This window comes from Pristiophorus japonicus, chromosome 4, assembly GCF_044704955.1.
Source record: "Pristiophorus japonicus isolate sPriJap1 chromosome 4, sPriJap1.hap1, whole genome shotgun sequence".
In the NCBI taxonomy this organism is placed as follows: Eukaryota; Metazoa; Chordata; class Chondrichthyes; family Pristiophoridae; genus Pristiophorus; species Pristiophorus japonicus.
In genome coordinates, this window is record NC_091980.1 from 213,652,166 (window position 1) to 213,724,254 (window position 72,089).

The 72,089-nt window shown below is 43.2% G+C and overlaps 1 protein-coding gene across 2 annotated transcripts; it reads right to left on the reverse strand.

Annotated features, from left to right (window-relative positions):
• Window positions 1–578: 578 nt before the first annotated feature.
• snx6 (sorting nexin 6) lies at window positions 579–58,562 on the reverse strand. 2 transcript variants are annotated; one of them, XM_070879071.1, is made up of 14 exons: window positions 58,477–58,562; window positions 58,302–58,349; window positions 43,026–43,130; window positions 38,790–38,900; window positions 26,081–26,202; window positions 25,870–25,993; window positions 24,185–24,280; window positions 21,356–21,461; window positions 19,664–19,739; window positions 12,245–12,284; window positions 8,730–8,816; window positions 5,833–5,992; window positions 5,305–5,390; window positions 579–1,175 (listed from the first exon to the last, which is right to left on the reverse strand). In XM_070879071.1, the coding sequence occupies exons 1-14, from the start codon at window positions 58,480–58,482 to the stop codon at window positions 1,122–1,124; spliced, it is 1,221 nt and encodes a 406-aa protein (XP_070735172.1). In that variant the 5' UTR covers window positions 58,483–58,562; the 3' UTR covers window positions 579–1,121. The 2 variants fall into 2 exon arrangements, with proteins under 2 accessions (XP_070735172.1, XP_070735171.1); XM_070879070.1 differs by having other exon boundaries at window positions 58,302–58,352; window positions 58,477–58,554.
• Window positions 58,563–72,089: the final 13,527 nt, after the last annotated feature.

Genomic DNA, 72,089 nt, shown 5'->3' on the forward strand with positions numbered 1-72,089 from the left:
CTGAAATCCCTAATAGGGCAGCAGAAATACTTCTGTGCTTTTGACAGATTCTTGGTGATATCATTCTACCCATCACCAGCACCAATTAAAGTACATTACTCCTTTAAAAGGGGAACAAGCTTAAAACATAACATATCTTATGTGCAATGAGACAGAATTATTAAAATATTGCAGTATAAATAAAACTATTTATATGTCAGCTACTTTAGCAACTAGAAATTTGTAGTTTGAAGTTCCTGGCTTGGCAGATGTATTTATCAGAGTGAGTAACTGTTGCAGGTCTTGGTTGGGTTGTCAAATGACAGGCCTTATTGGAAAGACAAAGATGGGGTGATGGAAAAACTGGAATTGTAAAGCTGAATTGAAAGGAAATCATATTTTGGTTATAGAGAAGTCCATGGGCTGCTCTTTCAGCTGGTGTAGAATGCATTCTAACAGGCATCCTGCAGAGTGAATTTTGTGTTTTTAAAGCTAGTGTTAAATTATCAGTAGAAAGCAACAGGAAGCAATTTGTCTGCCTATCCGTACAGGTATTAAATAGGTTAATAAGAAAGATATGAAAACATTCTCTAGTTTATCAGTTTATTTTACAATGGTTAGGAATCATTCTACAAGTTTAAGGCAGATATACTTATACATTTGATTTAGAAATTATACTCAGTTGAAGACTTAAGTGTTATCAATATAAAAATGAAGACTAATTGTCATAAAGATGTTGGAACAGCACTAAATGCCAAACAATGCATTGTGTGACAACACTGAATATATCTAATGTTTTTTTTCTGAAAAAACATTGTAATTAGGCATTTGATATTGTAAAAATGAATAAAGTTGGCAACCAAATATACAATAGTATTGAAGAAATTGGCAACTGCTGAAGAAAATATTTTGGTTTCTGGACAATCAAACACAAATGACATGTGCTATATGGCATCTTAGAATTGGGTTTTCTGTACCAAAGTTGTTCTTTTCTGGTCAGAAGTAGTGGTGCTGTTTACTTCTGACATGTATGTAACTTCCTGGCTGTAAATCTTCTCCAGGGAGCCATAATAGCTTGAAAGTGTTTTTTCCTTGTAGACTTGGTATATACAGCCCTTGTTAATGCAACAATCAGAATGCAGTTAACTGTCACCTTTAAGTGCTACAAGGCAGCTCTGCAGCAACTGCAAGTGTCCCTATGGATAAAAAACACATTAGGATGAAGGATCTTGAGAAAACACAACACATCTGTTTTGATGCTAACATGCAGGATCAGAAAACAAACTTTGTAACTCATGTCAAAGTTAGGCAATACTTTGTGATCTATTCACTTAAATACTGTTTTGTGTCACTTAAATATTTGTGACATTTAAGGAGGTTACATAACAATGATCCAAGACACATACAGATGAGTGTTTAAGATTCAAACAGTGAAGTTACAAGTCTGATTTAAATTTAAGTGATGAAAATGATACAAGTTTTCTTGACATGGATTTAACTCATACATTTAACCAGTTCTCCATGATGCCATCATCTCTACACATAAAAGTTAAACATATATAGGTTATGCATACAATGTACACCCAAGCGCAAACAGCGGAAGGAGCGCACGACAACCCAAGCACCCCACCCACCCTTTCCCTCACGACTGTCTGTCCCACCTGTGACAGACAGGGACTGTGGTTCTCGTATTGGACTATTCAGTCACCTAAGAACTCATTTTTAGAGTGAAAGCAAGTCATCCTCGACTCCGAGGGACTGCCTAAAAAGACATACAAACACCAAAAAAGTAACAAGAGCTCCCCACTCCTAATCAATCTCGTCACAGTGCAGAGCATTTCCTTGCAAACACAAGAATTTCTGTGCCACGTGGGAACCCCAGACATTTCTAGTATTACAATATTCACAGTTCTACTGTTGAAGACAACACAATTCTTTATTTTAGATAAATGAAGCAGTCTATGCAACAAAACAAAATATTTTTGTGGGTTATGGTCTGGTCATTTACTATCTGCCACTGTGTTCAGTTTAGAACATATGGTGGTACTGGTTACCTTTTTGTTTAAAAAAAATCAAGGAGCATTTGATGCAATGAGTAACTAGTACACTAATTGTAACATGACTAGGTTGTAGTCCTGTTACATGGACTAGGTCAACGTGTCCAAAGCACATACATTGAGTTTTTTTGGGGGGGGGGTGGGGGAAGGGAGAGAGGAAGAGTAAAGTAGTTATAAATACAGGATGCTTTTTGGATTCAACACAAAAGGAAAATAAGTTTTTTTTATTATAAATGGTATGGCAAGAAAATAGGTGGAAAATAGATTATAAAATAGCTGTTGCTTTTGCCAGAAAGCAAGAAATATAATACAAGAAATAGGAACAGGAGTAGGCCATACGGCCCCTCTAGCCTGCTCTGCCATTCAATAAGATCATGGCTGTTCTGATCATGGTCTCAGCTTTACTTCCCTGCCCGCTCCCCATAACCCCTTCACGTTTAAGAAACTGTCTATTTCCGTCTTAAATTTATTCAATGTCCCAGCTTCCACAGCTCTCTGAGGCAGCAAATTCCAGAGATTTACAACCCCGAGAGAAGAAATTTCTCATCTGTTTTAAATGGGCGGCCCTTTATTCTAAGATCATGCCCTCTGGTTCTAGTCTCCCCCATCAGTGGAAACATCCTCTCTGCATCCACCGTGTCAAGACCCTCATAATCTTATACGTTTCGATAAGATCACCTCTCATTCTTCTGAATTGCAATGAGTAGAGGCCCAACCTACTCAACCTTTCCTCATAAGTCAACCCCCTCATCCTCAGAATCAACCTAGTGAACAGTCTCTGAACTGCCTCCAAAGCAAGTATATTCTTTCGTAAATATGGAAACCAAAACTGCACGCAGTATTCCAGGTGTGGCCTCACCAATATCTTATCTAGCTATAATAAGACTTCCCTGCTTTTATACTCCATCCCCTTTACAATAAAGGCCAAGATACCATTGGCCTTCCTGATCACTTGCTGTACCTACATACTATCCTTTTGTGTTTCATGCACAAGTACCCTCAGGTCCCGCTGTACTGCGGCACTTTGCAATCTTTCTTCATTTAAATAATAACTTGCTCTTTGATTTTTTTTCTGCCAAAGTGCATAACCTCACACTTTCCAACATTATACTCCATCTGCCAAATTTTTTGCCCACTCACTTAGCCTATGTCCTTTTGCAGATTTTTTTGTGTCCTCATCTCACATTGCTTTTCCTCCCATCTTTGTAACGTCAGCAAACTTGGAAGAAGGGACTGAGTGTAACGTAGCCAAGTAGTTAATATAGATTGTAAATAGTTGGGGTCCCAGCACTGATCCCTGTGGAAAGGAATCTGCTGCAATTGTTTATAGCTACAGATGACTCAAGTTTTCTGTTTGACCAGAACATTCATGGAAAAGTCTTAGTTTTTCATATACTCATTCTTAACGATTCAATATCTTAAAGGATATTTAAAAAAAGAGTTTAATTGATTATGAGGTTCAATATGATGCAAATTTGTAGGATGTTATTCTCTTCATAGCTGAATTGAAATGGAACCGTTTAACATAGAACACACCATTAGTTAAGCTGCTAGAAATTAGATGTAGTCCATTTTAATAAAGCTGCCAGAGATGGGGCAAAGGGAGTGGGGGATGTACAAGAGATCAGAGTTGGAAGAATGCTAAATTCTCAAGTAGCAGCTTTCAAAGATCGGGAGGGGCGAGGCCATGGAGAGATTTGAAAACAAGGATGAGAATTTGTAAAACTAAAATTGAGGCGTTGGTGGATCAGGAGCCAATGTATGTCAGCAAACGCAGGGGTACTGGGTAAACGCGACTTGGTGCAAGTTTGATACGGGCAGCAGAATTTTGGACAAGCTCAAGTTTATGGAAGGTGGTAGATGGGAGACTGGCCAGGAAAGCTTTGGAACAACTTGACTCGAGGTAACAACGCATGGATCAGGGTTTTAGCAGCTGATAGGCTGTGACATGGGCAGAGATGGACAATATTAGAGGTGGAAGTAGGCGGTCTTTGTGATGGAGGGAATATGGGGTCAAAAGCTCACCTCAGGGTTACATAGGATGCCGAGGTTGCGAATAGTCTGGTTCAAGCCAAGACAGTGGCCAGGGAGGGAATGAAATCGGTGGCTAAGGAACAAAGTTTGTGGCAGGGGCTGAGGACAATGAATTTGGTATCCCTGATGTTTAACTAGAGGAAATTTCTGCTCATCTAGTAATGGATGTTGGACAAGCAGTATGACAAATCAGAGACACTGGAGGTGTTGAGAGAAGTGGTGGCGAGGTAGAGCTGGGTGTCGACAGCATATATGTGAACCTGATTTTAGGTCTTCGGATGCTGTCGCCAAGGGGCAGCACCTAGATGAGATATAAGAGGGAGTCAAGGATAGATCTTTGTGGGACTCCAGAGGTAACGATGCAGGGGCGAGAAGAGATGCCATTGAAGATGATTCTCTGGCTACGACTGGATAGTTACGAGTGGAACCAAGTGAGGGCAGTCAGCTCAGCTGGGCAACGGAAGAGAGCCGTTGGAGCAGGATGGTGTGGTCAACCGTGTCAAAGGCTGCAGACAGGTTGAAAAAGATGAGGGATAATGCCATCATGGTCATAGCGATATCATTTGAGTTTGAGATTAGGGCCATTTCAGCGGTGTGGCAGGGCAGAAACCCGATTGGAGCCAAGCTAAAAGAAACCTTACAAGTTTTAAGTTATGGATGCTTGTCCAGGCATTACTAAGAAATTTTGGAAAATTTTACATATTTTGTTAGTTTTGTACCAGAGGAGGTGCAAGTTATAGTCTGTTTGTGACATCTACTATACTGATTTTCTGCTGTCTACATTTTACTCGCTATAAACCAGGTTTGTAATTTATAGACTCTGTCAAACTGGTCCATACTCCTACAGTGTGCAGAGGATGCAGAGTAAAGAAAAATGAATGCATAGCAATGGCCTTATTCCAGCAAAAATCTTTCCTGTTAATCTAATAGGGCAGATGGTTAAGATTTTCTAAAAGGAAAAAAGTATCAGATAGGATACTAGCTGCACCACTGTTGAAAAATAATGTCGTCTGGAAACAAGGACATAATACTCCAAAATATGGTGGTGGAGGAAACCTAGCATGACAATAGTTTTCAGATACTTATGAAAGCCTGCAACTGTTCTAGTGGAAGAAAAAATTTAGTCTTTCTGCGTCAAATTTTAAGCGTTAAAAAGTTAAGCATCAATACACAACATACATTTTAAACTTAGGATTTAAAATGGATTTCATTTTGTACTTTCAAAAAACATTACCTTGGAATGCTTTAGTTCCAATTCTGCCAATTCTACAAGATTTTTTCGAAATGCTGCAACTCTCCGAGTTTTAAAGTCTATAAGCTCTGGGAACAAAATAATTGTCAAGGCTACAAAATCTCAAGATAGATATATTTCTAATTGTAAAGACAACAGATGCGGAATGCTCAAATATTTGTACATTTATTTCCAGATTTAATTGGAAAATTAGTCCATTTACTCCTAAATAGTCTGAAAATAGTCATCGTCAGTGAATAAAAACTGTACCTAAAGATTAAAGTAATTTTTAATCCAATAAAAAAAACATTACAACTATTTTTCCTATCTTTCAACAAAGAAATGGGCACCACCACAGCTATTTTTATGCTGCTCCACTACTCAATTGATAGGCCATAGAATGAGATTTATAGCACTACTTCTGAAAAGTAGCCCAACAACCACACGCAAAACTTTCAAAACGCACGTGAAAACATTTTACAGGGTACTTATAAATGGTAATTCTCAAATATAATGATATTAAACATTTACCTTGTTTTGCTGACTCTGAAAGTTTCTCAAACTTTTGACAACATAACTGCTGGTTGGTCTCAGCTTGAAGCACATCTTTGTTTTTAGCTCTTGATCTATCTAGTAGCTTGTTTGCATTTTCGTAATCCACTAATGACCTTGCTCGTCGATAAAGGAGGTCCTGTACACAGTCACGCAGCATGAATAATGAATGTATACTCTTTTTATTTAAAAAAAAAAAGAGTATACAAAGTCCATGAAAATTACACAAGATTATACAAATTGAACTTGTGCATATGACTATTTGAATGTTTCCACTGCAACAGCTGCTTAATGTTCTGCATTAAGTAAGATTCAAAAGCAAGCCAATGGAACGCATAAACATTACTGCAATATTTCCATGATCAAGTAGTTGGAATGTCACCAACATTTAGATTCAATGTTGTTAATATAAAAAGTGTTCCTCACCAGTTCCAGCTTTGGACATATATTCCTTGTTGGGGTAGGGCCCCATAGCTACTTGGAACCCTCTGGTATCTTCCCAAGTGACCATCATTCATGTATGATTCTTAAGTGAAGCCTGACTTTTTTTCCAGGTTAATAATGTTTTTAGATAATTCTGGGATGGCCAATGGAGGAAAATAGGGCAGGGACGTCTACCGGTGAATCCCTGCGAAGGAACTGCTCAGAGAATTTTCTTTCATCTCCACTGGGTGCACTCCACAATGCCAGTCATACCAAATGCAAATGAAAGAAAGGCAGGATTTGCTGACTTGCTCCATTTCATTTCACTAGCACCCATGGAAAACATCCCAGTAAAAGACACTGGGCAAGGAAAAATAATTCTTCTAAACAACTTTGAAGTAGAACACTGCTGCAGAAGGCATTCTGTACTACTCTTTTTCATTTAAATCAGCTCCTTGCAAGAGCTTCAGCAGGTGCGCTTTTGTTTGGGAGAGGGGTAAAATTTGAGAGACTTGTAAACTCGGGAAATAGTGGAGTTTCCCTTGGTCCGTTCTTCCAAACGAGGAGGAAGAGAAGGTTCAGGTGAACCACAACAGGCCAAGCAAATCAGGCCCCACAAGCATTTTCTGGAGCCTACCCACTGGTACCCCCATGTCTATCGACCCAGGTGAGGTTACTTAAAGCTGACAACTTGGCAAAGCGTTTCATCACAAGGCAATAACCAAGTTGTGCCTGCTTCCAGATAGCTGAGGTACAGCTCAGGAGAGACTTCAGGTAACTATGATCTGAGAACAGTGCAAATTGAATCCTGGTATACTGGCCCGTTTAGCAACATAGACAAATAATTTGCTTTCTGACATGTAGTTTTCCTCCAAAACTACCTTTTAGAAATCATTCTGCTACTTCATAAAGCTCTTCCCTGAACTTGGTTCAAATCATTACGACATATCCTGTCAGTGTGTAAAACATTTCACCGAAAACAAAAACCTTCCCATGGTTTGTAATTCTTGCTGGTATTTTTATGTGTCCTTACAATCTTGGCCTTGTACTTTTCCTGTGACAGAAGGTTCTGAGGAATCTGATGATTTACAGAAGTAACCCTAGGAGATTGAGGTTACCGTTACATGTCTTTGTCTGTGGGCCGCTTCCCTTTCAAGAAAGTAGAGAATGCGAAACCATTCTGTATGGAATGCAATTGAGATTTCAGAAGGCATTCCTTAATGGGGGAAGAGAACAGGTGCAGAAATGAGATACACGTGTATTCCACTGCTTCTCTGCATGTCCAGTTGCGAGTAAAGGTCACCTGCAGGAGAAGAAATGAGGTGCGGCCACTGCGTTCCACTAGGCCTGAATCATGCCTTTCGGGGGTCGCTATATAAATGCAAGTATTTCTTTCTTTCCTTCCCTCGGGGTTAAAAAGCTGGCTACTCCTTTCCCAAATTAGACAATCAAACCTCAATTTAAAGAGCCCTGATGAGCCATCTGCTTCAGACTCAATGTTATGCCAAATTGGTAGACACAAATTTTTGCCTTGGTCCTTGCAGCTGTTGCAACAGCACCAGATTTTCTACTCTCCCAAAAGCAGACACTCTCTATGGGTCTCAGTAGAGCCAGGTACCCACCATGAATATACAAAGATGATGCATCAAGAGTAATTGAGCAGGTGCTCAGCGTTGCACATCACATTGGGATCAGGAGCAGGAATCCTGGCTGATTTTCCCCTTTGTAATGCAATGTCGCCAAGGTTGAAATCAGCTAACTCAGCACCAACTGGATATCTGTTTGGGGGAGTTGGATTTTTTTTTTTTTAAAAACCCTACCTGTCCACAGAAACCAAGCAGGTGGGTCTTTAAAATGCCTTACCTGCTGGAAAACCACCCAGATCCTAAAGTTCCCAATTTTAATAGATATTAAGCTGCCAGCCCAAAGCTGGGAGACTCCGAACCTAATTCATATTTGCTCATTGGGGTCGGATGATGTCATCGGGCCCCGACAACGATTCTAACTTCAGCTTTACCACCAGGTGAAGGCCAGAATTAAGAGGATCAGGAAGCTGAAGGTGCCCTCCAAATAAGTTTATTTACTTTCTTTTATGGGGCCAGGATGGAGCAGGCAACTCAGTTTTCCAGAGACTGGCAACCTCTTCCCACCCATTCCAAGCAGGTAGTGGACCAATGGCATGTTAATAAGGCCCGGTGGTTAAAATCACTGTGGCCTCATACTGCCATGGATGGGAAGACAACTAACTGAAATTAGGGGTTTCCCACCAGAAACCCGCTGATAATTAAGCCCCCCCCCCCCCAACCTCCTCCCTCCCTCTCCCGGTCGGTCTCCCCTTTGAATTTGTAATCATTCTGGGCTGTATGCTTCAACTACTTACTGGGAAATCCTAAAAATATTATTGGAAATTACAGGATTGTATAAAAACAGCAATTGGCAAAAAAATGATTTACCTTACCAGCTTGCGATTCCCTTAAGTAATACCTCAAAAGATCGGAAAGTTTTAGGTCTTCATCTGCTGACACTCGTGCTTCTATTTTCTGGAAAATTAAATGCAAGAAATCAAGTACAAACTGACAGTAACCTCTGCCTGCTGAAGCTTGAACCAAACCATCGAATATCAAATTTGCTAGCCTATGTCTTTCAAAAATGTTATACAGAATTGAATTAAACTGAATGCTTAAACAGGCAATGTTCATACAAAACTGCCAATAGATTGTTGTAGTTAATCTTTTGTACCCATTCCTGATAAATGGGTAACTACACAATGTTTTCCATGACCTTGTGAATACAGATAATTTATAAATATTCAGAAACTTAATAAGCCTGCAATAAAATACTGAAGTTCTCAAATACTGTATATTTTCAGAGAAACAAAAATTATAAAACTTTTCAATTCACTGCATTCTTCAAAATGGAAAAAAGGGATATCTGGTTATGATTTTAGGACAGAATATTACTTGTTTAAAGAATCAAGCAGGGTATAATTACTTGGCCAATTCTCTCCTGTAATAGCTAGAGTTAAAAATGTATACAAACACAAATGGCAGCAATGTGTAGAGTGTAACTACACATAAATTCAATCGTTTTTTTTTTTTAAAAACAATATGCTAGTTTAAGTTAGATATACACAAGCCAGGATCAGGAGAAATCATAGGAATTACAGCACAGAAGGCGACCATCACACCTGCGCCAGTGTTGGTGCTTCATCTGGAGCTAGCTCCTTTAATCCTATTTCCCTGTAACGTTCCCCAAGATGCATCAGTCTACCATGTTCCCAAGGTTCTGTAGTCAGGACTCATGAATATAGAAACTTTAATATAAACTATTTTAAAATAAATTTAATGACTGCTCACAACGTGATATCACAAGAAGTTTATGTCCACACACTGCACTGCATAGTGGCAGGATATGGGTTAGCATCTGTAATTCTCAGTACAGCAAGCTCTCCGAGCCAACAGGAAAGTCATCAAAGGGAATATTGTCTGCCTCAGTGCTCCCAGTCCACACTGGAGCTGCATATTGGGAAATTGTGCATCTCCAGCACGTGATTTTCTGCCAATTAAAACTGACCTAATTGGAAAATTTATTCTGTACTTTCATCTCCCCCTATTCTTCTGGCACCTTCACCCTCCGAGCATCTCACCTTTAAAATGCTTGTTGACCCCCGCCCACGGAGTTTTTAAAAAAAAAGAAATATCCTTCCTACTTTCCATTCTCAGCCTCTGCACCGAGTGACTGCTTATCATGGATTTCAATCTCCTTCTCAATTCTGTGCTCTGAATTCACTATGCTTCTATTTTCCAAAACCTCTCCCTCCATATTAACACCTACCCATTTCCATGGTCACACCCTTGACCTTGCATCCCCTGCTCCCGCTTAATTCCCTTGGTCTTGATCACTGATAAGTCCATTTTCAATCACTTATTTGTAACCACATCATCCACCATCCACATTCCCCATCCCCTTCTAATCCTTGGAGAAAAATTCCCAAGTTATTTACAATTGTACTTTCAAACTCCCAACTGCTTAGCCTGTGGTACTTGATTCATCACAATACTTCTGCAGCAATCAATCTGCTCAATTACCTGACCACCTTGATGCCCTTATCCCCATAAAAACCTTTGCTCTGTCCATTTGGTTTGTTCCCTCTGATAAGGACCCCATCACTCCCTCATGTCCAAGGGATGCAGACTTCAATGTATCTGGCGTGCAACTGGTTTAGCCATCCATCACCAGATCTGGCTGAATCACATCAAGCTCGATTGGGCCTGATTCTCCACCACCAAAACCACCCACTATTTAGGATCATTCTGGAGAGCAAAGATAACACTCCTCTTTTCTCTACTACCAACCATCACCTTAAACCTCTCTCCTCGTCCCCTCCAACAAATACAAGTAGTTCATGGACATGTGTCACTCTGCTCCTTCCCCTCTTCCCACCAGGTCAAATCACCCCGATGCTCCTCCCTGCCCTAGCTCTGAACCTCCATAGTTTCTCCCCCATCTCCCCTCATGCCCTTGGAGCTCATCACGTTCCAGAGACCCACATCCACTTCCCTTGACTCCATCTCTACTAAACTGACCATCCAACTTCACTCCCTGTGCTAAGGGACACTGTAAATGGATCCTTCTGCTTTGAGATTGTCCCTCTCCCTTTCAAAACTGCCATCAAGACCCCACCTGAAAACACCTACCCTTGACCCCTCTGGTCCTTGAAAACTACTACCCCATGGTGCATTCTCTCTCATCTCTGCAGCTTTTGAAACAGTCGCCCACACCATCCTCCCCCAAGCCTCTCCTCCAGTGGATCAGCTCAGTGAGACTGCCCTCACTTAGTTACACTCTTACTTATTCAATCATAGCCAGAACATCTCCAGCAATGCCTTCCCTTCCTGCCCCCGCACAGTTAAAGATCTATCCTAGACCGCACTCCTCTTCCTCATCTGCATGCTGCCACTTGGCACGACACAATTCAAAAACATGGGGTTAGCTTCTACATATATGCTGATGACACCCAACTCTACCTCTCCACTACCCCCCTCGATTCAAACATCTGTGGTGTCAGACTCTTTAGCCGACATCCAATTTTGGACAAGCCATAATTATTTTCCAATTAAACATTGGAAGACTGGAGCTATCGCTTTTGGTCCCCACCACAAACACTGCAGTCTTGGCACCAATTCCATCTGTCTCCCCAGCCAGTGTGTCAGGATGACCCAGACTATTTTGCAAACTCAGCATCCTATTTGACTCAGAGCAAGGTGTCTAATCCTATATGCTCCCCGACATTCACCCCTGTAACATCACTGATCTCCGCCCATCTTCTTTTGAAACCCTGTCATTTTTACCTCCACTCCGTAAACTTCAGCTCATCCAAACTCTACTAAGTCTTGCTCACCCATCACCCTTGACCTCACTGACCTACATTGGCTCTCAATCCTCCACTGCTGCCTCAAATTCTCATCCTCATGCTTAGATCCCTTCATGACCATGCCCATCCCTATAACCTCCTCCAGCCCCAACCGTCCCCCCACCCCCAAACTCTTCATTCCTCGGACATCCCCCCTTCTCCTCATCCCGCCATTGGTAGCCATGCCTTCAGCTACCTAGATACCACATTCTGGCGTTCCCTCCCTAAACCCCTTTTCCTCTGTACCTCATCCTCCTCTAAGATTCTCCTCAAAAATCTGTTTCCTTCAACCAAACTTTTGGTCTTCCCTCCTAAGATTTCCTCCCTTGACTTGGTGTTCATTTTTCCACACGCCTCTAAAGCACCTTGAGAAGTTTTTGCTATGATAAAAGTGCTATATAAATGGAAGTTGTTATTGTATACCCACACTGTTGCTGAACAAGATGGCAATAGGCTGATGGTTTATAAACAAAAACCTATGAAGAAAAGTTCAGCGAAATTTCTAAATTTGGGAAGTTAGTCAAACTAGATGCATGCAAGTCAAAATTGACATACCCGTGTTTTTTCAAATAACTCTGATACCTTCAAGAAAAATCTGAAACAAAATGATGAACACATTACCAAACTAACATTTTTTCCAAAAGAATGAAAAAAGAAAATTTATTAAATCATTCCAACGAAAGTACTTTATAAGTCACCATTCAAAACCAAGGACAAACTTGTGGTTCACGATCAAAGCACTGTCTTACCACCTTTAGGACTTGGGTTTGAACAAGGAGTCTCCTCTTAATGCCTCTAGGAGTCCCAAGTGAAATGAGTTTGGCTGGTCTCAACCCACCTCTTACTGAGCACAAAATCATACCACAAACCTGTTCATAACTTAAATTGGTAGTTTCATGCAGACAAGTCATAAACATGGCTGTTGCCGGAAGCAGAAATGTCACACTGGTGTATGGGGATGCTTCTGAGTTTGAACCATGGTTCAATAATTGACAGAGTATCAAAAAAATGTTATCCGTGCTATAACTGATTCAAAAGTGCGATACAATCATTACTAAAGGTGGAAAGATTACATTTCTCTATCGCTGACTTCTGTCATCTGGATGGACAGACAATTCACTCCCAAAACATTACATTCAAAATTAGTAAATACAGCATAGTATATATTAGTATTAACAGATATACTTAGTAGCAAAACCAAATTACAGTCATAGTTTCGGAAATTTTAATCCTTGATTGACTATATTTTCAAGAGAAAATAAATTGGTTGTATTTGGAGTTCCTGTTTATTCTACGGGAAAAGATTAAAATGATAACGCAGCAGTTTTGTTTTCATTCGGCACCATCGTCGCAAAAATAAGTGTTCCATCTCAAACCAAAAATCACTGTTGAAAATGTATTGACTGGTGACATTTAACAATTTTGTCAGTATCTGCATCTCCCACAAAACAAAATTGCACCGTCTGTGTCAAAACCCATGAATTTTAATTCCCTCCAATCTTTACTGTCACTTATTTCTTGGTACTATGAATGCATTGAAAAGATTAAAGGTTTGCATTGGTGCTTTTTGATGCACAGTTAAACAGTAAATACACAATGTAAAACCAAAAAGATTAAACACCATTTTCTCTCTCAATCACAAAATAATTTACTTTAATATACACTCCAATGAATCGTGTAACTGTATTGATCTGCAGTGATGGCAATACAATGGCTCTCTTGGGAGAAGATTTCATATATTATGTAATAAATCATAAATTATAAAGAACATATGATTTATTACACAATGCAGAGGAAATCCTGCTCTTTAGCTTATAATTGGTACTACCAACTATGTTCAGCTGACTGAGGCCATAATTGTTGTAACAGAGAGAATATAATTTAATCTCTTGGTTCAGGAGACAACTGCTACCCAGTTGAGCTTAACTATCATTTGAACCTCTGACATGTGTTGAATGTGCACATTTGTACTTCAACTGATTAAAAAGTAGATCGTAAAACAATTACAAAACATCAAATAGTTAATTTAGAATATCTAGTCTGAAAGTGCAAAAGTCACAATTTCTTTTGTCTCCCTGTCCTGTGTCAAATGCTTAACTTTGTTGATTGTTCCTATGAATTACAGTACTGTTAAGCATTGTCTGCAAGGTCAGAAAACCACCTGCAAGCTAATCAGAAAACACGAGTTAAATGAAATAAATATAGGTTAAAAGCTGCAAGACTTTTTTTTCCACAGCAGCAGTTCAGAGTTCTGGAATGGTAGAGAACTCCATAACATGAAGTTTACATTCTGTACATTACATCTGAACTCCAATCAGCACATCAGTATCAAAAATGGTGCAAAATAACTAACCCATTTATTCACCTCGCCTGTAACAAGGACTTTGTTTTGTACAATGAAAAACAAATATTTCTTCAGGATAAATTACTGAGAATGATGATTAACCCATTACAGATTTTAATTGTTTAATATTGTGCAACAGAATGGAACAAATTATTTTGTATTTCACATTTTTATTGAAAGCAATAAATGTTTCTGTATTAAGAATGATGAAATGGAATTAGAAAAAAAAATACTGGACAATTGCAATCGTGACAGCAAAGCTTTTCACAACAATGTTAAAAATCAGAGGACAATCAAGAACTGCATTAGTCCTTCGAAGGATTTGCCAAAGTCTGTATGAAGATGAAAGATTTTCTGATGAGCTGAAGATACTTTGCATCAGTGTTCACTTCTCAACTTGATACCATGATCCCAGTATTACAGGATAGGTGTGTAGCTAAAATGACTTAATTAGAAGGAACTACAAAAACATTTTAGCCAAGATGAACGTGTTTAAGATTGATTGCTCTGCAGGACCCAATGTAATTTACCCAAAGTTGCTCAAGGAAATTGGGGGGGGGGGGGGGGGGGAAGAGGAAAGAGGGAGGGGAGGCCATAAGTCAGAGCAAATGAGTAGGTTGCAGTCTGAGATGTTAAGTGGAAGAGCCTGTGTGTGGCAGATGTTATTTAATGTCGACAAGTGCAGTGACTGACTTGGGAGTTAGGAAACTCCTGGCATGTTTTCCCAATATAGGAGTACCTATTAAAAGTAGTAGTCAATCGTTGTTAATGCTTGTTAAAGATGCACAAGCAATATGTGCTGACCATGAAGAAAGCAAATACATTTTTAGGCTGTAGTGCCAGGACCACTGAATACAAAACCAAGAGTAATATTTTTAGGCTATACAAGGCTCTGGTAGGTTACAACTTAAGGTAATGTGTCCAACTTTGGTTGCTGCACTAGGTGAAGGATAGACATTCTGGACAGAGTGCGTAGGAGGCCAAACAGGATACCTGTAATACTAAATCTTAGAGCCCCATCAGGGTTTGCATGGTTCATTGTCACTGGTCACTCGTAAGTTGCATACCTATGAGGCAGAGCGCACCTTTTACTGACCAGTATAAACGATAGCATGACCCACGGACCATAACATTACCAGCTACTATAATATTGCATGTGCTGCCTTTTCCCCTCTTGAGAAGGCGGAACGAAAAGCATTGTTGAGATGAGGCATGACCTCAAACTAACAATCATTTACTTTATATAAACTATGAATCGTATACAACTTTTACATGTTAACAGTTACTTACAATCTTTAGTAATGGAAAAGTAACAAAGGTGCCAACCTTATCTCCCTAGACGTAGACTCACTTTCTAGCTAAACTAATCCAAACGTGTTTGAGCGTGTGTGTGACACCGAAGAGAAAAGAGAGAAAACAAACTTGTGAGCTACTCCTTTAAATATGTGACTGTCAGAAGTTCAACCACACTAAGCCATAAATTGAAGTTATCATTTTGAATGAAACGCCTTCCTTTTGATGAGAGAACATGCAGCTCCCAAATAATTGCCCCAGCCGTGCTCTTTGCTGTGCAAATGAAATGAAATGATGCCTGGACTATTAGATGTCGCAAGGGAACTACTTACAACAGTTGTGTGAAATGCTTGAGATTATATACAATGAATGATCTCCTTCGTGTTTATTAATTAACATTCCAAATTACTTGCGTGGAGACAAAACAAGCTAGCCTAATGTTGAGAAAAATGCTGCATGCAGGCTTAAGAGTTAATCTGTTCTTAGTTGTATCTCACATTACAGAAATATTAGAAATGAAGAAATTCAGTGCAAGCAATACAGGTAAAGTATAAATCATTACAAGTCCTTCATTATAAGAATAGGACCCAAGAGTTGGGTTATTTACTTTGGAGAAAGTGTCAGAGGAAATTATAATTGAAGCTTTTAAAATGCAGGGATTGGATACAGTCTAGTTAGAAATGGATAGGGGACATAGGACTAGAGGTTATGGGCTAGAATCTCCATTTTTTGTGAATGCTTAACGCCCATTTTACCACTGAAATGATGTATAACGCCCATTTCGGCACAAAATGGAAACTGGCGGGTATTTTTCAGAAACTTAACACCGAGCGTTACTTTCCCCGTGTGCTTAACGGCGAGAAAATATATTACCACCCGCCCACTTTTTTTGGGCGGAATCAGCAGAATGGGCGAAGTCAACGCTAATATCGCCCAGCGTTACTTTCCGCATGGAAATAACGCAGAGAGTCAATAATACCGCCCTGCTACTGTTTTTTTGTCAGAGCATTTTTACCCAAACTAGCAGCCATGGAGATCGCCCATCGTCAATTTTACCAGCTCGCACACATGTCGCCCACAATATCGCTCGCTCAAAAAACCGTCCAGAAAAAGTGGAACTAACCGGGACGAATCACAGCATTATGGACACCATGTTGTAGATCACGTCACGTCCTTTAAAAGGCTGCTGTGCTTCAACCTCGGCGGAGTTCAGATGTACTCTGCAGGTTGTTGGGGTTGATGTGAACATCTGTAAAAACATCTTGACTGCACTATGACCGATTGGAATTGAAGAGGTGTGCTTGTCAGGACATTCCTTGTTTGTGTGCAATCGGTGGCAAACAGAGAGCTACTGCAATGGGGCCTGTTCTTTCTCACCATCGCTTGGTGACCAAATACATGTAGCAGAGTCGACATCTCCGAAGAAACGCTGCACTGCACTATGTGCCCAATGAACGAAGTGACAGACAGATGAGGACCACCAGACGTTACACCTCCCGCAAGTACAAGGAGAAGCATTTTTACTTTGACTTGCCCAACACCACCTGCCTTAGTAGACTGCGCTTCGACAAAGACGTTCTCACTGAGGTATGCCAGCTAATAAGGGCAGACCTGCAGCCTACCAGCACCATCAGAACTGCACTGTCCATCAAGGTCAAAGTCACCGTGGCACTGTCGTTCTACGCCTTGGGTTCTTTTCAGGCCATAGCTGACGACATTTGCAGACTCTCTCAGCATGTCATACATTGCTGCATTAGACAGGTCACTGAAGCCCTGTACGCACGCAGGAGGGACTTGATCAGCTTCCCTATGACCAGGGAGGCAGAGAGAGAGGGCACTAGGTTTCTCCAAAATTGCAAACTTCCAAGGTGCAGGGAGCAATGGACTACTCACATCGCGATGCAGGCACCTTTTCAGGATGCTGAGGTTTTCAGGAAACTCCCTGAATGTCCAGCTGGTTGTCAACCACCAGCAAATTATCCTGGCAGTGAATGCTCAATTTCCGGGCAGCATCCATGATGCGCACATCCTGCGTGAGAGCACGCTATCTGACTTGTTTAACAATGAGCCACAAGGTCAAAGCTGGATGCTTGGGGACAAAGGATTTGGCCTCGCCACCTGGTTGATGACCCCCCCCCCCCCCCCGCCGCGTGACACCCACACCAAGGCCGAGAGGCAATACAATGAGAGCCACAGAGCCACTCGCAGTATCGTGGAGAAAACCATTGGAGTGCTGAAGCAGCGCTTCAGATGTCTGGACCACTCAGGAGGCGAGCTCCAATACCACCCTGAGCAGGTAACTCAATGTGTGGTGGTCTGCTCCATGCTATACAACTTGGCTATCAGGAGGGGACAAGAATTGCCTGACGAGTCTGACAGTCCACCTCACGAGAGAGAGGAGGATGAGGAGGCAGACGCTGACATCGGCCCAGACAATCAGTCTGACGCTAAAGTTATGCCCCCGCCCCCCTGTAGACCGCGTGAAAGGGTCCATGGTGGCATGATAGCTGCAAGGGTCAGTGACGGCTGAAACGCTGCTTGGACGGATACAGGAGAGGACGGTCCAGAGGTGGGAACGTGCTCCAAGCCGTAAGCAAGATGTTGCACCTGGCTCATGTGTGGTTGGCAATGGGGGTGCATCACGGCGATCCGGGACCACCAGTGTTCCTGGCTACCAGCTCCACAGTCTCCTCCATCCCTTCCATTTTATATGTTATTTGTTGGACAAAAACTCGGTGCCAACTATGTTCTTGGTACTTAGTGGGCTTTTTGCTGCTGGTGAATCTCCCTCATGCCTCCCACAACAGTCAGGCAAGCACACACCACAGCCACACACGCCATCAGTGCCTCTGAGCTCCCTCTCTCACTCTCCTCTTCTGCGCATGTCATGACCACCCTTGACCTCCTGAATCGCAGGAATCGAGCATTGCCATGCCATTGCAAAGGTCAGCAAAATGTAACGCTACCACCTATTTGATATCGCTCGCGGTATCGCCCATTTTCAAAAATGTAAACTAGGTGTTTTGAGAATGGGTGAGAAGCAGACGATCTGAAACCCGTTTTTTTACTGCCCACGCTGGAAATAACGCCCATTTTTGGGCAATAAGCACAAAAGTGGGGGTTCAAGCCCAATGTCTATAAAAATCAATCAGTTACGGGCTCAACGGGCCGAATGGCTTTCTTCCGTGCTGTAACCATTCTATGATAATAGGCAAAGAGTTAGATTAAATGGTACAAACTGCAGAGACATACTGAGTATCAAGTCGCTATTGTCCTATACAAAGGAACCGGACATGGTCATGAGGGAAAAGTGCATTTCCAGTTATGGGAGTAAGGTGTGACTAAGTTGTGATTGTGATAAATGATGGACACAGAATCCTGAAGTTTTGTTTTTGCCTTAGGGAGTCACAAAGGAACACCCCAGAGTTTTTCCCTGAATTGGCTGCAGGTTCTTTTGCCTCTCCTAGGGTAGCATGGTTTAGGGGTTGGTGAACAGTGTGTAAAGTTTCAACACTGAATGAATGGGGTATGGTTAATCGCCTTTTCTCACTTTTTGTATATGCAATACTCTCCTTTCAGATAGCTTATACAGCATAGCATGATAATATGCCTAAAACAATGAACATATTATTGCAAAATTGTTGATCTTCAATATCACAGAACTTTGCTTGGGAGGATCATGTAAAAACATTCATTTCTGAATTATGGGGAGGGGTGATGAATAATAGACACAGTGACTTACAGGAATTTTTGTAAAACTAGTTGAGACCAAAATCATCTCACTGTTGATTGAACTGCAGCCTCACTACCCATTTCCAGTTGTAAATTTTCTTGTAGTTTTACTTCCCCCAACCCACCTGCCAAACTCATTCTTTGCATCTCCCAGAAAGGCACCTACGCTCTCTGGAATCCATCTCCAGTCACCAGCAGCATTCAGTCATCTCACCCAAGTGGCCTTTCTTCATGTGCGTCAGTTGGCTATTTCACTGTGGAGGGCTACACAGCCAAACCCGATCCTGCTCATCACACAGACTTTGCAGCATGAGTTATTGCAACAAGCCAGACTGGGAATCCTTGCTGACATTTTTCTCTCCATAGCTCAGTGACACCAAAGCCAATTATGGCAACCCAACTATTGCCTCAATTAAAGCAAGTTACATCAGCACAAAGTGGGAATCAAACAAGGCACATTCTGGATGTATGACTTAATGTTCCATCAGGACCAACAAGCCATTGGGAAAACCCCAATTCATAACTTAAGTGATACTATATTATGCAGTCCATTGAAAGAATTAATACCCAATATCTAGAAAAAACAAGCATGTAATAAATCTTACTTGCATAGATCTGTTGAGTCTTGAGTTCCTAAAGTGTACAATGTTGAACTAATTCTACTGTTGTCATCTGCCACATCTGAAAAGGAAAACCATGAAGTGCAATACATTAAGATATTTCACAAACGTGTAACCAAAATGTTCTGTTTCTGCAAACCTGTTCAAAATGCCTGTTTATGTGCATTGGTTTTTCCCTTCCATCCCACAACAGTCATTGCATGACATCCATTCAAGTCTTGGTTCCTTTCACAATCTTTCACACCCCTCATTTTTGTTATAAAGTAAAACTCTCCTTCCACCCCAATACTGATTTCTGCCTCAGTCTCTCAATGCTAGTTAATAACAATGTAACTATTTATACTGCATTTTTTTTGACCGACAGGCAAGAGAGCGCGCGCGCGGAGAGAGAGAGAGAGAGAGAGAGAGAGAGAGAGAGAGAGAGAGAGAGAGAGCGTGCGCGCGAGGGGGAGAGAGAGAGTGTGTACGCGCGCGCGAGGGGGAGAGAGAGAGAGAGAGAGAGAGAGAGAGAGAGAGCGTGCGCGCGATGGGGAGAGAGAGAGCGTGCACACGCGCGAGGGGGAGAGAGAGAGAGCCCGCGCACGCAAGGGGGGAGAGAGAGAGAGAGAGCGCGCGCGCGAGGGGGCACAAGAGAGAGAGAGAGAGAGAGGGGGGTAGGGGAAAGAGGGGGGGGGAGAGGAGGGGGGGAGAGGAGGGGGGAGAGAGAGGGGGGAGAGAGAAAGAGAAAGAGAGAAAGGAGGGAGGGGAAGGAGAGAGAGAGGGAGAGGGGAGAGAGAGAGAGAGGGAGAGGACGAGAGAACAAGAGAAAGACACGGGGCGGGGGGGGGGGGTGGAAAAGAGGGCGTCGGAGGGGAGGGAGGGAACTCAGGGAAGACGGATCACGTTCTTCCAATCCCGTACAAGGGACATCATTGGAGTGGATGATATCCAGAAGTCACGACAGTGTCACTATTCCATTCATACCCAATAAACCTGTTAAAAATATGCACACAATGCCCCATTTATGGTGGGGCCGGGGGAGGGGCTTGAGGATGCACTTGCACTGGGCTAAGGCACTTTGACTGGGGAAGGGATGTACTTGGACTAGGGTAAGGCACTTCGGCTGGCCCTTGCTGTCTTCTGGGGAGCTCTGTCCTCTGTCGCTTCAGGAAGTCAAAGTGGATCGAGTTACAATTTACAAAGTCAGTGAGACCTTGGGATAGGTGGTTCCAGTTACACATTCCTAGGAAACTTCAGGGTGTGGCTTATCCTCCAAGGGGACCAATCAGAAACAAAGGGCAGAGCATGTTGGCCATTTTGGCAGTACAAATAAACGCGTCCATTTAATAACTAGCATCATAATTAGTTCCATGGATGAATGAGCTATGTTGCCACTTATGCAGATTGGATGCATTCTATCATTCTGAAGTGAATAAATGATTACGTAAAATTGGAATGGAAATTTATGTAACTAGCCAAATGAAGCATTCTTTGAAAACAGTAATGTATTTTATGGTAGTCCATGCCTGCATTTTTCTATTGGTTTAACTATTAGCCCCACAGGAATAACTAAAATACAATGAAAGGTTGCAGTACAAAGAAAAGGGATGAATATTTTGTCTAACATACCAATATTCTATATACCTCATTGGAATTGCTTCACATTTCAATGCAACACAACAAAAAAATGCTACTTACTCTTGTGCGATTTTGTCAATTTGTCTGCTTTAACTGCTGCATCCTTTATTCTGTTATTATATTCTAGAAGGAAGGTTTTCTCATGTTCGAAGAAATCATCAACATCCTAAAAATATTTTGTAGCTGGTTTAAAACTGACAATTTAATACAGAATTAAAACACTTGACTTGCTCATACAGCAACCCAATAGCTAAGTGCTTATTTAAATACTTTAGAGTTCTCAAGCTCAAATCGCAATAGTAGCCAACCTTCACATCAGCTAACCAATGGGGGCCATATTCTGTCATTCCTTGATAGGACTAACAAGTTTTCGTTTATGCAGCTGAAACCAGATATTCAGCAGTCTAATGGTCTTTGACACATTTACAGGTTTCAAATTTCTCCAATACATTTGCAGATAGCTATACAACTTGCATTTAGAGCACCCTTAAAGAAACATCCCAAGGTGCCTCACAAGAAAATGGCTGTAAAGCCAGGAAGGAAAGGAATAGGAAGGGTGATCAAAAGTTTGGTTGAAGAGGTGTGCTTTGAGAAGGTGGAGAAAGGGAGAGAGAGGTAGAGAGGCTTACAGGTGTTCCAGAGCAAGAGGGAAGACAGCTGAATGTTCTAAAACCAATGATGGGGTGTAGGGAGGATGCACAAGAGGCTGGAGTCAGAGGAATGGAGCTTTTGGAAGGGGGGAAGTAGGGCTGAAGGAGATGGCAGAGATTGCATGGGGGCAAAGTGGAGGGATTTATAGACAATGATAAGGATTTTAAATCTAATGTGCTGGGGAATAGAGTCAATGTAGGTCAGCAAGGATAGAAATGATGGATGGGAAAGATTTACTGCAGAATAGAACATGAGCTGCAGTTATGAACAAGTTGGAAGTTTCTGTAGGGTGGAGGATGGGAGGCCAGCAAGGAGTGTGTCAAAATAGCTGTCAATTAGGAGATAAAGGCATATTTAAGGGTTTCAAAATGTGTGGTGGGGTGGGGGTTGCTGAGGTGGACAATATTGTAGAGGTGAAGGTAAGCAAACTTGTATTTTTCAGTTGCAGTTCAAGATTTAGCAAACCTTAGAGAAACCATTAAACAAATAGGTTAATATAACTACAACACTGTAAATACAGAAATGTAGTTTAATTAACTGGTTATACAAGTTAGATTTGCTGACTTGGCAATCTCTGACAAAGTCTAAGTATTCTCTATTTCCATATGATTCTGAATTTATAATTTTTCAACCTTTTAGTCAAACCTTGATGTAGCTAAATTTTCTCTCCTGCTTTTTTCCTAGTCTATTGTAGTATATCTTCTTTATATGCAGCAGCTACCTCAGATAAAAATCTTCAAAAGGCCTGAAGCAATATTTCCACTAAAAAAGAGACAACAGACCTAAAGCAATCTTGTGGCAAAAACCAACAGCCATTGCACTAAAAGAAACATGCTAGGATATTATATGGATGAACGATTTGAATACACACAAACACGCACAACATTTTAAGATAAAAATATTAATTCACACAAGAAATTGTAATACCTGTTTGCACTCAAATACAAATCAAACTACCAAAAGGAACAATAATCTCAATCTGTAAAGCAGTGATGCAGCCAATAAAATAGTTCATACAGGTTAATAGCCAGCAAACCTTTTTTGGACTATTTTGCCAACATCCATGACAACAAATGTAATGCTGCCAGGATACTGGTGACTAAGCAAAACTGAGGTTTTTAAATCAATCATTTAAAAAACTGATGCGTTATAATTTATCAACTGTGTAATTAACTCCTGGTTAAGTAGAAAAATTCTATTTTAAAAATCCACAATGGCAATAAGTAAAAATTATACAAATGAACAAAAATTTCTTGAATAAAAAAAAGGCAAGTTTTAACCCCTTTTCCAAACGGCCTAGCCTGCAGTTTGGCAGACATAATACAAGGACAGCATTACCCAACTTTCTATTTAGTTGTTTCTTGGTGTTTTTGCTTTATTGATGAAACTTCACAAATGTCAACATTCTGTAATGATATACATGTAGACAGACCAATTAGACAGGATGTACATATTTTTAACAAATGCAAAACGAGTTAATTGTTGGTTAGATTTATCTATTCTTGATGTTTTGGTGAAATTCTAACAGTACTACAGGTTGAACATGGTACAACAATTTAAGTGAAGTGCTTCAGTATGGAAAACTTGCAGCAATAAGTTCAGCACCCCAATTCTCGCATTGGTATAAAATATTTAACACAAAAGCCAATTGATTTTGTGACCTTTCTAATGGATTTATATGGATTGGGCTCTTATCTTTCCCCGAGGCTGCTGGTGGGCGTTAATCAGGACATCAAAGGGAGATGGTTATTCTCTTCCAACTTACTCCCTTCTTCATGTCTTTTTGCTTCCTCCAAGAAAATTCCCTGCCCCTCTGTCTGATAATATTTTAGTTCATAATTGCTTCTCTCCTTATCAGCTGTGCCATGATTTGGTTTGCTGTACACTTCTACAGCTTCTGGCTCGGCTTTCTGTGGGTCTTCCTCAACCACATGCTCAAAAAATAATTAAACTAGAATTTACTGGGAAATGGAACAGATTCCCGTTTTGTTTTTCTGCAGAAAACAGCCTGAAATGAATTCAAAATCCCACGCAACTGCTTTGTTTAATGGAATTCTATTGGGTCCTAAGATTCACATGTCTAGGGCAAGCAAATGTTAGGATTGGATTGGTATATGGTGTCACATGGCTGACAACAATGCATGCTCACTATATTATAGTATGACAATATTACAGACTAAACTTTTAATACAGACTCAGCAATTTTCTTTGTCTTTAAATACAAAAACATTAACGTACCTTAACACCTGCAACAAGTACTTCATCAGCTGTCTTTACCATATTCTTAAAGAAATCTTCCAGTTTCTCCTTTTTATTCTTTCCACGAATACTCAGCTTAAAAAACAAAATAAACATTGTTACCATAGTGCTTACAGAAGTACTGTTTCATACAAGTGCAATTCAATTAACATTCTAGTTTTAGAAAGTTAACAATTTCCAAAACAAAAATCTGCAATCTATTATTTCTCAATTGCAAATATATAAAAGGTAGTAGGGAGCAAGGACAGACATAAGTTCAGGTTTTCTCTCTTTAGTGCCTGATCGCTGGCACCTAATGGAGGTTGGCTACTAAGGCACTGGTAGCAAGCTGATCACCCATTCTCTGCTATAGGCTACAGGTGGATGACAACAGGATTTTCAAACTTGAAAATGTACCTAACTCCCCATCAAAATATATAGATTTTTATTGAATCACATTTTTACACAGCGTGGTGGTAAAGCACAGTAAATGACCAACACACAATGCTAAAACAGTGGGGTACGTTTTAATTTCCCCTCACTATTATTTCCCAATCCAATCCTCTCTGCTGTGGGAAGGAAGCAAGCAGATACTGGGCAACTCTACAGGTTCTTGTATTTTATGTCTTCGGGTATCTAAGTTCCTAAAAAGTTATCAAATAAAGGAGACAGGCACGGGATCTTCGCAGTTTCCATCAAGTTCAACGTTTAACCTGCTGCATGAAAGTGCACTAAGGCAACTTCCCCTTTCAATATTACCCATAGTCTGCTCCAGACATTGAGGCTAAAATTCCGGCCTCGCCGGGTCCAGATGGAATACGTACAGACTCAGCGAGGCAACGCAAAAGCCAGTTTTCAGCACGCAATGCGCAAGCGCCGAAAACCGGCTTTTCCAATCTGTCAAGATTTATCTGGATAGATCCGCCACATCCCCACAGGAAGGACATTTGTGCAGGTGAGATTGGGCTATTTGGCCAACAAATGTTCTTAAAACTGTCATTAAGGAAGAAATAGCGGGACATCTAGATATAGCCTACTTTTACCAGTGTAAGAGTTTTAAAACACAAAAATCTATTTAAACACACATTTTGAGTGGGGGCCCTGTCCATTAAGGTAAGTTTATTTTGGACCCCATTAAAAAAAAAATCCAAAAAGTATATATTTTTTTAGAAAACATTTGATTAACTTTAATTTAAATTGGTTTTGGAATTGAGGTTTTTTTGTTTGTTGTGTTGTGTTTGGGTCTTTTGTTTTTTTCCCTCATTGATAGCAATGAACTCGGAGTTACGGAGTTCCCATTGCTATCAATGTACCGTGATTGGTTGCCCAGTCACACGTGACTCCAGCTTCTACACACGAACCTAGAGGACGGGGGCGCGCACCGTAATCTAAGGCGTCTCCGGGACCACCAGGTACTTTTGCAAAAAATTCTTGGGTCGGAGGCGTTTGTCCGAAGGAAGCCACGTGAGGGAATTGCTGTTGCAAACTTGTCTTTTATCATTGTCATAGCACCACAATCAATTATAATTTTCAGTGGTAACCCAGCTCAACAGTGCACATGAGCAGTCAAAATACAGGCATTTTCCCATTAACTGCTCATTTGCCATAAATAATTTGAAAATGAAACTAATCTTGCCAATGTAAACACTACATATAAAAGACCATAAAAAGCAAACTCAACTGACATCTTGATTGTATTCCAAGAAGACATGAAAGTTTAAGTCATTTCGAAGAAATGGATGTGCAGCTACACGACACAAAAAGACTTCATGCATGGCAACGGTTTTCTTGAATATAGCCAGGTACTCACTGTAACAAGAAAATAGTTTAAAGTCACCATTAATAACTGCAAGACAATTATTGGCTATGTTGAACTGAATGGTATAGTATGCTCACGCTTCAAGTTCCTGCTTCATCTTTGTGAACTCTTCCTTGGTCATTGATCCCTCTCCTTCCCCTAGTTTCTGCAGTTTATCTCTTGAAGCATCAAAGTCAGGCTTTGGAGGTGCTGGTGGGATCTGTTGAGATAACATTTACTTTAGTTGATGTAAATATAGCTACTTCCTTCATTTTTAGTATTCTCTCATTTTTTGGCTACTGGACGAAACATGCCTACAACTAGCAGCCATGAACACATTTTACATAATTAGGAACAGGAGTAGGCCATTTAGCCACTTGAGCCTGCTCCGCCATTCAACAAGATCATGGCTGATCTGGCCGTGGACTCAGCTCCACTTACCCGCCCGCTCCCCATAACCCTTAATTTCCTTATTGGTTAAAAATCTATCTATCCGTGACTTGAATACATTCAATGAGCTAGCCTCAACTGCTTTCTTGGGCAGAGAATTCCACAGATTCACAACCCTCTGGGAGAAGAAATTCCTTCTCAACTCGGTTTTAAATTGGCTCCCCCGTATTTTGAGGCTGTGCCCCCTAGCTCTAGTCTCCCCGACCAGTGGAAACAACCTCTCTGCCTCTATCTTGTCTATCCCTTTCATTATTTTAAATGTTTCTATACGATCACCCCTCATCCTTCTGAACTCCAACAAGTAAAGACCCAGTCTACTCAATCTATCATAAAGGTAACCCCCTCATCTCCAGAATCAGCCTAGTGAATCGTCTCTGTACCCTCTCCAAGGCTAGTATATCCTTCCTCAAGTAAGGTGACCAAAACTGCACGCAGTACTCTAGGTGCGGCCTCACCAATACCCTATACAGTTGCAGCAGGACCTCCCTACTTTTGTACTCCATCCCTCTCGCAATGAAGGCCAACATTCCATTCGCCTTCCTGATTACCTGCTGCACCTGCAAACTAACTTTTTGGGATTCATGCACAAGGAAAAAGGGCCTTATAAATGTCTGGTGTGTCACCCAGGTCGGGTGGCACGGTTTAATGTGTTTTGTTTTGCAGATAAACTCCAAAAAAAGAGTTTCATGCACAAGGACCCCCAGGTCCCTCTGCACCACAGCATGTTGTAATTTCTCCCCATTCAAATAATATTCCCTTTTACTGTTTTATACCCCCCCCCCCCCAGGTGGATGACCTCACACTTTCCGACATTGTATTCCATCTGCCAAACCTTAGCCCATTCGCTTAACCTATCTAAATCTCTGCAGCCTCTCTGTGTCCTCTACACAACCCGCTTTCCCACTAATCTTTGTGGCATCTGCAAATTTTGTTACACTACACTCTGTCCCCTCTTCCAGGTCATCTATGTATATTGTAAACAGTTGTTCTCCCAGCACCGATCCCTGTGGCACACCACTAACCACCGATTTCCAACCCGAAAAGGACCCATTTATCCCAACTCTCTGCTTTCTGTTAGCCAACCAATTCTCTATCCATGCTAATACATTTCCTCTGACTCCGCGTACCTTTATCTTCTGCAGTAACCTTTTGTGTGGCACCTTATCAAATGCCTTTTGGAAATCTAAATACACCACATCCATCAGTACACCTCTATCCACCGTTATATCCTCGAAGAATTCCAGTAAATTAGTTAAACATGATTTCCCCTTCATGAATCCATGTTCCGTCTGCTTGATTGCACTATTCCTATCTAGATGTCCCGCTATTTCTTCCTTAATGATAGTTTCAAGCATTTTCCCCACTACAGATGTTAAACTAACCGGCCTATAGTTACCTGCCTTTTGTCTGCCCCCTTTTTTAAACAGAGACGTTACATTAGCTGCTTTACAATCCGCTGGTACCTCCCCAGAGTCTGGAGAATTTTGGTAGATTATAACGAATGCATCTGCTATAACTTCCACCATCTCTTTTAATACCCTGGGATGCATTTCATCAGGACCAGGGGACTTGTCTACCTCGAGTCCCATTAGCTTGTCCAGCACTACCCACCTAGTGATAGTGATTGTCTCAAGGTCCTCCCTTCCCACATTCCTGTGACCAGCAATTTTTGGCATGGTTTTTGTGTCTTCTACTGTGAAGACCGAAGCAAGATAATTATTTAAGGTCTCAGCCATTTCCACATTTCCCATTATTAAATCCCCTTTCTCATCTTCTAAGGGACCAACATTTACTTTAGTCACTCTTTTCCATTTTATGGCCCAAAGTTTCCACATGATTTGCTCCTGATTTTTTAGGAGCAACTGATGTAGAACGGAGTATCTTAGAAATTGGAATTCTCCACCTTTAGTTTGCTCCAGTTCTAGTCAGGTAGAACAGTTTCACTTTGGAACAGAATTTCCTTTTCAAAAGGGGGCGTGTCCGGCCACTTACGCCTGATTTCAAAGTTTCGTGAGTGAAAACTTACTCCATTCTAAGTTAGTTTGGAGTAAGTGAAGATTTTTGTACGCTCGAAAAAACCTTGTCTACACTTTAGAAAATCAGGCGTAGGTTGCAAATTAGGCGTAGGGAACGAGGTGGGGGGGGGGGGGGGAAGGGGGAAGGGAAGTCATTAAATTCTACAATCAATCCTTAGTTATACTTATACAAATATTATACAAATAAATCCAACCTGAATAAAAATTTATAAGCAAAGAAAAGATTAAATAAACCATCTTCCTACCTGTGTGAAAGTGCTTCAGGCAGGCCTTTCATGTTGGAGACAGGCAGCGGTGTGGCATCAGTGTCTCGACGGCAGCGGCAGCAAGCTTCGAGCTGAGCTGCAGTGCTTGAGGCAGGCCTTCATTCTCTTCGTGGCTGGCCGCGAAGCAGCAGCACCGGACGGACCCGAGGCCATTCGGCCATGAGATATCAGCGGCGTCAGTGGCTGGCCGGCAGCCGAAGAATCAACGCAGGACACACGCAGCTCATTAAGGTTCTTGAGGCCATTCGGCCACGCTTTAGGGGCGGCGTCAGTGGCTGGCCGGCAGCCAAAGAATCAGCAGTGGACGGACGTGAGGCCATTCGGCCATAGGATATCAGCGGCGTCAGTGGCTGGCCGGCAGCCGAAGATACAGCAGCAGCCTTCAAGCTGTGAGGGGGACTGAGGCCATTTGGACAGGGAGAGGCAGCCACAGACAGTTTTTTATTTAAATTTGCAGAATGGGTGCTGCATTGTCAACACTACGTATTATTGCAAAGTTGAATTGGCACTCTTATTTCTCCAAACAGTCCTTAATTTGCATGCACCAATGCAGCAACGGTTCTGCAAGTTTAGCAGTGAAAAGCTGAACTCACTGATTTCAGCAGGTGATTTATTCAGCAGTGCTGCTAAAAGCACTCCCTCACACACAGAAATATAAAAAAAAATTAAATTACAAGCCTTTGCAGGAGTCCAAGAAACAAATCTTCACTTTTTCTGCAGTATTTTTAAAAATGGACGAGTGCCCATGTTTGAGAGAGACTGCGCGTGCGCGCACGCTCCAACGCGCACGCGCAGGGTTGCCGGCACCACAAAGGCTAATTTAAATTGTACCCGCCCCCTGCTGCTTAGAAAATCGGCGCGAGTGTTAGGCTCCGCCCCCTGCTGCGAAGAGCGCGCCGCGCCAAGCAGACAGAATATCAGATTTTTTTTTTTTTAGGCGCAGTTTTCGGCGCGAAAAACAGGCGCCCAGCTCGGAGGTGCGCCGTTTTCGCCGCGGCACGAAACTTGGGGCCTATATATCTGTAAAAGCTTTTACTATCTGTTTTTATGTTTTGCGCAAGTTTACCCTCGTAATCTATCTTTCCTTTCTTTATTGCTTTCTTAGTCATTCTTTGCTTGTTTAAAATTTTCCCAACCTTCTAGTTTCCCACTAACTTTGGCCACCTTATACACACACATTGGTTTTTAATTTGATACTCTCCTTTATTTCCTTGGTTATCCACAGTTGGTTATCCATTCTCTTACCGCCCTTCTTTTTCACTGGAATATATTTTTGTTGAGCACTATGAAAGAGTTCCTTAAAAGTCCTCCACTGTTCCTCAATTGTGCCACCGTTTAGTCTGTGTTTCCAGTCTATTTTAGCCAACTCTGCCCTCATCCCACTGTAGTCCCCTTTGTTTAAGCATATTACGCTCGTTTGAGACACTACTTCCTCACCCTCAATCTGTATTACAAATTCAACCATACTGTGATCACTCATTCCAAGAGGATCTTTCACTCGGAGATCGTTTATTATTCCTGTCTCACTACACAGGACCAGATCCAAGATAACTTGCTCCCTTGTAGGTTCTGTAACATGCTGTTCTAAGAAACAATCCCGTATGCATTCTATGAATTCCTCCTCCAGGCTACCCTGTTCGGTTTGATTTGACCAATCGATATGTAGGTTAAAATCCCCCATGATTACTGCCGTTCCTTTTTCACATGCCTCCATTATTCCCTTGATTATTGTCCGCCCCACCGTGAAGTTATTATTTGGGGGCCTATAAACTACGCCCACCAGTGACTTTTTCCCCTTACTATCTCTAAACTCCACCCACAATGATTCAACATTTTGTTCATTAGAGCCAATATCGTCTCACAACTGCCCTGATATCATCCTTTATTAACAGAGCTACCCCACCTCCTTTCCCTTATTGTCTATCTTTCCGAATTGTCAGATACCCCTGTATGTTTAATTCCCAGTCTTGGCCACCCTGCAACCACGTTTCTGTAATGGCCACCAAATCATACCCATTTGTAATGATTTGTGCCGTCAACTCATTTACTTTATTTCGAATGCTGCGTGCGTTTAGGTAGAGTGTTTTAATACTAGTTTTTAAACCATGATTTTTAGTTTTGACCCCTCCTGCAGCCCCTATATATTCAGTTGCCCTTTTTGTTTTTTGCCTTGGGTTTCTCTGCCCTCCACTTTCTCATTTTTCTGTCTTTTGCTTTTGTCTCCTTTTTGTTTCTCTGTCTCCCTGCATTGGTTCCCATCCCCCTGCCATATTAGTTTAACTCCTCCCCAACAGCACTAGCAAACACTCCCCCTAGGACATTGGTTGCAGTCCTGCCTAGGTGCAGACCGTCCGGTTTGTACTGGTCCCATCTCCCCTAGAACCGGTTCCAATGCCCCAGGAATTTGAATCCCTCCCTGCTGCACCACTGCTCAAGCCACGTATTCATCTGAGCTATCCTGCGATTCTTACTCTGACTAGCACGTGGCACTGGTAGCAATCCCGAGATTACTACTTTTGATGTCCTATGTTTTAATTTAGCTCCTAGCTCCTTAAATTCGTCTCGTAGGACCTCATCCCTTTTTTTAAAACCTATATCGTTGGTACCAATGTGCACCAGTCAAAAACAAGATTAACTTCTACATGGAAATATCAAGCTGTAAAATGTGAGTCCATTGCTGCCACTCAGGTTTTTTTTAAATAAAGCCCTCCTTGCACACTTAGTTCCTTTAATGTAATTCTTTCTATTGCACTTCCTATGAAACATAAGCTCAACATACTCCATATCAACTAAATTACATTCTTTTAGCTCCCTCCTCTCCAAAATACAAATGAAATAACAGTATACCATCCTCTAGAATTCTAAGTTTACCTGTCCCAGTCAGAACAATTAACTGGTTTGCAACATACAGCTTCATTATAATTCTTAGTAACAGGCATCCAATGACTAGTGTAACAGAATGTATAGTATACAGCTCACAACTGCATAATTATACAATGTAATTGCAAAGCAATGTAATAAAACAAAAGGTTACCTATTTGCTAACATTACAAATGAGGAAATTATAAGGATGCAAGGAGAGCTACTTCTCTGGCAACACTGCAATTAAAATGGGACTGGTCTACAGTAATGACTTAATGCCAACCTAAAGAGTAAACAGATAAAACAGTATTAGGGCATGATATCTAGGAAGATCACTTGGAATCAGTGACAAAGAAAATAAAATACAACTATCTTCAAAACACAAAAATGCAAGGCCTAGAGTTAAGTCTAGTTTTATCAGTGCAATCCGTATGAAATTGGCCAACCAGCACAAAAAATTGTGGAAATCCAGCCGTAAGTTACATCAAGTATAAATCAAGTTTCCACAATCTTTAATATTGGTTTAAAAATTATTTCATCCAAAGCCAGCTGGCCACACTCCCAGCTCAAAATAATGAGAATGACGATTTTCCACTGATTGTGCCCATTTGCAACCATTCAAGGAGGGTCTTCAAATTGAACTTGTTTTCTTAGGAGACAGGCACAAGCAGACCGTTTTTAAAGTTTTTTTCATATTAAGAAATGGTTAACTTACTGAGAAATGGACTAGAGTACAATGAAGCTAGTTAATGGTCAAGTAGCATTTTTTTTAAATAAGTAATTTTCAGTGATTGAAAATTGGGTGGAGGACTAGACACTTATCAAAAATGCATATCTTGGATAATTAAATCCATTTTCAGCTGTATTAATAAAACTGCACCAGGTTACGGCTCTTAAATATATCAATATTTTTAATGCCAAGGGAAAAAAATGATTACGTTCTATTATGAAGACAGATTGCTCTGGTTCATGGAAGATATAGTTTGTGATTATGCAAATACACTTTAGCAAAAACTTGAACTGTAATATCTGTAACCTAACCAGCACAATTTCAAGCATAATTTGCGCCCAATTTCCTGATTGTGTCCAAAGCAGAAACTCCACCCCTATAAGTTTTATTTGTTGCAACAGTAAATTTATTTCCTGGATCTTGCAATGGAAATACTTTTAAATTCAGCTTCCTAGAGTGATACTGTGCAACACAAAAGTTGTACTTAAAAAAAAAAAAAAGTATTTACTCAAAGGGTGATCAATGTTTGGAAAGATCCATTAGGTGAAGTAGTAGAATCAAGATGATAAGGTAGATCAATGCAGTACTCGATAGAGTGAACTCAAATAGTGCAAGTTGATGGACCAAATTGCCTTTTCTCATCCTTGACATTTTCTTACATTCTTGAAGCAGATACAGCAATCTGAATACATTTTGAAACCCTAATATTCTTAGCAAGGTCAGTAATCATGAAAAGTTAAATATGCTTCAAACATTATGTAGTCAAATCAGACTTTTCAAATCCTTGAGTCCCTTAGTAACGTAGCTCTTAAAAATGGTCATGGACTTAGTCAGGAAAAAAGAAAATTTGTCTCACTAGGCAACAGAAATCGTGGACTAAAAAAAGTTGTATGATGAACTATTAGGTAACACTCGGCAGAAGGAAAACAGAAACCCAATCTGTGACCATGAGGATGACAAGCACAAGATTTACCATAATATTGTGGTTTTCTGTTGTGGATACCAGGAAACATTTCCAATGTGATTTGTGTTTGACCATGCAATTTCCCAATACTACTTCCCAGAAAGTAATGAATCAGCATTTAATCCAAGTATTATGCCAAGAAGACTTTCATATCTCTGCACACTTAGTTCCAATTTAGCTAAATTAGGCTGGAGTTTACAATGCCTTCATGGGAGGTATAGATTATTTTCATTTATTCACATATTTGCTTATCTTTATCTAATCCAAACTAACATTCTGTACTATTTACACAAATTGAATCCACTCAAGTGTCATCTCCTGCCCCCTCAGTCTTCTAAAGTGGATGCCTGGGCATTCTCAGGAACTGCAAGCCTACATTTAAAACGGGCACAAATACAAGCTGATTTTGGAGATTTAGAAGATATTTTATAATTTTGCTTCATTTTGTGTCACTAAGTCTGTTAAGCCAGATTGGTGGTACGAAACTTGGTAATTTCTACATCAAACTAAAACCAGAGGAAATAATTGGCAACAGAGACATAATTTCACAACATTCAAGAGTTGTACTTTCAAACAAAGTAGATAGAGAGTATGCCAAAAGTTGAATGTCACCACATCCTACTTGTGTCTTTTATTAGAGTTTTTATTTGACATTTAAAACTTGAACTATATAACTGGTAATTTAAACTTGCTCCCCAAGTTGATACAAAATATAAGGATTCCTCAAAAACATCAAATGAAATTATTTGTTGTACAATTTATTACTTTCAAGTTTCCCTCCTCCCATCAAACACTGTTTACCTTCAAAATTCAATTAAAAAACAGAAGTCTAATTAGAATGACGAAAAAAAACAGCCCATTATTCTGTCTTTGTGCGTTTCTCTCTTCCCCCACCTTCCATAGGTTTTAAAAACAAGAATCTCTATCATAGGTCTATGCAATTAGCAGTGATCTTCTTGGTTAAAAAAACACAGGTGGAGATAATTAGCTTGTTTCAAAATGCATCTTTTTTAAAAAAAAACTAAATGAACACAATGCTACAACAGATGTGTGTGTCATCAACAACCGTCATTTATCTTTTACACAGAGCCTCTGTTCTGTTTTTTAAAAACTCAATCTAAATTTCACCTCCGTAATGAGACAGGAATAATAAACGATCTCCTAGTAAAAGATCCTCTCGGAATGAGTGATCACAGTATGGTTGAATTTGTAATACAGATTGAGGGTGAGGAAATAGTGTCTCAAACGAGCGTACTATGATTAAACAAAGGTGACTACAGTGGGATGAGAGCAGAGTTGGCTAAAGTAGACTGGGAACAAAGACTAAACGGTGGCACAATTGAGGAACAGTGGAGGACTTTTAAGGAACTCTTTCATAGTGCTCAACAAAAATATATTCCAGTGAAAAAGAAGGGCGGTAAGAGAAGGGATAACCAGCCGTGGATATCCAAGGAAATAAAGGAGAATATCAAATTAAAAACCAATGCGTATAAGGTGGCCAAGGTTAGTGGGAAACTAGAAGATTGGGAAAATTTTAAATGACAGCAAAGAATGACTAAGAAAGCAATAAAGAAAGGAAAGCTAGATTACGAAAGCAAACTTGCGCAAAACATAAAAACAGATAGTAAAAGCTTTTACCGAAGTATAAAACGGAAAAGTGTGACTAAAGTAAATGTTGGTCCCTTAGAAGATGAGAAGGGGGATTTAATAATGGGAAATGTGGAAATGGCTGAGACCTTAAACAATTATTTTGCTTCGGTCTTCACAGTGGAAGACACAAAAACCATGCCAAAAATTGCTGGTCACAGGAATGTGGGAAGGGAGGACCTGGAGACAATCACCATCACTAGGGGGGGTAGTGCTGGACAGGCTAATGGGACTCAAGGTAGACAAGTCCCCTGGTCCTGATGAAATGCATCCCAGGGTATTAAAAGAGATGGCGGAAGTTATAGCAGATGCATTCGTTATAATCTACCAAAATTCTCTGGACTCTGGGGAGGTACCAGCGGTTTGGAAAGCAGCTAATGTAACACCTCTGTTTAAAAAAGGGGGCAGACAAAAGGCAGGTAACTATAGGCCGGTTAGTTTAACATCTGTAGTGGGGAAAAAGCTTGAAACTATTAAAGAAGAAATAGCGGGACATCTAGAGAGGACTAGTGCAATCAAGCAGACGCAACATGGATTCATGAAGGGGAAATCATGTTTAACTAATTTACTGGAATTTTTTGAGGATATAACGAGCATGGTGGATAGAGGCGTACCGATGGATGTGGTGTATTTAGATTTCCAAAAGGCATTCGATAAGGTGCCATACGTGGAGTTAAAGAAAATATATTAGCATGGATCGAGAATTGGCTGGCTAACAAAGCATAGATTCGGGATAAATGGGTCCTTTTCAGGTTGGAAATCGGTGGTTAGTGGTGAGCCACAGGGATCGGTGCTGGGACCACAACTGTTTAAAATATACATAGATGACCTGGAAGAGGGGACAGAGTGTAGTGTAACAAAATTTGCAGATGCCACAAAGATTAGTGGGAAAGCGGGTTGTGTAGAGGACACAGAGAGGCTGCAAAGAGATTTAGATAGGTTAAGCGAATGGGCTAAGGTTTGGCAGATGGAATACAATGTCGGAAAATGTGAGGTCATCCACCTTGGAAAAAACAGTGAAAGGGATTATTATTTGAATGGGGAGAAATTACAACATGCTGTGGTGCAGAGGGACCTGGGGGTACTTGTACATGAATGCCAAAAAAAGTTAGTTTGCAGGTGCAGCAGGTAATCAGGAAGGCGAATGGAATGTTGGCCTTCATTGCGAGAGGGATGGAGTACAAAAGCAGGGAGGTCCTGCTGCAACTGTACAGGGTATTGGTGAGGCCGCACTTCGAGTACTGCATGCAATTTTGGTCGCCTTACTTAAGGAAGGATATACTAGCTTTGGAGGGGGTACAGAGACGATTCACTAGACTGATTCCGGAGATGAGGGGGTTACCTTATGATTGAGTAGACTGGGTCTTTACTCGGAGTTCAGAAGGATGAGGGGTGATCTTATAGAAACATTTAAAATAATGAAAGGGACAGACAAGATAGAGGCAGAGAGGTTGTTTCCACTGGTCGGGGAGACTAGAACTAGGGGTCACAGCCTCAAAATACGGGGGAGCCAATTTAAAACAGAGTTGAGAAGGAATTTCTTCTCCCTGTGGAATTCTCTGCCCAAGGAAACAGTTGAGGCTAGCTCATTGAATGTATTCAAATCACAGATAGATAGATTTTTAACCAATAAGGGAATTAAGGGTTATGGGGAGAGGGCGGGTAAGTGGAGCTGAGTCCACGGCCAGATCAGCCATGATCTTGTTGAATGGCAGAGCAGGCTCGAGGGGCTAGATGGCCTACTCCTGTTCTTATGTTCTAAAGCTTTGACACATCTTTTTTTCAGCTTTGACATCTGTCCTCTTTGAAAATTATTTGAAATAAAAGTGGGCAGAAAGTGCCAGGAGCGAAATAAAAAAATATCCCATGAGTAGTGCTGCATCTTGAGAAATTAGGTACACTACATCTGCTCAAATTCAGCTCAGACACAGCTCTGGGCAAATATATCAAAGCCAGACTTTTGGGAGAGGTTGAACATTTAAATCAAAAGTTTAATGTATTAAAAGACAATACAATTTAATTAGTAAGTTTAATCGTGTTATTATAAACAATGCCATTTAATAAAAATTAGCCTTTATTTTGGACAGAAATGTCAGTTGAAGAGAAACAGACTTTTTTGACAAGACATTTTTCAAAAAACATTGAGATATTCAATTAGTTCATCAACTGATTGTATAATGGGGACAATGTTTAAATATTTAAACATAATAGGAGCAGGAGTAGGCCATTTGACCCCTCGAACCTGCTCCGCCATTTAATAAGATCATGGCTGAACTGATCATGGACTCAGTTCCATTTCCCTGCCCGCTCCCCATAACCTTTACATACAGAATCCCAAATGTTTACATAATTTTCAATTAAAAATGCTGACAGAACAAATATTACAGGAAGCAATGTTTTGTGGACAGAAGTACGTCATAGGAAAGATTTATAATATATTTATTAAAAAACTACCATCATTTTATAATTTGCAGCAGTACCGAGCTTAGCTTCCATCACACTGGCAGGCTTCCCCCTTTAAGACACTCCTTTATTCATTTCACTTCATTTCCTTCGCTCAAGCTATTTTTGGACTATCTTATCAAATGTGCTCAAGCACCCAGTGTAGTCATGGTTTGTATTGCTCTAGTAATTGTTTAGAAAAATAATGCAAAGTAAATTGCAATCCATCAGATTACAGTATCAGTACCTCCAGACAAAACCACCACAAACTCAAGTATTAAAGGGAAATCACTGCTGTTTGGGAGAGGAAGTCAACAATTTTACTTCCTGACACATTCAAGGAACATAGGGGCAGAATTTGCAGTCGATACTCCGAGTACGCTGTCCTACCGCCTTTGAAATGGACGGGAAGTTCGGAATATTCCGCATGCACTAAATCCCGAACTTGCGATCGGTCAAGTTCCAACTTGACAGATCATCCGCTCCGACATTGAAATCATCATTGCTGGCCCAGTTAGGCTAATTGCCCACCAACTGCCCAGCAATTACGCTCAAGTTTTATGGCTGGTGCAAACAGCAGGGGACACCCATCATGACAAAAACATCTTCATCTGATGCTTTCTTGTTTAAAATTACTATATGTTTGCCCTTTACACTGAGCCTATCTGAGGGATTAGAGAACCCCCAAAAGTTGGAGTTGAATTATTACCCAAATGTACATCCCTGCTTGAATAAAGTCGTTAAGCAGCCTGCAATGTAGTGTGATTGCTTCTGGTCTATTAATAATTTATCCCCAAAAATTCTAAGAATAATGACCTTGAGTAACCTCAGTGTCTTCAGGATGAACTGGGACCTCACTAGCCAAGGGTGTAAACCACCTTTGATGTGAATTGACAGATTACTCTTTCACAGTCAATTATTCAGGTTACTGTCATACAAGATGAGCTTACTACCTGGAATTCAAAGACCAATTCAAAGAATACATTAGGTAAATCTAGACTGGGGGGAGTGAGAAAGTGAGGGTTAATGAGAGGCCTTCAGTTTGCAGACTGGAGCATCAACCGACGTGATCCCAGGTAGGCTTACACACACTGTGCTCCCCTAGGATCAGTGGGCCACTACGCTGCGCTGAACTCCGCGGCGTCTGACAGCGACTGCTCCGAGGGTTCCCAGTAGGTAAGTGCGCATTCCGTTCTGATGCCAGCAGAGTAATGTTTAGTTATGCCGCTGAGTGTAAAATCTGAGCCAATATGTTTTTCAGTTCAATTCAATTTTCCTTCATTGTTTGTCATTTATAATTTCAAGAATTCTTTATAGATTATCTAAATAAACTCTAACTTGGCTCAGGACACTTAAAACTGACAGTTGGTAAGGAAGAAATATTGTATTGTAAATTTCTATAACACTCACAACATAGCCAGCATACTCTTCATTTTCAACAAAAGCATCGTGAAGCCAGACAAATTCTTCATGTTGACGAACTACAGAAAATTCATCCTGTTTGAAATTAGGTAGAGTACTCTGCAGGAAAACAAGCACGCGTTAAGTTACAACATCTACAACTGATCTTTAATCTGTTTTAAAGAGAAAAAAATCGTTGGTACAATACACATTATGGAAGATGCTTTGTGATTTAGCAAAAGGTTCTTAACTAGTGTAACTGCCAAGAATCCTGAGAAACAAACTTGCATTTATATATATTTTTTTAAAATCGGAGTACTTTACAATGGGGAGATGACAACAATAACCATGGGGAAAAGACCGAAGGCACAGTTCAAGAGATGTTTTTAGAAGGCTTCTGAAAGCAGGGAGAGAAGTAAGGAGGTTAAGAGATTTCCAAAGGGCAGAGGCATAATAGCTGAAAGATCAGTCTCCAATGGACGAGCAGAGGAGCTGGGGAACAATCTGGTATCAGAATTGTCAGCTGGATTATATAGGTGGAACAGATTATCCAAATAAGACTATGGAGAATTTGAAAACATGGACAATGATCTTGAAATCAATTGATTGGGTATGAGGGACGAGTGGAGCAGGATACGGTCAGAGTGAGATTTGTGCGGCTTTGTGCAGAACAGAACTCAGGACATGAGAGTTTTGGATTAGCAGGAGGTTGAGAGGAGTAGAAGTAGGGAAGACGGTGAAAAAAATGAGAAATCGCTCCTTGACGTGATGAGGATTTCAGCTGCACATGAACTGACATAGCAGAACAGTTCCAGAGATGGAAGATGGTCTTGGCAACAAACCAGATGAGGTAAAAATCTAAGCTTATAGTCAAAAAAAATGTTGAGGTTGTGCACCATGAGGTAGCAACCAGGGCAAACAGCCAGAGAAGCTGACAGTTGACATCAGAGGCACATGGCAAGAGCCAAACAGAATGGCTTCAATTTTGCCAGCAGAGTGGGAAGTTATACGATGAGAAGGAACTTATCCAAGAACAGATGTTTGACAGATAAGGGGATAGTACAAGTGTGGTGGCAGAAAGTCAATCATCAGATTACATACAAAAGCTGTCTCCAATGAATGATGTTGCCAAGGGATAATATGTTGATTATAAATAGGGAGGGAGCAAGTACAATTGGAGCAAGGAAGAAATATTGTATTGTAAATTTCTATAACACTCACAATCTACACCATAAGTGGCCATGCAGGTATGGGAAGATAAACCATTCGAAGAGATGTAGTGATTGCACTAGGATAGATGGAATGGAAACCATAAGTTTGGTGCCACTGAAGTGGACCATATGAGGGGTGTTGGAGGAGAATGGACTGAACACTAGTGTTTATAGCAAGTAAGAGCTTGAAGATTAGGAGGAATGGTGAGCCACAACTGAAGTCACACGAGATATTGATGATGACTTTGACTTGGGTGGTTTTGGTGCTGTGGGATGATGAGAAAGCAGATTATAGGGATTCAAACAGGGATGGCAAATAGTAGTTGGGTGACAATGAAACATTCAAGGTCCTTGACAAGAAACTGGAGATTAGAGATTGAAAGGTACTCAGGGGACAAAGGTGCTGAGGACAAGCTTTCTATGCAAGTGTATTACATAGATAGTCTAACCCTAAAGAAAAATCCAAAGTGATTCACAAAAATGATTTTCTGTTTGTGCAATTAGTTTCAACACAACACTAAAGCAGTAAATTAAATGAATCACAAAGCAACACAGCCTCCAATTTATTTTAAGCTGGAAAGCTAATCCTTATTGAAATGAAACACTGGACACTATATTTATGAGTATGTTCATAAGTTTTAACAGTGTCACTAAAACAAAATCTTTGACAATGATTTGCTTAGCAGAAGCTCTGTGCTTAAGCCTCTATTCCTACCTTACATCTAGTGATTAACCATGGAAGCTACGTAAAATACCTTTTATATAAATGATAGCATGATATTTCACTGTATACTACAGATGAAAAAGAACAATTTGTAGTTCAGAATTTTAATCTTAAATTTAAAATGGTAATGAATTTTAACATGCATTGATTTTTCCTAATCACACACAAGCCGTCAACAAACTTGATATAAAAAGAGGCTTTAAGATTCCTGTTGCCTTAAATAACAAACGTAACTATTCCTAACCCATGAAGAATGAAGTGAACAAAAAGTAAAAAGTAACTTTGAGAACATATGACTGGGATTTTAGATAATTGAAGAGACAAGAAGCTATGGAGTAACCGTTTGTGGCTTCCACAATAATTGCAATTATAAATTTCTACAAACACTGGTACAGTCACCTACAGGTTATAGGAACTATACTATGATGAAGATTAGCTAAATTAACCACATCTGTTTCAATTAGAAATCTAATCAAACTCCAAATTCTAGGATTTTTTCAACAGCACCTGTAATTTCAATATAGACGTAAAATTAGGCAGTGAAGTACTATCCTGTGTTGGCACACTCATGCACTATGCTAGAGAACAGCACACTGTTGCATCCATGATCCCCTCAAGTGAGTTCCCAATCTTTATCAGCACTGCCAGTGTAGGTTCTCTGGAGGGCCCACAACCAGAGATCAAGTTTGCCACTTTTCTAGGCATCAATTATCACTTCCATAGATTTTAATGAGCCTCGTCATTGTAAACGAAGGTGCCAAGCAATAGAAATCTAGGCCCCAAGTTTCCACATGATTTGCTCCTGATTTTTAGGAGCAACTGGTGTAGAACGGAGTATCTTAGAAATCGGAATTCTCCACATTTAGTTTTCTGCAGTTCTAGTCAGGTAGAACAGTTTCACTTTGGAACAGAATTTTTTTTTCAAAAGGGGGCGTGTCCGCCTGATTTCAAAGTTTCCACAGTGAAAACGTACTCCAAACCAACTTAGAATGGAGTAAGAAGATTTTTGCACGCTTGAAAAAACCTTGTCTACACATTAAAAAAATCAGGCGCAGGTTACAAATTAGCGCGTCGGGAACGAGTTGGGGTTGGGGTTGGGGGGGGGTGGGGGGGGAGGCAAGTCATTAAATTCTACAATAAATCCTTAGTTATACTTATACAAATATTATACAAATAAATCCAACCTGAATAAAAATTTATAAGCAAAGAAAAGATTAAATAAACCATGTGAAAGTGCTTCAGGCAGGCATTTCAGGCAGCGGTTTGCCGTCGGGACCGAAGGCTGAACGGGCCAGGCCTGAGACTTTGCCAGTCCCCAGCACCAGATTTACAGGTAGGTGGCGTTGGGTCGGGTCGGGAGGTTCGGTTCAGGTCGGGGGGGAGGGAGGGAGGGGGAGGTCAGGTCGGGGAGAGGGAGGTCAGGTCGGATCCAGTCCGGGGGTGGGGGTGGGGGAGAGCGGGGTCAGGTTGAGTCCAGTTGGGGGGGGGGGGGGAAAAGAGTGGGAGCGAGAGTCGGGGTCGGGTCCAGTCCGGGGGGGAGGGGGGGGGGGGAAAGAGAGCAGGTGTCGGGTCTGGTCTGGGTCGGGAGGAAGCAGGAGCTGGCCGTGGGAGGAGCCTTCTTCACGCAGCCCCAGTGAGGCCATTCGGCCAGGGCTAGGGGCTGCGTGCTTCGGGCTCCTCCCACAGAGTTTCGGGCGCCTGAAGCTACTGCACTTGCGTGCCCACTGTAGCGCGCATGTGCAGAGGTCCCGGCACTGTTTTCAGCGCAGGAACCTGGCTCCGCCCCCTGCAGCGCTGCGCCGAGGGCCAGAGGATCTGCAGGAAGGTGGAGAATACGGAGATTTTTTTTTTTAGGCGCACTTTGTGGCCCGAAAAACGGGCGTCCAGGTCGGGACTGCGCCGTTCTAGGCGCGGCTCGAAACTTGGGCCCCTAGCAACTGTGCTTCACATTTGAGATATTTTAATAATGTACCATCCAGAATATAGTCCTTCAATCTATAATTGTATGGGCTCACTTCAAAAAGGAATTGTGCAGAGCAAGTCAGTCACAATAAAATCCTTGAAATTTGTGGCAGGCCTGAAAAATTCAGGCAAGAGATTCAAAAGCTTGTAATTTTTTTTTTTAAAAACAGAAACTGAGTGATACTACATTGCTATAATACTTATAGTAATTATCCGCAGATAACAATGTAAGCTCCATGCAAAACCTCATTGCACAAATTATAGCACAATATTACATTTTTACCACACGAGAAAAGTACAGGTCATTTAAAGTGCTCAGTTTTCATCTTAAATTTGAAATCCCTTTACCTTTGTATGAACTGTAAATTTGACTTTATCTCTTTCACTAAGAGCATCAGAAATGTCAACCTGAAGAGTGGCATCTGTTTGGAGATCAACATTGACTGGTCTAGGCTGAAATGAGAAAAATAATTGAAAAATAAGCCTCAAAATGTACAATGGATGTAACATTTTATCAAAAATTAAAGTTGAATATGAAGCTTAATAATAGGAGCTTGGTGTGCAGGCAGCACAATTATATTAAAAGCACAAATGAAATTCTTGCTTTTGTATCTAATGCTGTAGAATACAAAAACAATTAGGTGATGTTGAAGTAATACAGGACTTTAATTAGTTGGGAGTATTGTGCATGGTTTTGGGTTTCCCATTACAGGAAAGATATAAAAGCAATGTAACATGTGTAGCTACGAGATTCACTAGGAAATTACCAGAGGTAATTATGAAGCGATTTGCAAAATTGGGGCTATTTCACTGGAGTGGAGATGGTTAAGGGGTGGCCTAATAGGAGATCTTCAAGGTGATGATGAGCAATCATAAGATAGTGATGGATCATTTTCACCAATTGGCAAACAGTAACAAGGCAGCACAAATTTCTGCCAATAACCAAAAGAATCAAAGGGGAAGTTAGAAAAATAATCTTTACACAGATGGTGGTTAGAATGTGGAATTCCCTGCCTCAAACTATTGTTGAAGCAGGGTCTATAAATTCTTGCGGGAGAATTAGGCAGCTGCTCGAACAAAAAAGAAAAATATTAAAGAGCATGGTGAGTGAGGAGAGCAAAATTAGACTACGTGCCCCATGTGGCAAAACAGTGCACAGACTTGATGGTTCTGTGCTTCTACTCATGCTTGAAGAACGTGAAGATTTATCTGAAGGTTAGCTCAGAAAATCTACCACCAAGTCCAACTGCAAACATAAATGTGTATAAAGTCAATGTTCCATTATTACATTGGAAATCTGCAAATAGCTTCTTTATGTTCTGAAATATAATTTTCTTTTTACAAGACTCAAACCATTATTACAAGCTTTATTAGAAATGTAATTCATAGCTCAACTGGCACAACATAGGACTTTCATATTAAATCACAATTTCTTGTTGCAACATTTTATTCTTAAGCTGACTGCATATGTTTTATAATCTGCCATTATATTTTAAACTAAGATAAATATGAGCATTAGCCCAACAGAAAAGATTTTGCCGAGACCAAAATATTCATGATTGGACAGATGGAGAAATAACTCAATAAACCAAATGTCATCAGTACTTTTTAAAATCCAAATATGTTCTCAAGATGGCGATTTATCCACTAACAAAATTCAGACAAATGCATTGTTCTTGGTTTCCTTTCAAAATAGACAATGCCTTCTGCAAGTTTTAATACTCATTATAAAAATGGCCCTACATTAAATAAATTTGGCCAATTGCAATCAGTTCCTAGTGGACGTAGTTGAGATTGTGCAACCACGCAAGTTTGCATAGCTAATGCATGATCATGTTCAATTAAAACGCTGCACTGATGCAGACCCAACAACAATGTAGAAAATCCTCCCAATTGCTTCACAGGAGCATTATCAGACAAAATTTGAGACCGGGCCACACAGATATTAGGAATGGTGAACAAAAGCTTGGTCATAGAGGTAGGTTTTAAGGAGTGCTTTAAAAGGAGCGGTAGAGAGGCGGAAAAGTTTAGAGGGGGATTTCCACAGCTCATCATATAATCAATTTACAGCACTGAAGGAGACCATTTTGGGCCATCGTGTCCAAGCTGGCCGACCAAGAGCTATCCAGCCTAATCCCACTTTCCAGCTTTTGGTTTGTAGCCCTGTAGGTAACGGCACTCCAAGTGCACATCCAAGTATCTTTTAAATGTAGTGAGCATTTCTGCCTCTATCAGCCTTTCAGGCAGTGAGTTCCGGACACCCAGCACCCACTGGGTGAAGAAATTTCCCCAAGATCTCCTCTAAATCTCCCTCCAATTACTTTAAATCTATGCCCCCTGGTTGTTGACCCTTCTGCCAAGGGAAACAGGTCCTTCCTATCCACTCGATCCAGGCCCCTCAAATTTATACACCTCAATCATGTCTCCCCTTAGCCTCCTCTGTTGCAAACAGATCCAGCATCTCCAATTTTTCGTCATAGCCAAAATTCTCCAGTCCAGACAACATTCTTGTAAATCTCGGCTGCACCCTTTCCAATGCAATCACATCTTTCCTATAATGTGACGACCAGAACTGCACACAGTACTGCAGCTGCAGCCTAGCCAGTGTTTTTATACATCTCAAGCATAACCTCCTTGCTCTTGTATTCCATGCCTCGACTTATAACGGCAAGTACAGGTATTCCATATGCCTTCTTAACCACCTTATCTACCTGGCCTGCTACCTTCAGGGATCTGTGGATCTGCACTACAAGGTCCCTTTGTTCCTCTACACTTTTCAGTGTCGTACTATTTAATGTGTATTCCCTTGCCCTGTTAGACCTCCCCTATTGCATTACCTCACACTTATCCAGATTGAATTCCATTTGCCACTGTTCTACCAACCTGACCAGTACAGATAGCTTCCTGAAGTCCACAGCTTTCTTCTTCATTATCAACCACACAACCTATTTTCGTATCATCTGCAAACTTCTTAATCATACCCAACATTTAAGTCCAAGTCATTGATATACACCACAAAACGCAAAGGGACCCAGCACTGAGCCCTACGGAACCCCACTGGATACAACCTTCCAGTCACAAAAACACCCATTAACCATTACCCCTTTGCTTCCTGCCTCCGAGCCAATTTTGGATCCAACTTGTCACTTTGCCTTGGATCCCATGGGCTATTACTTTCATGACCAGATTGCCATGTGGGACCTTATCAAAAGCTTTGCTAAAATCCATATACACTACATCATACGCACTGCCCTCATCGACCCTCCTGGTTACCCCCTCGAAAAATTCAGTCAAGTTAACCAGACACAACCTTTCCTTGACAAATCCATTTTGATTGTCCTTGATTAATCCATGTCTTTCCAAATGAAGATTCATCCTGTCCCTCAGGATTTTTTCCAATAATTTCCCCACCACTGAAGTTAGGCCGACTGGCCTGTATTTACTTAGTCTATCCCTTTCTAAACAAAGGTACAGCTTGTGACTGCAGCAAGATATCAGTGAGGAGAAAAGGGTGCAAGAAAAGATAGCTATCCGTAGCAAACTAAAGAAATAAAGGACGGTATCCAATTAAAAACAAGGGCATACAAAGTGGCCAAAACTAGCAAGAGGACAGAAGATTGGGAAGCTTTTAAAAGCCAGCAAAGATCGACTAAAAAAATGATTAAGAAAGGGAAGATAGAACATGAAAGTAAACTAGCACAAAATACAAAAACAGATAGCAAGAGTTTCTATAGGTATATAAAAAGGAAAAAAAAAAGTGGCTAAAGTAAATGTTGGTCCCTTAGAGGAGGAGACCGGGGAATTAGTAATGGGGAACATGGAGATGGCAGAAACTGAACAAATATTTTGTATCAGTCTTTACGGTAGAGGTCACTAACAATATTCCAACAGTGGATAGTCTAGGAGCTATTGGGCAGGGGGAGTGAACTTAACACAACCACAATCACTAAGGAGATAGTACTCAGCAAGATAATGGGACTAAAGGCAGGTAAATCTCCTGGACCTGATGGCTTACATCCTAGGATCTTGAGAAGTAGCGGCAGGGATTGTGGATGCAATGGTTGTAATTTACCAAAATTCCCTGGATTCTGGGGAGGTCCCAGCAGATTGGAAAAGTGCAAATGTAACACCCTTATTTTAAAAAGGCAAACAAAAAGCAGGAAACTATAGACCAGTTAGCCAAACATCTGTGGTTGGGAAAACGTTGGAGTCCATTATTAAAGAAGCAGTAGCAGGACATTTGGAAAAGCAAAATTCAGTCAGGCAGAGTCAGCATGGATTTATGAAGGGGAAGTCATGTTTGACAAATTTGCTAGAGTTCTTTGAGGATGTAACAGGGTGGATAAAGGGGAACCAGTGGATGTGGTGCATTTGGACTTCCAGAAGGCATTTGACAAGGTGCCACATAAAAAATTACTGCACAAGATAAAAGTTCACAGGGTTGGGGGTAATATATTAGCATGGATAGAGGATTGGCTAACTAACAGAAAACAGAGAGTCAGGATAAATGGTTCATTCTCTGGTTGGCAACCAGTAACTAGTGAGGTGCCGCAGGGATCTGTGCTGGGATCCCAACTATTTACAATCTACACCAATGACTTGGAAGAAGGGACCGAGTGTAACATAGCCAAGTTTGCCGATGATACAAAGATGGGAGGAAAAGCAATGTGTGAGGAGGACACACAAAATCTGCAAAAGGACAGACAGGCTAAGTGAGTGGGCAAAAATTTGGCAGATGGAGTATAATGCTGGAAAGTGAGAGGTCATGCACTTTGGCAAAAAAAAAATCAAAGATCAAGTTATTATTTAAATGGGGAAAAATTGCAAAGTGCCACAGTACAGCAGGACCTGGGAGTACTTGTGCATGAAACACAAATATAGTATGCAGGTACAGCACGTGATCAGGAAGGCCAATGATATCTTGGCCTTTATTGCAAAGGGGATGGAGTATAAAAGCAGGGAAGTCTTGCTACAGCTATACAAGGTATTGACTGGTGAGGCCACATCTGGAATACTGCGTGCAGTTTTGGTTTCCATATTTACGAAAGGATAGACTTGCTTTGGAGGTAGTTCAGAGAAGGTTCACTAGGTTGATTCTGGGGATGAGGGGGTTGACTTATGAGGAAAGGTTGACTAGGTTGGGCCTCTACTCATTGGAATTAAGAAGAATGAGAGGTGATCTTATCGAGACGTATAAGATTATGAGGGGGGTTGACAGGGTGGATGCAGAGAGGATGTTTCCATTGATGGGGGAGACTAGAACTAGAGGACACTATCTTAGAATAAGGGGCCGCCCATTTAAAACAGATGAAGAGAAATTTCTTCTGAGGGTTGTTAATCTGTGGAATTCACTGCCTCAGAGCTGTGGAAGCTGGGACATTGAATAAGTTTAAGACAGAAATAGACAGTTTCTTAAACGATAAGGGGATAAGAGGTTATGGGGAGCGAGTGGGGAAGTGGAGCCGAGTCCATGATCAGATCAGCCATGACCGTATTGAATGGCAGAGCAGGCTCAAGGGGCCATATGGCCTAATCCTGCTCCTATTTCTTATGTTATGTTCTTAAGTTCTTGCCTAAGCAGGTGAATGCACGGATTTTCTGAGCCAATGATACAAAGGAAATCCTGGATGTACAAGAGGCCAGAATTGGAGGAGCGCAGAAACCTTGGAAAGTTGTGGGGCTGGAGGAGGTTACAGAGATAGGGAGGGATTGGAATACAAGGATGAGAATTTCAAAATTGAGGCAGCGCCAGACCGGGAGCCCAATGTAGGTCAGCGAGCACTGGCTCTTTTCCAATTGAAGTCCAAGGAATGTGTTCAAACAAGTCTGCATTTTAAAAATTGCAGTAATCAATTCACCAACACAGCTATGATAGTAAACTCAAATGCACTGGCAACACTAGCTGCATTTTACACAATGCCATTAACGAGAACAAACTAGCACATACATTAGCTATTGCATGAAGCCTCGAAACTAGACAAAGCTATATATTCTATACTGACTATACATTCTTCCCTACTTTTATTCATGAAATTAGAAAAAAAAATTAAATGACAGTTGTTAAAAAAAAATACCAAAGTTTATTTCAATTCAGTTACAGAAAAACCATCCATTTTAGAAAATAAGGATTCTAATTTTATGAGATTAGAATAAGTACTTCTTGTTGAAATGCAACAAGCATTTGGACCATACTAAAAAATAAACAATTTCTTCCAAAATATCTCTCTCGTATTCTCTTAAAATAGTCCTTTGGAAAGAAAAGCCGATAGGCTAACTAAACCCACCACATGACAAAAGTGTTCTATCTCTACGCACACCTTAAGAAAAATCAAACTGTTACTATCTTGCCTTGATTCAACTCGAAGCCAGTGATATTAACAGCTGGCAGCCCATTTCGCTGCTCAATTTGGACTACAAGATCCTGTCGAAGGTCATCGCAAACAGGACCACGTCTGCTCTGGAGCTGGTGATCCACCCGGACCAGACCTGCACTGTCCCCGGCAGGAAGATCTCCGATAGCCTCGCACTATTCAGGGATACGATCGCCTACATGCAGGACAGGAGGGTGGACACCTGCTTAATCAGCTTGGACCAGGAGAAGGCCTTTGACAGGATATCGCACACGTACCTGATGGACGTGCTCTCCAAGATGGGGTTTGGGAAGGGTACACAGACATCAGTAGGACAGTTCTAATCAACGGGTGGGAAACAAAGCTTTCCCATCAGGTCTGGAGTCAGGCAAGACTGTCCTCTCTCCTGTCTTGTTTGTGTGCTGTATCGAGCCCTTTGCTGAATCCATCAGAAAGGATGCAGGCATTAGAGGGATGACAATCACAGGCAGCGGAGGCGCTCAGGTCAAGACCTCCCTGTACATGGACGACATCGCCGTCTTTCGCTCGGATCCGCAGTCAATCTGCAGATTGCTCACAATCTGCGACCAGTTTGAACTGGCCTCGGGAGCGAAGGTAAATCGCAGCAAAAGCAAGGCCATGTTCTTTGGTAACTGAACCAACCGATCCTTTAGTCCCTTCACCGTTAAGTCAGATTACCTGAAGATGTTGGGAATATGGTTCGGAGCGGACGGAGCGTGCGGCAAAAACTGGAAGGAGCTAAAGCCAAACATAAACTAGGATGGTGGAAGCTGCGCTCCCTCTCTATTGCAGGAAAGAACCTGGTCATCAGGAGGGTGGTGCTCTCGGTATTGTTGTACGTGGCGCAGGTCTGACCCATACCCCGCTCCTGTGCCGTGGCAGTCACCTGAGCAGTCTTCCAATTCGTCTGGAAATCGAAAATGGACTGTGTCCGCAGAGACATGATGTACAAATCTCTGGACAAGGGAGGAAAGGACGTTCCGAACGTGGCCCTCATCCTGACGGCCACTTGTGTGCGGCTGGATCAAGCTGTGCATAGATTCTTCGTACGCAAACGCCAAGTGTCACTACATGCTGAGATTCTATCTGTCCTCGGTGTTGCGAAGGATGGGTCTGGCCAGGCTGCCGTGGAACGCTCCAACCAGTTGGACCGTGCCTCACCACCTGTCCTTCGTGGAAAAGTTTTTCAAGAAAAACACCTTTGACCACAAGGCCATAAAGCAGTGGTCGGCACGCAAGGTCCTGGACTCCCTACGGAAAAAGATGATGGATCCTGTTGGGCGGTTCCCCGAGCAGACTGTCGAACTCATTTGGCAGAACGTCTCATTGCCAGAGCTTTCACACAAGCATCAAGATGTAGCTTGGTTGACAGTGAGAAGGACCCTACCCATCAGATCCTTCATGCACAGCCTGGGTTTCAGAGACACGGCACTCTGCCCCCAAGTCAGCTGTGGTGCAGACGAGACTGTCATCCATCTCCTTCGGGATTGCCCCTTTGCAAGGCAGGTCTGGAGGAGATGCAGTGGTTGCTGTCGCGGTTCATCCCAAGCAGCTCCGTAACACAGGACTCTGCTCTGTGGACTGTTCCCAGGGACGCGCACCGAGACAGACATCATCTGCTGCTGGAGAGCCAGCAACTCGGTGAAAGACACACTTTGGTCTTCCCGAAACTTGGTCTTCCAGAGCAAGGAGATGTCCACAGCAGTGTTGCAGACTGGCACAATCCAAGGTCCAGGAGTACGTGCTGAGGGACGCACTAAAGATTGGTGCAGTCGCCGCAAAAGCATGATAGGGAAGAGCCACAGTTTAAAGCCCTTCCACCATGGTAAACCCAGGCGATGGAATCAGACCCCCCTCGGGCTGTACTTATTAATCTGCTTGTATACATAGAGCACCATGTACTGAAAAACACCTGTGTTGTGCCATGTATAATGAAAGTCTCTGCACTGTTTAGTAACTTGTAAATAAATGTAAATGTATTCTCATCCATTCAGTGTACTGCTTTCATCTGCATAGTACTACATGTAATGCAATTTGTGATTGGTATTGAAATGTATCCTGGAATGTAATGTAAACCTGTTCTTATCTGCTCCATGTAACACCCTTATTTTGCACAGTACTACATGTAACGTGATTTACGAATTGTACTAAACCGTAGTTTGAAATGAAATGCATGCTAGTGCATTGTATGGAACTGCTGTCAGCATCCAAATGAATTGTATGGAATTGCTGACGGCAAGGTACTGAACTATTTTCCAATGTATTGTGAATGTATGTGAATAAAATATATTTTTGAAAAAAGATAACAGCTTACAGAATCAAGATCAAAACCAATTATGTTCTCCCTAGAAGATACACAATACCTCTAATCAGATGTTGAAAGTTTATTTAATGATTAGCACAGAAGCAAGCAGCTACCACATACATAGAGACTCACTTCTGTCATCCACACACATGTCAAATGTACAGGATATAATATATATATATCGATATATCTATAATATATATATAATCAATTGCTGAGCAAAGCCATGGCTCAGAGACGTGGACCATATACAGTAGACACCTCAAATCGCTGGAGAAATACCACCAACGATGTCTCCACAAGATTCTGAAAATCCCCTGGGAGGACAAACACGTCAACGTTACCGTCCTCGATCAGGCCAACATCGAAGCACTGACAACACTCGACCAGCTCCATTGGTCGGGCCACATTATTCGCATGCCTGACATAAGACTCCCAAAGCAAGTGCTCTACTCGGAATTCCTATATGACAAACGAGCCCAAGGTGGACAGAGGAAATGTTTCAAGGACACCCTCAAAGCCTCCTTGATAAAATGCAACATCCCCACCAACACCTGGGAGACCCTGGCCAAATATTTCCCTAGGTTGAGGAGATGCATCCAGGAGGGCACTGAGCACCTCGAGTCTTGTCACTGAGAGCATGCAGAAAACAGGCGCAGGCAGCGGAAGGAGCGTGCGGCAAACCAGTCCCACCCTCCCTTTCCTTCAGCGACTATCTGTCCCACCTGTGGTCCCCGTATTAGACTGTTCAGTCACCAAAGACCTCATTTTGAGTGGAAGCAAGTCATCTGATTTTGAGGGACTGCCTATGATGATAGAAACCTGCTGTCCCTCCATCACATAATCAGAGTTCTTGCCTTCACTACTCAAAAATGTTCCAGGTATTAATCTCTCTTTGCATGAAGTGCCTCCTGAATCCTCAACTTGTCTTTTACCTGTTTACACCTATGTTCCCTTGTCCTACAGTGAGTTTAGCTTGAAATAGAGCCCTAAATTAACCATTTTTAAACCACTTTGTACCTTGCATACTTCAATATACCAAGTGTCCTACCCAATATTTATCCCTCAACGAATACCAAAACAGAATATTTCATCATTTATTTGTGGAACCTTGCTGTGTGCAAACTGGCTGTACAGCTTCCCTACATTACAACAGCGACTATTCTTCAAAAGTACTTTGTTGGCTGTGAAGAGCTTTGAGACATCCTGAAGGCTGTGAAAGGTTCTATTCTAATGCAGGTAATTTCTTTCAATACGGTCCCAAATCAATCAATTCCTTTCAAGACTGAAGAGTCCAATCTTTTCTAACTTTACCTCATAACGCAGTCCCAACACGAGCAATCAGCCTTGTGGCTCTTCGATACTGCTTCCAGGACTTGGTATTTCCCTAAAGCTTCAGTGACTGGACCCTAATATACCACTCAAGTTAGAGCTTAACCACAGCATGCAACAGCTTCTGCATTCATGCCCTCAGCATTGTACTTCACACTAATATAGCAACAGAACCAAACATTCTATTTGCTCTGTTGATTTCTACTTTGCAATACTTGACATATGTTGAGTCTATCACTCTCTGATCTCCTTTGGCCAGTTCAACACAATTCATTAAGTCTTTTGGCAAAATATGGAATTTCTGGAGATTTGAAATGGTTCAAAACTAAAATTCAAGCTGTCCCATTACCAAATTGCAAAATGAAGGTCAGGAGACAAGTTGCCTAAATGACCAGGCCAGGTTGATTGAACTGGAAATTAGTCAGGGTGCATGGGCTTTGTTCCAGGTGCAAATTGAATTGGACATGGTTGAGACACTAACGGTCACTCAAAATACAGGCAACACTACCTCATTAGCATTCGGCAGAATAATTTCTATAATTGTGTCCTTAATCATGTTCGATTGACAGCTCTAACTTCAGAAACTTTTGTATTAAATAAGTACTGGAGGAGTTCTCAGTTCTGACAGGAGATCCAAGAACTTAATTTAATTAGGAGCAGGAGTAGGCTATACGGCCTCAAGCTTGCTCCACCATTCAATATCATAGCTGATCTTCAACCACAACTCCACTTTCCCGCCCAATTCCTATATCCCTTGATTCCCCAAGAACCCAAAAATCTATCTCTAATAGAGCGCTCCCACTAGTGGACAACTGCTCCACCTAATGGGCTACTGTGGTAATGCAACTCGATGTATAATAAGTCATGTGAAAATGTATCAGAGCCATCTTGTAGAATGTGTGCGCCTGTGATGTCGTAAAGAATATATCACGTTGGTGATGAGGATGGGATCACAAAGCTGGATTGGAATGAGATTTTGTGTGGAAACCAGATTTGCATCAAAGGATGAGGTCATCAAACAGCATCCGAAGGTGTTCCATGAAACAGGCAGTCGATCCAAGGTTTCAAGGCAAGTGTCAGGGTACAGAAGGATGCTACACCAGTTTGTTGCAAGACACATCCCATACCATACGTACTCAAGGAGAAAGTTGAGCAAGAACTCAGACTAGAAACTGAGAACATTATCTCTATGATAGATCCAAGTAATTGGGCTACACCTATTGTTGTACCCAAGTCAGATGGTACAGTAAGTTGTGTGATGATTATAAAGTCACCGTAAACCAAATCTGCCCAATACGTTGCCAAATGTAGAAGATTTGTTCACAACGCTGACAGATCTTACAAATGCCTACTTACAACATGAGCTAGATGAGGAGTCCAAGTCATGGTTGACTATAAATACTCATCTAGGCCTATATCAGTTCAATAGGTCACCATTTGGAGTGGCTTCTGTCCCCTCCATTTTCCAAGGGGTGATGAACCAAATTTCGCAAGGAATTCAAGGGGTAGTATATTATTTAGATGACATACTCATTTCAGCACTAAACAGGCAAATCCAAAATAATATTGAATGAAGTGCTCATAAGGCTAGAGAAGCAGAGTATGCATGACTGCTCACGAGAGAGTTATTTCAAAGCTAAATCGAGTACTTAGGGCACAGAGTAGACAAAGATGGTTTACATCCAACCAAGGGAAAGCTGGATGTAATCAGAAATTCACCCACTCCCAAGAATGTCACTAAACTTCGATCATTTTTGGGTCTTTTGAATTATTATGGGAAGTTCCTACCAAATTTGGCTAGTGAATGAGATGTTGAAAAAACAGGTCCATTGGATGTGGGCAGAAGAATGCGACGCCGCATTCAAGGAGTGTAAAAGCCAGTTGGTAGAGAGTACCACGTTAGTTCTCTATAACATATCTAAAAGAGATCAAGCTAGCATGTGACCCCCTCTCCGTATGGAGTTGGAGCAGTGATCTCTCGAGAGAGTTATTGTAGAGGAGAGACCAATTGCATTTGCTTCATGCACGCTCAGTACCAGTTAGCCCAATTATGCGCAGATCGAAAGGGAAGCTTTGGCATTAATTTTTAGGGTCAAGTTCCACAAATACTTGTATGGTCGTAAGTTTACCATAGTTACTGACCATAGCCCCTGACAGCAATTCTCCATCCAAAGTCCCCAGTTCCAACCTTAGCTGCAGCCCGAATGCAGAGATGGGCTTTAATTTTGTTAGCATATTCATATGACATTGAGTACAGATGATCAGCTGACCACAGTAATGCTGATTCTATGTCTAGGTTGGCATCTCTTTCCCTATTGGGTCTAACTTGTGATGAAGTCTATTTTTCATACATTGATGAACTGCCAGTCACAGCTGAAGAGATTGGTACAACAACCAAACATGACCCAATTATTTCAACGGTGTATAATTACATAGCAAATGGCTGGCCAAACCAGGTATCAGAGGAAGATATTCAGATTGTATCATGTGGGGTGCAAGAGTAGTTATTCCAAATAAGTTCAGGTCCAAATTGTTAGGAGATCTTCATGACCAGTACCTGAGAATATGCTTGACCAAGAGTTTTGCAGGCAGTTACTTATGGTGGCTAGGTCTAGATAGAGTACATCGTTAGTCAGTATCGTTGCTGAGAACATGCAGAAATCAAGCGCAGACAGCAGAAGGAACGTCTGGCAAAGCAGACTCCCCACCCACCCTTTCCTTCAACTACTGTCTGCCCCACCTTTTAGAAACTGTACAGTCACCTGAGAACTGAGTGGAAGCAAGTCTTCCTCGATTTTGAGGGACTGCCTATGATGATGTGTCAGTGTACAACATGCCAATCAGTAAGCAAGAAACCATCAACACCATTACAGGCATGGAAATGGCCTCCCAGGGTGTGGCAAAGGTTACATGTAGATTTTGCTGAGCTATGTTCATTGTGATTGATAGCCATTCGAAGTGGGTAGAGGTGTTTCTGACGCAGAAAACAACAAGTAAAACAATGGACAATTCACGAAGATTGTTTTCTTCTAATGGTCTCCCAGAAGAAATTGCGTCTGATAATGGACCGCAATTTTATTCAGAAGAATTTGCAGTTCATGAACAGAAACGGTGTGAAACAAAGTTCCACCATACCCTGCTTCCAATGGTGCAGCAGAGCGCACAGTACAAATTGTAAAACATGCCCTCATCAAGCAAATGTTGGATTCAAAGAAACGGCAGTTGTCGCTGGACCACAAATTGGCACATTTTCGAATTACTTATCGTAATACTCCTCATAGAACACCAAAGTTGTTTCTGAAACAGCCACGAACCAGGTTCTCGTTGTTAAAGCCAAACTTAGCAGAGTCAGTAGAAAAGAAACAATTAAGACAGAAAGAGAATCATAACAAGAGGTAGAATAAGAGAGAAATGTGAAATTGAATCAGAAGGTTACAGTGAAGAACCATCACTATAAATGGTTAAAGTGGTTACCAGGAAGAGTATGTGGCCCTCACACTTTTTTGGTCAAGATGTTTGATCATGGAAACGTTGGGTTTGTTCACATTGATCATATTTTATCTACAGATGTGGAAGGAGTTGAAAGTTGGAATGATTTGGTTATTTCTGATGAGTCAGATAGCCTGGTTACGAGTACCAATAGCAAGTTCTATATCAGACAAGTCCAAGAGAAAGTCAGAGTTTAAGTCTGAGTCCAAGTCAGGCAGACAAACAATCTGAAGTTGTAGAGTTAAAATGTAGATCAAAGGCATCCCTTGGAGAAAAATTCTCCTCAGGCTCAGCATGGATTGAGTCTAAGTTCGACACCATGTTTGGAAGGCTCTGTTCAAGAGCAAAGATATCCTCTTCAAAACAGAAAACAAGTGGTTACATTTGATTTGTAAATATGCCAAAATAAGTCTATATCTTTTGTTGTGTATAACCATGCAAATTATGTACGAGGTCTATTTTGTTATAATAACTTCTGCATTAAGGAGGGAAAAGTATAATTGAGCGCTCCCCTGGTGGACAACTGCGGCAATGCAACTCCTGATGTATAATGAGAGTCAAGTGACAAGTCACATGATGTATTGGGGTCATCTTGTAGTATGTGTTTGTGATGTCGCAAAGAATATATCACTCAGCCTTGAATATACTCAACGATTCAGCATCCACAGCTCTTTGGGTAGAGAATTCCAAAGATTCACCACCCTCTGAAGAAATTCCTCCTCATCTCAGTCTGAAATGGCTGACCCCTTATCCTGAGACTATGCTCCCTAGTTCTAGACACGCCAGCCAGGGGAAACAGCCTCTCAGCATCGACCCCATCAATCCCCCTCAGAATCTTATATGTTTCAATGAGATCACACCTCATTCTTCTAACTCGAGTATAAGCCCAATCTACTTAATATATACTTAGGAAACTGATATCCACATCATCCACAAACACCACATCTGGAAAGTTATCAGATTCTAAGCAATTATGTTCTAGGAAGGGTATTTTGAACTCTTGGGGAGATTCTAATTTTGTTTTTAAGTATTGTGTTGACTCAGTACCTTGCAGTATTATTTGACCTGCAAATAAACATGTATGCATTGATCTGTCATATGACAATCACTGATATACCGAGTAAGAAGATCACCAGCAACAAAATGTAGACGTTTCAACTCAAATTCAAAATATGCTAGATCTGATTCAACATATAAAGTATGTTTGCATATCTATCCATATATTAGGGAGGTTCAAAGTCCCAACTTCTTCTTTGGATTTCATTCAGACTTTCAACTACACTACACCCGTGCAACATGCCTCCGGGCATGTTATTGCTATAAATGATTTTGCAACTTTAATTAGCATTATTACTTCTATGTACATAGTGCAATCTCTGAAATAGACCACAAAAATATTCAGCTAACTTCTCACACAAAAACCAGGAGTGAGGAAAGAGAGAAGCAAGACACGGTAATAATGCTAAGATTTGAGACACTATGATTCATGGCAGTATCAGTAACTGGAGAAAAGCAAATTTGGCCAAAAAATGGACTCCATAATGTTCCAGATATTGCACCATTGTGTAGTTCGGAGAGCAAATAGTTTACATTTGAATCAATTTGAAGCTCAGCTAGAGCAGGAATATAACTGCAGAGATCTCAGTCACTCAAGACCCTGACCTCCGTCCCCTCCTCCCCCCAAAATATAGAAGCTTCCTGAGGGAAGCAAAATAGTTTACAAACAGAGCTTTACTAAATTGTAATTTTTTGGACTCTGTTCCCAAACTAGGATATACAATGAACTGACATTTTTTCCAGCTAAATTTCTTAAAGCAGACATAACAATTGAAAGCATGAATCAACTTTAACAACAAATGACGGATTAAATGCATGTTAAAATGACACTGTTGTGAGCCAGTAGAGATCGAAGCAACAAAAAGAGAAAAACAAGTACTATAGAAACACATCTGATATTCAATAGCGTTTTAACTGAAATAATTTGCCATCAGACAATCAGCAGGGCAAGTGCATCTATCAAGGCGATAGCTATGAAGCTAAAGGGCTGAACTTGTTTTATTTCCCCTTTAAGGCCCAATGGAGAGCCCGAGACTGGAGACCCAGATACTGAGAACGGCAAAAACTTACTCCTCTGTCCTCTTCTGACAGGAAGTCGGGGCCGTCGTCCAACCCTTCCTGCTGATTGAACAGAAAAAAACATTGTCACTGCACACATGAATACGCGTGTCCACGGCCGACATGGCGCTTGGTAAGAAAAAAAGTGAGAGGAACAGTGAACTGGGATAGAATTCAGCACACCCACCATCATGGCTGCACAGCAGAGGAGCCGGACTCACGTGATCCGCAGGGAAGCCCGTGACGCAACAAACGGGGGAGACGCCTCCTCCAGCTGCTTTTATGACTGGATGCAGGGGGTGTGACACCCCAGTCAGCTGCTGCTATGACTGGATGCAGGGGGTGTGACACCCCAGTCAACTGCTGCTATGACTGGGTGCAGGGGGTGTGACACCCAGCCAGCTGCTCTCACTTACTGGGTGCAGGATGTGTGACACCCCAGTCAGCTGCTCTCAACCAGTGGATGCAGGATGTGTGACACCCCAGACAGCTGCTCTCACCCAGTGGGTGCAGGGGGTGTGACACCCCAGTCAGCTGCTCTCACTCACTGGGTGCAGGAGGTGCGACACCCAGCCAGTTGCTCTCACCCACTGGGTGCAGGGGGTGTGACACCCCTGACAGCTGCTCTCACCCACTGGGTGCAGGGGGTGTGACACCCAGTCGGCTGCTCTCACTCACTGGGTGCAGGGGGTTGATACCCCAGTCAGCTGCTGCTATGACTGGGTGCAGGGGGTGTGACACCCCAGTCAGCTGCTCTCACCCACCATCTATTGTTTAGGATGCGAGTTTTTTGTTGGACCTCTGCCTTCAGATGTCCTTAGAGCTGCTTTCTTGCCCTCGAGTTGTGTTTCTGTTTCCAGTTCAAGAATGCCTTGCGCTTGTGGCTTATTAGCTCCTGTATCCTGGTCGTTCCTGTCAAACCAGGCTTGGTGTTTCCTAGTCGAGTGACCGAGCGTCTCTTTACAGGTGCTAATTATGGAGGCCTTGAGGGCAGACCAGGCGCTGTGGACACTCGGAATCGCCAGGTTAGTAGTGAGGCGCTGGCTGAATAGGGCTTTCTTAGCAGGGAGTGCTCCAATGTTGATTTTCCTGCGGCATTGTTTCTGTTGTCGTTGCTGTTTTGGGGCAATATTGATGGTGATGACAGAGCGAATTAGGCGGTGGTCCGTCCAGCAGTCATAGAAACATAGAAACATAGAAACATAGAAAATAGGTGCAGGAGTAGGCCATTCGGCCTTTCTAGCCTGCACCGCCATTCAATGAGTTCATGACTGAACATTCAACTTCAGTACCCCATTCCTGCTTTCTCGCCATACCCCTTGATCCCCCGAGTAGTAAGGACCTCATCTAACTCCTTTTTGAATATATTTAGTGAATTGGCCTCAACAACTTTCTGTGGTAGAGAATTCCACAGGTTCACCACTCTCTGGGTGAAGAAGTTCCTCCGCATCTCGGTCTTAAATGGCTTACCCCTTATCCTTAGACTGTGACCTCTGGTTCTGGACTTTCCCAACATTGGGAACATTCTTCCTGCATCTAACCTGTCTAACCCCGTCAGAATTTTAAATGTTTCTATGAGGTCCCCTCTCATTCTTCTGAACTCCAGTGAATACAAGCCCAGTTGATCCAGTCTTTCTTGATAGGTCAGTCCCGCCATCCCGGGAATCAGTCTGGTGAACCTTCGCTGCACTCCCTCAATAGCAAGAATATCCTTCCTCAGGTTAGGAGACCAAAACTGTACACAATACTCCAGGTGTGGCCTCACCAAGGCCCTGTACAACTGTAGCAACACCTCCCTGCCCCTGTACTCAAATCCCCTTGCTATGAAGGCCAACATGCCATTTGCTTTCTTAACCGCCTGCTGCACCTGCATACCAACCTTCAATGACTGATGTACCATGACACCCAGGTCTCTTTGCACCTCCCCTTTTCCTAATCTGTCACCATTCAGATAATAGTCTGTCTCTCTGTTTTTACCACCAAAGTGGATAACCTCACATTTATCCACATTATACTTCATCTGCCATGCATTTGCCCACTCACCTAACCTATCCAAGTCGCTCTGCAGCCTCACAGCATCCTCCTCGCAGCTCACACTGCCACCCAACTTAGTGTCATCCGCAAATTTGGAGATACTACATTTAATCCCCTCATCTAAATCATTAATGTACAGTGTAAACAGCTGGGGCCCCAGCACAGAACCTTGCGGTACCCCACTAGTCACTGCCTGCCATTCTGAAAAGTACCCATTTACTCCTACTCTTTGCTTCCTGTCTGACAACCAGTTCTCAATCCATGTCAGTACACTACCCCCAATCCCATGTGCTCTAACTTTGCACATCAATCTCTTGTGTGGGACCTTGTCGAACGCCTTCTGAAAGTCCAAATATACCACATCAACTGGTTCTCCCTTATCCACTCTACTGGAAACATCCTCAAAAAATTCCAGAAGATTTGTCAAGCATGATTTCCCTTTCACAAATCCATGCTGACTTGGACCTATCATGTCACCTCTTTCCAAATGCACTGCTATGACATCCTTAATAATTGATTCCATCATTTTACCCACTACTGATGTCAGGCTGACCGGTCTATAATTCCCTGTTTTCTCTCTCCCTCCTTTTTTAAAAAGTGGGGTTACATTGGCTACCCTCCACTCCATAGGAACTGATCCAGAGTCAATGGAATGTTGGAAAATGACTGTCAACGCATCCACTATTTCCAAGGCCACCTCCTTAAGTACTCTGGGATGCAGTCCATCAGGCCCTGGGGATTTATCGGCCTTCAATCCCATCAATTTCCCCAACACAATTTCCCGGCTAATAAGGATTTCCCTCAGTTCCTCCTCCTTACTAGACCCCCCGACCCCTTTTATAACCGGAAGGTTGTTCGTGTCCTCCTTCGTGAATACCGAACCAAAGTACTTGTTCAATTGGTCCGCCATTTCTTTGTTCCCCGTTATGACTTCCCCTGATTCTGACTGCAGGGGACCTACGTTTGTCTTTACTAACCTTTTTCTCTTTACATATCTATAGAAACTTTTGCAATCCGTCTTAATGTTCCCTGCAAGCTTCTTCTCATACTCCATTTTCCCTGCCCTAATCAAACCCTTTGTCCTCCTCTGCTGAGTTCTAAATTTCTCCCAGTCCCCAGGTTCGCTGCTATTTCTGGCCAATTTGTATGCCACATCCTTGGCTTTAATACTATCCCTGATTTCCCTTGATAGCCACGGTTGAGCCACCTTCCCTTTTTTATTTTTATGCCAGACAGGAATGTACAATTGTTGTAGTTCATCCATGCGGTCTCTAAATGTCTGCCATTGCCCATCCACAGTCAACCCCTTAAGTATCATTCGCCAATCCATCCCAGCCAATTCACGCCTCATACCTTCAAAGTTAGCCTTCTTTAAGTTCTGGACCATGGTCTCTGAATTAACTGTTTCATTCTCCATCCCAATGCAGAATTCCACCATATTATGGTCACTCTTCCCCAAGGGGCCTCGCACAACGAGATTGCTAATTAATCCTCTCTCATTACATAACACCCAGTCTAAGATGGCCTCCCCCCTAGTTGGTTCCTCGACATATTGGTCTAAAAAACCATCCCTTATGCACTCCAGAAAATCCTCCTCCACCGTATTGCTTCCAGTTTGGTTCGCCCAATCTATGTGCATATTAAAGTCACCCATTATAACTGCTGCACCTTTATTGCACGCACCCATAATTTCCTGTTTGATGCCCTCCCCAACATCACTACTACTGTTTGGAGGTCTGTACACAACTCCCACTAACGTTTTTTGCCCTTTGGTGTTCTGCAGCTCTACCCATATAGATTCCACATCATCCAAGCTAATGTCCTTCCTAACTATTGCCTTAATCTCCTCCTTAACCAGCAATGCTACCCCACCTCCTTTTCCTTTTATTCTATCCTTCCTGAATGTTGAATACCCCTGGATGTTGAGTTCCCAGCCCTGATCATCCTGGAGCCACGTCTCCGTAATCCCAATCACATCATATTTATTAACATCTATTTGCACAGTTAATTCATCCACCTTATTGCGGATACTCCTTGCATTAAGACACAAAGCCTTTAGGCTTGTTTTTTTAACACCCTCTGTCCTTTTAGAATTTTGCTGTACAATGGCCCTTTTTGTTCTTTGCCTTGGGTTTCTCTGCCCTCCACTTTTCCTCATCTCCTTTCTGTCTTTTGTTTTTGCCTCCTTTTTGTTTCCCTCTATCTCCCTGCATTGGTTCCCATCCCCCTGCCGTATTAGTTTAACTCCTCCCCAGCTCTTGTCATGGCGCGGGTGATGTGCACGTCTTTGCGGTCCCTCGCTCGGACGATGATGTAATCTAGCGGATGCCAATGCTTGGAGCAAGGTTGTTGACATGAGGCTTTATATTTGTCCTTCTGAGGAACAGGTTATTGGTTATGATGAAGCCGTATTCTAAGCATTTCATCAGGAGGAGGGTGCCATTGGAGTTGGCTTTCCTTACTCTGCCGATCACACCTCCCCAGAGATCAGTGTCCTTTCCAACTCTGGCATTGAAGTCATCAAGGAAGGATCAGCTTGTCACTTGTTGGGACTCGGGACAGGGATTGCTCGAGGCTGGAGTAGAATTCCTCTTTGGTCTCGTCTGTAGCTTGCAGTGTTGGGGCATCTCGCTGAAGACCGTGGTGCACTGGTTCCGGGCTAGAGTGAACCAAAGAGTCATGAGGCATTCGTTTATCCCGCAAGGGGAGTCTCTGAGACGGCCTACTAGCTCGTTTTTTACGGCGAAGCCTACCCCAAGGAGGCGGCGTCTGGTTTGCCTTTCCAGAAGAAGGTATAGCCACCACCTTGTTCTTTGAGCTTGCCTTCCCATGACCATCGGGTCTCGCTTAGGGCGGCGATGTCAATGTCGAAGCGTCCGAGTTCCCGGGCAACGATAGCAGTGCGGCGTTATGGTCTGTCGCTGTTGTGGTTGTCCATGTTCTAGGTCCTAAACTTCATCTTAAAGTGTGGAAGATGCCTGTGTGTGAATTAAAACGTGGGGTGGCCGTTGCACACCAGCTACCACACGGGCTTGACAGAGCAAGAACTTGGTCCAGTGGCAAGGGGTTCCAAGACAACTGGAGAGAAGGCGCTGCTGTATGGGCCTAATTCATACACACATGCATACTATTGTCCTCCTTCCTCCTTTCTACAGGAACTCTCTCCTTGGGATTAATAGGGTGCACTGTAGCCCTCACTACACCTTGCTGTTGGCCTGTGCTGTTCCTTACCTGGGCCACGCCTTGGCCTCGACTTCGCTACTCCTGGGCTTCTGACCTCCGTTCTGGGTCCCGACCTCCGATCTCCGACTTCTGCTGGGCCTAACCTCCTCTCCTCCCATTCTGGGCCTCGAACTCTGACTCCTCCTGGGCCCCGATCACCTCTTCTCCTGGGCCCCGACCACCTCTCCTCTTGGTCCCCGACCTCCTCTCCTCCTGGTCCCTGACCTCACCTCCTGGGCCCTGACCTCATCTCCTCCTGGGCCCTGACCTCACCTCCTGGGTCCTGACCTCCTCTCCTCCTGGGTCCTGACCTCCTCTCCTCCTGGGCCCTGACCTCACCTCCTGGGCCCTGACCTCCTCTCCTCCTGGTCCCTGACCTCCTCTCCTCCTGGTCCCTGACACCTCCTGGGCCCTGACCTCCTCTCCTCCTGGGCCCTGACCTCCTCTCCTCCTGGTCCCTGACCTCACCTCCTGGGCCCTGACCTCATCTCCTCCTGGGCCCTGACCTCTCCTCCTGGGTCCTGACCTCCTCTCCTCCTGGGTCCTGACCTCCTCTCCTCCTGGGCCCTGACCTCACCTCCTGGGCCCTGACCTCCTCTCCTCCTGGTCCCTGACCTCCTCTCCTCCTGGTCCCTGACACCTCCTGGGCCCTGACCTCCTCTCCTCCTGGTCCCTGACCTCACCTCCTGGGCCCTGACCTCCTCTCCTCCTGGGCCCTGACCTCACCTCCTGGGTCCTGACCTCTCCTTCTGGGCCCTGACCACCTCTCCTCCTGGGCCCTGACCTCCTCTTCTCCTGGGCCCTGACCTCCTCTCCTCCTGGGCCCTGACCTCCTCTCCTCCTGGGCCCTGACCTCCTCTCCTCCTGGGCCCTGACCTCTCCTCCTGGGCCCTGACCTCCTCTCCTCCTGGGCCCTGACCTCCTCTCCTCCTGGGCCCTGACCTCCTCTCCTCCTGGGCCCTGACCTCCTCTCCTCCTGGGCCCTGACCTCCTCTCCTCCTGGGCCCTGTCCTCTCCTCCTGGGCCCCGACCTCCTCTCCACCTGGGCCCTGACCTCGCCACCTGGGCCCTGACCTCCTCTCCTCCTGGGCCCCGACCTCCTCTCCTCCTGGGCCCCGACCTCCTCTCCTCCTGGGCCCCGACCTCCTCTCCTCCTGGGCCCCGACCTCCTCTCCTCCTGGGCCCCGACCTCCTCTCCTCCTGGGCCCCGACCTCCTCTCCTCCTGGGCCCCGACCTCCTCTCCTCCTGGGCCCTGACCTCCTTTCCTCCTGGGCCCTGACCTCCTCTCCTCCTGGGCCCTGTCCTCTCCTCCTGGGCCCCGACCTCCTCTCCACCTGGGCCCTGACCTCGCCACCTGGGCCCTGACCTCCTCTCCTCCTGGGCCCCGACCTCCTCTCCTCCTGGGCCCCGACCTCCTCTCCTCCTGGGCCCCGACCTCCTCTCCTCCTGGGCCCCGACCTCCTCTCCTCCTGGGCCCCGACCTCCTCTCCTCCTGGGCCCCGACCTCCTCTCCTCCTGGGCCCCGACCTCCTCTCCTCCTGGGCCCCGACCTCCTCTCCTCCTGGGCCCTGACCTCCTTTCCTCCTGGGCCCTGACCTCCTCTCCTCCTGGGCCCTGACCTCCTCTCCTCCTGGGCCCTGACCTCCTCACCTCCTGGGCCCTGACCTCCTCTCCTCCTGGGCCCTGACCTCCTCTCCTCCTGGGCCCTGACCTCGCCACCTGGGCCCTGACCTCCTCTCCTCCTGGGCCCTGACCTCCTCTCCTCCTGGGCCCTGACCTCCTCTCCTCCTGGGCCCTGACCTCCTCTCCTCCTGGGCCCTGATCTCACCTCCTGGGTCCCAACCTCTTCTCCTCCCGCTCTGGGCCCCGACTCTCCAACTCTTCCTGGGTCTCGACCCCTCCGCTGGGCGTGGCCTCGCTCCACAGCACCCTACCAATCCACTTCCTGGACTCCGGTGACGTCGATGTAGTCGCCCTCTTTACTTTTGTCGCTCTTTTGTCGTGCTGCTCCCTGATGTTGCTGGTTCTTGCTCCTCCTGCTGTTCCCACCCAGGTCAGGATGGCCTTATCACTTTTCAGTTCCTCATACTGTCTGCCTTCCTTGCTCCATTCCTGCCCCCCTGTCCTCACCTTACCGTGACTCTGGTGCCATTTATACTTTCAGATAACCATGCAGCAGATGACCAGCCTGTCCCTGTGCCACCACCCCCAACCTAATTACAAGAGAGAAGAAGAGGAGGCCAAGGATGAGGAGGAGGAGGAGGGGGAGGAGGAGGAGGAGCCAAACATTGTATCACTGCTTCTCACACTCACAGGCACCAGCTCAGATATTGGTACTACGCAGTCCTTAGAGGTTAGGTTAATAGAGGAGGCTGGGTGATGCACCGGCGCCTAGCGGGCTACAGCATGGTCAAGGGGAAAGGGAACCTCGGGTGCCATCTCCCTGGAGGACGAGTTCGCACGCGGGAGGACTCGGATGAAGACCTCGATGGAGAGGCGTTCACATAAAGGGAAATGGCTATGCACTCCGCCATGATAGGTGCAATGGCAATGGTGCCCAAGAGCCTGTCAGCAGTGGTACGGAGCATGGAAGAGTCCACTTCCCGCACTGTACACAGCTCTGCGCACACCATGGAGCCCATCATTGCCAGTGTGCTGACGATGGTAGACTCCCAGAGGGACCATGTAGATCTAGACATCATGGGCGATGTGGCAGCTTCCATTGTACCACAGGCAGAAGCAACGCAACATCTTAGTGCTGTAATGGAGTCAATGGTTGCTCGCATGGAAGCTCAGACTGCTCTCACGCAGTCTCAGCTGCATGTCACACAACGTCTTGGTGCTGTCATGCAGTCTCAGCTGCATGCCATGCAAGCTCTGGCTGCTGCCATCACCGCTGTGTCCACCACAGTTGACTGGGGATCACATGGTGTCGCAGCAGCCAGCAATCTGTCCTGCAGCAGATTGGTGGGGATGCTGAGGTGCTGTCCCGGGGGAGTGGCAGTGGATCAATGGAGCAGGAACCTGCTGTCTTCTCTCAGGATGGCAGCATTCCTGATCCCACCACTGCCACTCCGCCATTGCACTTGTCGCTGACTGTCACCCAGCCAGCCCAGACTGCCACCGCCCAGCCTGAGGTGGTGCAGGCTACAGCCGAGCCTTCCAGGCCCAGAGCTGGTCGAGGGCATCCTGCAAGGTCACCTGTAGTCTCTGACCCTGACACACAGCAGCCTTCAACCAACCCTGCTGCAAGCACAGGGGACACACTGCGTGGAGTATTAGAATAGGTCGACAAAAGAGGGGATATAAGGAAATGCACAAGGGTGATGAATAACTACACAGTTACACATTTTATTGTTGTTTTATAAATGTTGATTGGAATGTTTAATGTTTGCTGTTGTCTCTCATTTCAGTTTGGGGGCTTTGGTGTGGAAGGACAAATTGATGTGATGGGGACGTCCGGAGGAACCCAGAAGTGGGATGGAAATCAGTGGAAACGAGCTCTGATGAGATGATCACGGACCTCCTTGCAGGATCACGATGGAGTTGCTGCTCCTCGACGACCTGCTCTTCCTGCTGCTCCTCCTCCTGCTGTTGCTCCTCATCCTGCTCCTCCTGAGGTGGCGCGGCTATGCCTGGTGGCAATGGCTGGGTCCTCATGATGGCTAGGTTGTGCAGCATGCAGCAGATGATAACAAATAGGGGACACCCACTGCGGTGAGTACTGGAGGACTCCTTCCGAGCAGTCAAGGCAGCGGAACCGTTGCTTGAGCACTCTGATGGTCTGTTCAGTGATGTTCCTGGTGGCGGCATGGCTCTCACTGTATGAGAGCTGGGCAGGAGTGGTGGGGTTACGGAGGGGAGTCATGAGACAGGTAGCGAGCGGTAGCCCTTGTCTCCAAGCAGCCAGCCATGGGCATGATGTGGTGGCTGGAAGAGAGCTGGCGCAGGATGAAGGCATCGTGGCAGCTTCCAGGATAACGGGCATTGACGGTGAGGATGCTGCGTGTGTGGTTGCAGTCCAACTGCACATTCAGTGAGTAGTAGCCTTTGCGGTTACGGAAGATCTTAGGATTGTGATATGGTACTCTCAAAGTGATGTGGGTGCAGTCAATGGCACCCTGCACCATGGGGAAGCCTGCTATCCTGACAAATCCACATGCACGCTCGTGCTGCTTCTCTCTGATCATTGTTGGATTACTTTCTTACTCTTCTTCGTTTCATTGCTTTAAACATCAGTTTACACACACACTCAGTTGTACGAATGGCAGGATCAGTTCTTTATTTAAACTTCATAACTACACAAAAACCAGTATGAAAGTTACTGAGACATACACTTCACAAAACCAGTGCGTACTCCCTGCACTTGAGACACACTCAAATACTAACAGAATGACAATGTAAACTAAACAACCTGCCACTCAACTTCCTGAAATTGGTTTATTGCCGCAAACGACTCTTGCCATGAATTTTATTACTGTAACACACAGGTGACCAAATTGACACATTTACATAAGAACATAAGAAATAGGAACAGAAGTAGACCATACGGCCCCTCGAGCCTGCTCCACCATTCAATACGATCATGGCTGATCTGATCATGGACTCGGTTTCACTTCCCCGCCCACTCCCCATAACCACTTATCCCCTTATTGTTTAAGAAACTGTCTATTTCTGTCTTAAATTTATTCAATGTCCCAGCTTTCACAGCTCTCTGAGGCAGCGAATTCCACAGAATTACAACCCTCAGAAAAGAAATTCTTCCTCATCTCTGTTAAATGGGCGGCCTCTTATTCTAAGATTATGCCCTCTAGTTCTAGTCTCCCCCATCAGTGGAAACATCCTCTCTGCATCCACCTTGTCAACCCCCCTCATAATCTTATACGTTTCGATAAGATCACTTCTCATTCTTCTGAATTTCAATGAGTAGAGGCTCAACCTATTCAACCTTTCCTCATAGTCAACCCCCTCATCCCCGGAATCAACTGAGTGAACCTTCTCTGAACTGCCTCCAAAGCAAGTATATCCTTTCGTAAATATGGAAACCAAAACTGCACGCAGTATTCCAGGTGTGGCCTCACCAATACCTTGTATAGCTGTAGCAAGACTTCCCTGCTTTTATACTCCGTCCCCTTTGCAATAAAGACCAAGATACCATTGGCCTTCCTGATCACTTGCTGTACCTGCATACGATCCCTTTGTGTTTCATGCACAAGTACCCCCAGGTCCCGCTGTACTGCGGCACTTTGCAATCTTTCTACAAATTAAATGATAACTTGCTCTGTGATTTTTTTTTCTGCCAAAGTGCATGACCTCACACTTTCCAACATTATACTCCATCTGCCAAATTTTTGTCCACTCACTTAGCCTGTCTATGTCCTTTTGCAGATTTTTTGTGTCCTCCTCACACATTGCTTTTCCTCCCATCTTTGTGTCATTAGCAAACATGGCTACGTTACACTCAGTCCCTTCTTCCAAGTTGTTAGAGTAGATTGTAAATAGTTGGAGTCCCAGCACTGATCCCTGCGGCACCCCACTAGTTACTGATTGCCAACCAGAGAATGAACCATTTATCCCGACTCTCTGTTTTCTGTTAGTTAGCCAATCCTCTATCCATGCTAATATATTACCCCCAACCCCGTGAACTTTTATCTTGTGTAGAAACCTTTTATGTGGCACCTTGCCAAATGCCTTCTGAAAGTCCAAATACACCACATCCACTGGTTCCCCTTTATCCATCCTGTTTGTTACATCCTCAAAGAGCTCCAGCAAATTTGTCAAACACGACTTCCCCTTCATAAATCCATGCTGACTCTGCCTGACCAAATTTTACTTTTCTAAATGTCCTGCTACTGCTTCTTTAATAATGGACTCCAACATTTTCTCAACCACAGATGTCAGGCTAACTGGTCTATAGTTTCCTGCTTTTTGTCTGCCTCCTTTTTTAAATAGAGGTGTTACATTTGCAGTTTTTCAATCTGCCAGGCCCCCCGAGAATCCAAGGAATTTTGGTAAATTACAACCAATGCATCCACAATCCCTGCCGCTGCTTCTCTTAAGAACCTAGGATGCAAGCCATCAGGTCCAGGGGATTTATCTGCCTTTAGTCCCATTATTTTACTGAGTACCACCTACTTAGTAATTATGATTGTGTTAAGTTCCTGCCCCCCTGTTGTGTATGGAGAAAGAGTCAGATTGAACACTGTGAGCACAAAGTAAAGTGTGACCGTAGTCTTTTATTGCAGGTCTCCAGAGTACCTCTCTAACCTGTGAAACCTCCTTAAATACCTGTGCTCCAAAGGGATAATGGGATCCCTTAGGACTCCAGGGAATGAGCCCTCTGCTGGCTGTACAGTGTAAATACAAGTGTACATATATGACAACACTCCGCCCCCAAAGTCAATAATGGAACTATTTACAATGTGAGTCGATCTGGGGCCCTTCTTGCCCTGGTTGATCGTCTCGGTGTGAAAGCTGGTGTTGTTGAATCATTTGTTGGGCCCTTGCTGGGCTGCTTTGCAGCTGGCCTTGCTGGGCTGCCTGGTGTGTTGGGCCCTGCTGGGTTGCTGTAAATGATGGGTTCTGCTTTGTGGTCAACCGTGGTACCGGTTGCCACTGGTGTGTATGTTGGGGGATCAAAAAAGGTAGGGTCCAAGGTGGGTTGCTCAGGATAGTCCGTGAATCTGAGTTTGATTTGGTCCAAGGGTTTCCAGTGAATGAGTCCATTTGGAAGTTTGACCTGAAACAGCCTGCTCCCCTCTTTGGCCCAGACAGTGCCGGGAAGCCACTTACGACCTTGTCCATAATTTAATACAAATACAGGATCATTGATTTCAATCTCGCGTGACACATTTGCGCTATCATGGTATGCACTTTGTTGAAGCCGCCTGCTCTCTACCTGTTCAAGTAGATCAGGTTGAACTAACGAGAGCCTTGTCTTAAGTGCTCTTTTCATGAGCAGTTCAGCAGGTGGGATCCCAGCCAGTGAGTGGGGTCTCGTGCGGTAGCTAAGCAGGACTCGGGATAGGCGAGTCTGCAGTGAGCCTTCAATTACCCTCTTCAAGCCTTGCTTGATGGTTTGCACTGCTCTCTCTGCCTGACAATTGGATGCTGGTTTAAACGGGGCAGATTTGACATAGAAACATAGAAACTAGGTGCAGGAGCAGGCCATTCAGCCCTTCTAGCCTGCACCGCCATTCAATGAGTTCATGGTTGAACATGAAACTTCAGTGCCCCCTTCCTGCTTTCTCGCCATACCCCTTGATCCCCCGAGTAGTAAGGACTTCATCTAACTCCCTTTTGAATATATTTAGTGAATTGGCCTCAACTACTTTCTGTGGTAGAGAATTCCACAGGTTCACCACTCTCTGGGTGAAGAAGTTTCTCCTCATCTCGGTCCTAAATGGCTTACCCCTTATCCTTAGACTGTGACCCCTGGTTCTGTACTTCCCCAACATTGGGAACATTCTTCCTGCATCTAACCTGTCTAACCCCGTCAGAATTTTAAATGTTTCTATGAGGTCCCCTCTCATTCTTCTGAACTCCAGTGAATACAAGCCCAGTTGATCCAGTCTTTCTTGATAGGTCAGTCCCACCATCCCGGGAATCAGTCTGGTGAATCTTCGCTGCATTCCCTCAATAGCAAGAATGTCCTTCCTCAAGTTAGGAGACCAAAACTGTACACAATACTCCAGGTGTGGCCTCACCAAGGCCCTGTACAACTGTAGCAACACCTCCCTGCCCCTGTACTCAAATCCCCTCGCTATGAAGGCCAACATGCCATTTGCTTTCTTAACCGCCTGCTGTACCTGCATGCCAACCTTCAATGACTGATGTACCATGACACCCAGGTCTCGTTGCACCTTCCCTTTTCCTAATCTGTCACCATTCAGATAATAGTCTGTCTCTCTGTTTTTACCACCAAAGTGGATAACCTCACATTTATCCACATTATACTTCATCTGCCATGCATTTGCCCACTCACCTAACCTATACAAGTCACTCTGCAGCCTCATAGCATCCTCCTCGCAGCTCACACTTAGTGTCATCCGCAAATTTGGAGATACTACATTTAATCCCCTCGTCTAAATCATTAATGTACAATGTAAATAGCTGGAGCCCCAGCACAGAACCTTGCGGTACCCCACTAGTCACTGCCTGCCATTCTGAAAAGTACCCATTTACTCCTACTCTTTGCTTCCTGTCTGACAACCAGTTCTCAATCCACGTCAGCACACTACCCCCAATCCCATGTGCTTTAACTTTGCACATTAATCTCTTGTGTGGGACCTTGTCGAAAGCCTTCTGAAAGTCCAAATATACCACATCAACTGGTTCTCCTTTGTCCACTTTACTGGAAATGTGACATGTTTGATCCCGTTACGTGTCATGAATTCTTTGAACTCAGCACTGGTAAAACATGGCCCGTTGTCACTCACCAGGACATCGGGTAGACCGTGTGTGGCAAACATGGCTCGCAGGCTTTCGGTAGTGGCTAGCCGACATTATCTCACATTCAATCCACTTGGAGTACGCGTCAACAT

Coding starts and splice junctions, on each gene's coding strand:
- snx6 (XM_070879070.1), bottom strand. Junction 19,740..21,355: donor ATTGACAAAATCGCACAAGA/GTAAGTAGCATT, acceptor TTTCCTTTTCAG/ATGTGGCAGATGACAACAGT. Junction 5,993..8,729: donor GGGAATCGCAAGCTGGTAAG/GTAAATCATTTT, acceptor GACTGTGTACAG/GACCTCCTTTATCGACGAGC.